The sequence below is a fragment of the Cetorhinus maximus genome, chromosome 21 (genome assembly GCF_964194155.1).
Source record: "Cetorhinus maximus chromosome 21, sCetMax3.hap1.1, whole genome shotgun sequence".
Classification (NCBI taxonomy): domain Eukaryota; kingdom Metazoa; phylum Chordata; class Chondrichthyes; order Lamniformes; family Cetorhinidae; genus Cetorhinus; species Cetorhinus maximus.
In genome coordinates this window covers 72,691,370-72,759,010 of record NC_135899.1, presented here as the reverse complement: position 1 = coordinate 72,759,010, position 67,641 = coordinate 72,691,370, and the positions used below count along the sequence as shown (strand labels likewise).

General features: G+C 40.6%; 1 protein-coding gene across 1 annotated transcript; it reads left to right on the top strand.

The window, feature by feature from the left end:
• The first annotated feature begins 8,157 nt into the window (after positions 1 to 8,157).
• Positions 8,158 to 36,332, top strand: LOC144695984 (trafficking protein particle complex subunit 3). The gene is made up of 5 exons (XM_078567125.1): positions 8,158 to 8,307; positions 22,529 to 22,626; positions 24,581 to 24,680; positions 29,873 to 30,055; positions 33,077 to 36,332. Exons 1-5 carry the CDS (start codon positions 8,266 to 8,268, stop codon positions 33,194 to 33,196), a joined length of 543 nt encoding a protein of 180 aa, XP_078423251.1. The 5' UTR covers positions 8,158 to 8,265; the 3' UTR covers positions 33,197 to 36,332.
• Positions 36,333 to 67,641: the final 31,309 nt, after the last annotated feature.

Below are 67,641 nucleotides of genomic sequence, written 5' to 3'. Positions count from 1 at the left end.
ATTTGGCAACCATCCCATCCATCCCTTCATCCAAGTCACTTATATAAATTGTAAACAGTTGAGGTCCCAGCACTGATCCCTGTGGCACACCACTCGTTACATCTTGCCAACCTGAAAAAGACCCATTCATGCCTACTCTTTGCTTCCTGTTGGCCAGCCAAACTTCTATTTGTGCCAATACGTTACCCCCTATACCAAGAGCTTTTATTTTCCACAATAACCTTTGATGTGGCACTTTATCAAATGCTTTCTGGAAATCTAAGCACAGTACATCTACTGGTTTCCCTTTATCCACAGCACATGTAACTTCCTCCAATAAGTTGGTTCAACTTGATTTCCCTTTCACAAAACCATGTTGACTCTGCCTGATTACCTTGAACTTATCCAAGTGCTCTGCCATAGCAAATATGCAGTAATAATTGCAAGTCAGTGCAAAATCCCATAGAAAGTCTGTAGGCAAACGCAAGTATAATCAACGGCAACTGCTGTTCACTTGCTGCTGACTGCAAAATCTGGGTGAATATGATTTTAATTTCTTCTCATGTATACAAATATATAGAAAGAAAAAGCACCAACATAGTTAAAAATACTGTTAATTGTGCTGTATAAGACAGCCCCACTTTTTGGCTGGAAAAGTCAAGTTTTTGCATCTACTTGGTATGTAAGTCGCACTTTGAAGCCTCTTAAAATATGTCCAAAAATGGGGGTCAACTTATACGCCAACATCTGTGGAGTAAGACACTTTTGGACTGATATCCCAGGACAATATATAATACATCTCACACAATGAAAGTCAAGAGAGCAATCCTCAGACATTGTTGAGGTGCTAAGAGATCACTCTGCCTTGCTAAGCATGAACAAGTATCTCTTCCTTATAGAATGCACAGATGAATATCCAATATTACAACTCTTCAAATTCCACAGTACTTCAATGATGAACTCATGTATTGCAGATGTATTCTGTATGTTATGATTAAATAATATTAACTTTTAAATAGTTCATGTCACTCCTCTTGTGTACTGACTTATACATGCATGTTCTTCGTTTTTTAGTGACACTTAATAATAAAATGCAAATAAGAAACTGAAAACACACTCTTCAGCCTGGGCTTTTGCAGAGTCGTGTAGACTCCTTGTATCTTTGAAAATGATGGGTGGGACCTGGATGCGGAAATTGCGTCCCCATTTCCAACAGATCCCATTTTTGCCAATAGGGGAAAGGAGTGGGGCTTGATGCACACATATAGGAAATCCAAACTCAGCAGGGCCATTTGAACTCAGCACTGAGTTCAAACAGGCCCCATTTTAACTGTAGAAAGGACCTTAACCCTTAGTGTAGGATTCACAGATTTATGGAATAGAAGTAAATGTTCTTGAAGGTTGGATAATATATGTATAACTGTTATGGTGTAAGATTTTTAAATCCCTTTAAAGAGTGCAAAAAAGGCTGCCTTGAAAAAAGGGTTCTTTATGAATGCTTGGCTACTTTCCACAAGCTCCAATTATCTCAGCACTGGTGGTTCTAAGTTCACAGTTTGATTACCGGCTCAAAGAGGTTATTAAAGGATCAGCTATATTTGATGTGGGGTTATGAAGAAGTTTGTTTTTATAAAGGATTAAGCATTTGAGGAGATGTAAAAATTTTGAATGGGCTTTCATGAATGATAGTGTTTTTTAAATATAGTGAAGGCTGTCATAAATATTTAAACCTTTATTTTATTTCATGTAGCATGGCTCCTGGGGTCTTCCCATGGTTGATACTGAGTGAGTTGGCATGAAGGTTATAAGGGTCAACAGTGTTAGTTTGGTTGGCATGAGTTGGCATCAAGTTCTCATGGAGGCTATAAAGAGCCATGAGGATAGGTGGAGGGTATTAATTTGGCACAGTGCCATGGAAGTCACATGGGGAGTGGGTGGGGGTGATGCGGCGAGAGGGGCTGAGGGCTTAAAATTTAATGACACAATTGGGACAGAGTCCCCGCCACCTTGTGCGTCCAAGGGTGGGAGGCCTGAATCTATCCTGCACCTGCCCCACCTCTGCCCTTCAGAATCTGGTATGTTTCAATGAGAAAACCACTCATTCTTCTAAACTGGCTTGGCAGCACCACTACTGACCAAGCTGGCCAAGCCTTAAAGGACAGAGCTGTTACACTGGGTCTGTGGCAGATGGTGGGGGAACCAACAAGAGGGATAAACATACTTGACCTTGTCCTCACAAATCTACCTATCACAGATGCATCTGTCCATGACAGTATCAGTAGGAGTGACCACTGCACAGTCCTTGTGGAGACAAAGTTCAATCTTCATATTCTCCATCGTATTATGTGGCATTACCACCGTGCCAAATGGGATAGATTTCAAACAGATCTAGCACTTCAAGACTGGGCATCCAATGAGGCCATCAGCAGCAGAATTGTATACAACCACAATCTGTAACCTCATGGCCCTGCATATCCCCCACTCTACCATTACCATCAAGCCGCGGGATCAACTCTGGTTCAATGAAGAGTGCAGGAGGGCATGCCAAGAGCAGCATCAAGCATACCTAAAAATGAGGTGTCAACTTGATGAAACTACAACACAGGACTACTTACATGCAAAAAAGCATAAGCAGCAAGCGATAGACAGAGCTCAACGATTCCACAACAAACAGATCAGATCTAAGCTCTGCAGTCCTGCTACATCCAGTCGTGAATGGTGGTGGACAATTAAACAACTCACTGGGGGAGGAAGCTGCACAAATATTTCATCCTCAATGATGAGGGAGCCCAGCACATTAGTGCAAAAGATAAGGCTGAAGCATTCACAACAATATTTAACCAGAAGTGCTGAGTGGATGATCCATCTCATTAGGTCTTCGGCATCACAGATGCCAGTCTTCAGGCAATTCAATTCACTCCATGTGATATGAATACACAGCTGAAGGCATTAGATATTGCAAAATCTATAGGTCCAGACAACATTCCAGCAATAGTACAGACGATCTGTGCGCCACAACTAGCTGCACACCAACCAAGCTGTTCCAGCATAGCTACAACACTGCCATCTACCTGATGGTGTGGAAAATTGCCCAGGTATGTCCTGTACACACAAAGCAAGACAAATCAAAACCGACCAATTACCGCCCCATCAATCTACTTGCAATCATAAGCAAAGTCATGGAAGGGGGCGTCAACAGTGCTGTCAAGGCAGCATGTGACCGAGTGTTGCATTAGGGTGTCCTAGCAAAACTGGCATCAACTGGAATAAGGGGGGAAACTCTCCGCTGGTTGGAGTCATATCGAGCATAAAGGAAGATAGTTGTGGCTTTTGGAGGTCAATCATCAGTCCCAGGACATCACTGCAGGGGTTCCTCAGGGTAGTGTCCTAGGGCCAACCATCTTCAGCTGCTTCATCAATGACCTTCCTTCCATCATAAGGTCAGAAGTGGGGATGTTTGCTGATGATTGCACGATGTTCAGCACCATTCATGACTCCTCAGATACTGAAGCAGTCTTTGACAACTTGCAGCATAGCGTGGTCAACATTCAGGCTCAGGCTGTTAAGTGGTAAGTTACATTCGCGTCACACAAGTGCCAGACAATGACCATCTTCAACAAGAGAGAATACAACCATCTCCCTTTGACATTCAATGGCATTACCATCGCCGAGTCCTCCACTACCAACATCTTGGGAGTCACCATTGACCAGAAACTGAACTGGACCAGCCATATAAATACTGTGGCTACAAGAGCAGGTGAGAGGCTAGAAATCCTGTGGCGAATAACTCATCTCCTGACTCCCCAAAGCCTGTCCACCATCTACAAGGCACAAGTCAGGAATGTGATGGAATACTCTCCAATTGCTTGGATGACTGCAGCTCCAACAATACTTAACTCAACACCATCCAAGTCAATGCAGCCCACTTGATTGGCACCCCATTCACCACCTTCAACACTCACTCACCACCACTGACACACAGTACCAGTAGTTCTCACAATCTACAAGATGTACTGCAGAAACTCAACAAGGCTCCTTTGACAGCACCTTCCAAATCCTCTACCACCTTGAAGGACAAGGGCAGAAGATGCATGGGAGCATTACCACCTGCAAGTTACTCTCCAAGCCACACACCATCCTGACTTGGAGCTATATTGCCATCACTGTTACTGGTCAAAATCCTGAAACTTCTTTCCTAACAGCAATGTGGACTGCAGCAGTTCGAGATAGCACCTCACCACCACCTTCTTAAGCACAATTAGGGATGGACAATAAATGCTGGGCTAACCAGCAAAGCCCACATCCCATGAAAGAATTTTTTACAAGTGCGTGTATCTGCACCAGTGCTAGGTGCGAAGCAAGGCTCTGACACTGCTCCCTCCGAGGCATCCTCAGCTGTTAAATCCGGCCCCTCAAGGCTTTTCCCTACAGCTGCCAATGTTGCACCAATGTGGAAAACAAAAAGGAGAATTAGGGGCATCTTGATCTTTTCAGGTGAGTTTGCTGAGACATGCTTCCTTACTGCAAACAGTGGAACCATTGGGAGATGTGAACCTTTCTTTGAACCTTACACCCTTCAACATGGAGGCACATCTTCCACCCTGAATTATACAAACCTCAAAAGCCACAAACCATCAATGCTAACTTCCTGCCAACTTCCCGAGCTTCCAGCCACCCTTCCCTCCCCAGCCCCATCAGCACCGTTTGCTAAAATGCTAGAAATATGCCCTTAGAATCTCACGTCCGCAGGGCCTTCCTTCTATCTCACCTCGACCTATGGCCCAGCTCCATTAGTTTTCTGCCAAATCCAGGACCACCTCCTCAACAAGTGTCAAGATGGCCAAGTTTAGTACACAACCTTTGGTCCTCTCTCTGGCATTGTAGCCCTCTTTTCCTCAATTAAAGAGGGAAATTGTTATGATGCTGTGTTACAAGCATGCCTTCAAACATGTGGCCATTACATAGTTTGTTGGCAGCACACTTCTCCCAATGCTCTGAGTCGCAGCATTTCCAAGCACAGATAGACTGAAGAAGGCACTAAGATCCAGGGGAAAAAGGTATTCATTACTGCTAATCTAGCTAAACCTGGTAGTTTTATCTTGATCTGAAAATCAGTTGTGGGAAGCTTGGGCTATGGAAGACAGAACTAAGGAACTACATAAAAGCTAATTGGGAAAAGGATTAAAAAGTACAACAGATAGAATCAATTGATATATGCAAGGGAGTCCTGGGTGTGGGGGAGTGAAGAACAGCTCAAGGAATTTCCAACCCATGATAACTAAATATTCATTCTAAAACATCAAGTAACACAACCTGTAAATTACAGCAACAACATAAATAAATTACACAATTTCAATGCATGAAAACCTAAACATATTAAATTCCAGGATCATTACTGTCCCATGAATTTATGAAATGCAAACTGAATACAAAGAAGTTTTTTTGTTTGAAATGGAAGTTTGTTTTCTTGTATTCATGTTAACTTTCCATTTCATTGAAACAAAAAAATTCTAGATTGACATTTGCTGGTAAAATTCCATATGGTTTTAGGCCATCCTACAACCTGACATTGAAAATGATTCCCTTTTCACATGTACTGTCCCCCTTCTTTTCAAAGCTACTGTTGTCACATCTCTCCTCATAAACCCATTCTCGACCCCTGTGTTCTTGTATTTCACCACCACAACTCCGTCACTTCAACATTTTCCAGTTTCCTGCCCCTAACTGTCTCCTTTTCACCATAGCCATCCTAACTATCTACACCTCGATCTCCGACTAGGATGGTCTGAGAGCTCTCTACTTCTTCCTTGAACAATGGCCTCACCCCAACCCTACCACCATCCTCAGCCTGCCTGAACTTGTTCTCACATTGATCAACTTCTCCTTCAGCACCACTCACTTCCTCCAAATAAAAGGTGTTACAGTGGGTACCTACATGGATCCTAGTTATGACTGCATTTGTGGGATATGTGGAACATTATTTGTTCTAGTCTTACTCAGGCTGCCTCCATCACCTCTTTTTCAAGTGCATTGGTGACTCTATTAGTGCCATTTCCTGTTCTCGCCTTGAACTGGAAAATTTCAGTTGACTTTGCTTCCAATTTCCACCCTTCCCTCACCTTCACATGGTCCATCCCTGACTCTTCCCTTCCCTTCCTTGACACCTCTGCCTCCATTTATGGAGATAGGCTTTCAAGCAATATAATCCCTAGGATTCACAGCTACCTTGACTACACTTCCATCCAGCTTCTTGCAAAGGGTCTATTCCATTCTAATTCATCACATCTGTTCGGAAATTGCAACCTTCTGCACTTGTGCTGACAATATGTCTTCCGTTTTCCAAAATCAAGGATTGCTCCCCTCCCCACATCCTCATCGTTGACAGGATCCTTGACCATGTCCATTCTATTAAACACACCTGCTCTCACCCCTTTTCTTCCCACCCAGGATCATGATAAGGCTCCCCTTTACCTTCCACATTCAATGGATTGTCCTCCACCATTTTTGCCACCTCCAACTCGATGCCACCACCTTCCCCTCCATTTCCCTTTTAGCATTTGGAAGGGACCATTCCCTCTGCAACACTCTGGTTCACTTCGGTCACCCCTAACAATACCCTCCCTTTCCATGGCGCCTTTCCATGTAAGCACTAGAGAAGCAACTCCAGCCATTTTTCCTCCTCTCTTCTCACCTTGCAATGCAGGCAAACACTTCTCCAAATATAACAGCGATTTGCATGTATTTATTTTCCATTTAATATACTGTATTTTCTACTCATGTTGTGATCTATTCTACATTGAACATACCAAACGCAAGCTAGATAACACCTCCATTCAGTCCACAAGCGATTCTGATCAAGGCCCTGGTGCTTCTCCCATTTCTGAGCCCCTTTTCCTTTCTTTTAACCCTCAACAGCTTCCATCAAGTGCCTTTGCATTGCCCTTTTGGTCCTATAGAATAGTGCAACGCAAAAGGAGGCCATTCAGCCCATCAAGTCTGTGCCAGCTTTTTCAAAGAGAATCCAGTCAATCCTACCACACCCCACATCAGCTCTTTCCCTATACTTTTTTTTCCTCCAAGTATTTATCCAATTTCCTTTTGAACACTAATTTGAAACTCAGGGACAGAGTGCATTACAAATCCTAACCACCCATCCTGTCACCTCCGATTCTTTTGCCAATTAACTTAAATCGGGGCCATCTAATTAGCAATCCTTCAGCCATTGGAAACAGTTTCTATTTATTCTAATTCTTCATAATTTTATACACCTTCATCAAATTCCCTCAGGTTTCTTGGCTCTAAAGAGAACAACTCCAGATTCTCTGTACCCCTCAATCCTGAAGCCATTCTAGTAAATCTCTTCTAAACCTTCTACAAAGCCTTCACACCCTCGTATGCCCAGAATTGGGAACCTAATTTACAGTGAGGTCAAAATGTTTTATGAAGGTTCAGCAAAACTTCATGGCTTTTGTACTCTTTTTGTACTTGGTTATGGCCTCTATTCATAAAGCTCAGGTTTTACTATGATACACTCTACAACCACAGCTTTGTCAGATAATTACACATAATTTGGTCATTCATATTGTGCAACCAGCTCTGCTTCTGTGAACCTGGCTCTTTGCAGTATCCTGACAGCAACATCCGAAAGATGTGAACCTCACAAGCATCGCTAACAACAATCCCATTTTCAATATTTTTATACTTGGTAAGAAAAAAGTTCAAAGAAAACAACAAAATACAATCTTTTTTAATGTCCCCAGTATTTTCTCCAGGTTTGCACACAGCAGTGTTCTGGAGATTGATCTTCAATTCCTGGAGGATTGGCAACGGTTAACTCCTTGCCTTATGATTTCTTCCGACAACCCCTCCATTTTCACTTGTTCAAAAGCTTTTACAATCCTAACTTTACTCAGTTCTGATGAAAAGTCACAAACCTGAAACGTTAACACTATTTCTCTATCCACAGACACTACCGGACCTACTGAATATTTCGAGAATTTTCTGGCTTCCTCCCCTCAAACAGCCTGAGTCGCCACGCACTGGCTTCTGGGTGTTGTAGTCCAACAGCTTCATAATAGTACCGCAGTGGAGTCTGGGTGTTGTAGTCCTTGCTGCCTTTCCATTCTCGGGGACGCTATTTGTTGAGCTCGCGGGAAGAGACTACATCTCCCAGCACCTGTTGGGAGGCTGCGCGCATGTGTAACTCTGCCTTCCTCGGGATCTTGCGGTGAGGATTTTTTCATTAAGGAGCGGAGAGACGGTTAGAAGCCCTGAGGCTGCAGGAAAATGTCTCGCCAGGCAAATCGAGGTACCGAGAACAAGAAAATGGTAATTCCTGGCTTAGAATTCCTGCGATTACTGAGGCAAGACGAATGAAGTGTTTAGTCTGTCATTGCTGGGCCTGTTTTGGAGCTGCTGACCTAACTCGATGGGTTTCCCAATGGCTGGGACAGGCCCTTCATACTTTGTTACTTACAATCACGTATAAATATATATCGAGATACGTTCATTGTGTTTAAGTGTTCAACCTGCTTTGGTGTATACAGTGCAATGAGTTTGCAGTGTCTCAAATCCTGATCGTAATCCAACCACCCACTCATTGATAGATCTGCACTTATCTGAATTCATTGTTTTTTCTTAAATTTAAGCATTGTACAGTTTGATGTGATTAAACATAATTTATTCGTTCATTGGATGTAGGCATCACTGGCAAGGCCAGCATTTATTGCCCACCCCTAATTGTCCTTGTTCAGAGGGCATTTAAGCGTCAACCCCATTGCAGGAGTCACATGTAGGCCAAACCAGGTAAGGATGGCAGATTTCCTTCTCTAAAGAACATTAGCTATGCCTGTTAGATGGGCAAAGGTAGCATAGATGTTCATAGAATGTTTTTGGGATAGTTTCTTCAAACAGCATGTTCTGGAGCCAGCCAGAGAGCAGGCTATACTAGACCTGGAATTGTGTGATGAGATAGGATTAATTGATAACCTCATAGTGAAGGCACCCCAAGGTAGCAGCAATCATAATATGATTGAATTTTTCTTTCATTTTGAGGGAGAGATGAGTGTGTCCAAGGTGAGTATTTTAAATTTAAATGAAGGCAATTATGAGGGCCTGAAAGTGGAACTAGCTGTAGTGAACTGGCAAATGAGGTTAAGGGATAGGTCAATGGAGGTTCGGTGACAGACATTTAAAGGGATATTTCAGAATACACAGAATAGATACATTTGAACGAGAATGAAAAATTTCCAAGGGGAGGACCCGCCATCTGTGGTTAACTAAAATAATTAAAGACAGTAACAAACTTAAAGAAAAGGCATATAATTGCACTAAGATAGGTGACAGGTCAGAAATTAGAAAGAATATAAAGAACAGCAAGGAGAAATTAGAGTACAATGGAAAGCTAGCTGGTAACATAATGAAGGATGGCTAGAGATTCTATAGTTTCTATAGATATTTAAATATGAAAAGAGAACAAAGTGAGCATTGGTCTGATAGAAAGTGCATCTGGAAAATTGATGTTGGAAAGTAGGGAGATGGTGGATGAATTAAACAGGTAATTTTGCGTCAGTCTTTACTATACAGCACACAAGTAACATCCTGGAAATAGCTGTAAATCAGGAAACCGAAGGGAGGGAGGAATGTGGGGAAAATTACAATCACCAGGGAAGTGTTATTGTGCAAATTGTTGGGCTGCAGGCTGACAAATCCCCAGGTCCAGATGGACTTCACCCTAAGGCCTTGAAAGAAGTGGCTAGTAAGATAGTTGGTGCACTGGTTTTAATTTTGCAAAATTCCCTAGATTCGAGAAAGAAACACTCCTTTCAAGTGAAGCAGCATTTCACTTGCATTTCCCCTAACTTAGTCTACTGCATTTGTTGCTCCCAATGCGGTCTCCCCTACATTGGAGAGACCAAACGTAAACTGGGCAACCGCTTTGCAGAACACCTGCAATCTGTCCGCAAGAAAGACCCAAACCTCCCTGTCGCTTGCCATTTTAACACTCCACCCTGCTCTCTTGCCCACATGTCTGTCCTTGGCTTGCTGCATTGTTCCAGTGAAGCCCAACGCAAACTGGAGGAACAGCACCTCATCTTCCGACTAGGCACTTTACAGCCTTCTGGACTGAATATTGAATTCAACAACTTTAGATCTTGAACTCCCTCCTCCATCCCCACCCCCTTTCCGTTTCTTCCCCCTCCCTTTTGTTTTTTCCAATAATTTATATAGATTTTTCTTTTCCCACCTATTTCCATTATTTTTAAATCTATACCTGTAATGCCCTGTCAGTCTTTCCACCCCACCCCGACTAGAGCTGTACCTTGAGTGTCCTGCCCTCCATTCTTAATTAGCACATTCTCTTAGATAATATCACCACCTTCAACACCTCTTTGTTCCTTTGTCTGTGACATCTTTTGATTATCTGCTCCTATCATTGCTTGCTTGTCCCTACAACCACCCCCCCGCCAAACTTCTCCCCCCCCACACCCCCCACCTTAAACCAGCTTATATTTCACCCCTCTCCTAATATTACTCAGTTCTGTTGAAGGGTCATGAGGATTCGAAACATCAACTCTTTTCTTCTCCGCCGATGCTGCCAGACCTGCTGAGTTTTTCCAGGTAATTCTGTTTTTGTTTTGGATTTCCAGCATCCGCAGTAGTTTTTTGTTGGTACCTGCATGGGTCCCAGTTATGCCTGACTCTTTATGGCGTATGTGGAACATTTTTTGCTCCAGTCCTACTCAGGCCCCTTCCCACAACCCTTTCTTCGGTGCATCGATGACTGTTTTGGTGCCGCTTCTTGCTCTCGTCTGGGCCTGGAAAAACTTTATCAATTTTGCTTCCAATTCCCAACTCTCTATCAGCTTCACATGGTCAATCTCTGGGAATTCACTTCCCTTCCTTGACCTCTCTGTCTCTATTTCTGGTGATAGACTGTCCACTAATATTCGTTACAAGCCTACCGACTCCCAAAGCTACCTCGACTACAGCTCCTCACACCCTGCTTCCTGTAAGGACTCCATCCCATTCTCTCAGTTCCTTCGCCTCCGTCACATCTGTTCCGATGATGCCACTTTCCAAAACAGCGTTTCTGACATGCCTTCCTTCTTCCTTAACCGAGGTTTCCCCCCATTGTGGTTGAGAGGGCCCTCAGCCGTGTCCGGCCCGCCTCCCGCGCCTCTGCCCTTACACATTCCCCACCCTCCCAGAACCATGATAGGGTCCCCTTGTCCTCACTTTTCACCCCACCAGCCTCCGGATTCAAAGATCATCCTCCGCCATTTCCGCCAACTTCAGCATGATGCCACCACCAAACACATCTTCCCGTCAACCCCCCGCCCCCGTCAGCATTCAGTAGGGACCATTCCCTACAGGACACCCTGGTCCACTCCTCCATCACCCCCTTCACCTCATCCCCTTCCCACGGCACTTTCCCATGCAATCACAGAAGGTGCAACACCTGCCCCATTACCTCCTCACTGTCCAAGGGCCAAAACACTCCTTTCAGATGAAGCAACGCTTCACTTGCACCTCCTTCAATTTAGTCTACTGCATCCACTGTTCCCAATGTGGTGGCCTCTACATCGGGGAGACCAAATGCAGACTGGACAACTGCTTTGCATAACACCTCTGGTCTGTCCGCAAGCATGACCCAGACCTTCTGGTCGCTTGCCATTTCAACACAACATCCCCAATCATGCCCACATGTCCGTCCTTGGCTTGCTGCAATGATCCAGTGGAGCTCAAGGCAAACTGGAGGAACAGCACCTCATCTTACGATTAGGCACCTTACAAGTCTTCTGGACTTGAGTTCAACAACTTTAGGCCATGAACTCTCTCCTCCATCCTCACCCCCTTTTATAATCCCCTTTTTTCTACATTCAGTTTTATTTTTCTATCCACTTATTTTTATTCATTTATCCGTGGTTTTATTCCCTTTTTAAATCCCATTTTTTATCCTTTTCTTTCCTCATCCCCCACAGAGCTTTCTGTCATTTGTTCCATGTTGTTCTTTCACACAATAGCTTATTCTGCTATAATCACATTCTGCTTTGGAACCTTTATGCCTCTATTAGCACCTTATTTTAGCACTAACCACTACCATTAACTCCCTTTGTCCTTTGGTTCATGACATCTTTGTCAACCCCTCCTTTGTCCCCACCCATCGCTGGCCTTCTATCCAGCTCTACCTGGCCCACTCCCCTTAAACAGTATAAATTTCATCACATTTCCACTTCTCTTCAGAGCTGGAGAAGTGTCATATGGATTTGAAATGTCAACTCTGTTTCTCTCTCCACAGATGCTGCTCGACCTGCTGAGTTTTTCCAGCATTTTTTGTTTTTCTTTAAGGCAGAGTCAACAAGGGAAATCATGTTTAACCAATTTATTGGAGTTCTTACCAGTGGATGTTCAGTACTTAGATTTCCAGAAGGCATTTGATAAAGTGCCACATCAAAGGTTATTGCGGAAATTAAAAGCTCATGGTCTAGGGGGTAACATACTGGCATGGATAGAAGATTGGTTAGCCAACAGGAAGCAGAGAGTTGACATAAAAAGATCTTTTTCTGGTTGGCAGGATGTGATGAGTGGTGTGCCACAGGGATCAGAGCTGGGGCATCAATATTTTGCAATTTATATAAATGACTTGGATGAAGGGACCGAGGGAATGGTTGCTAAATTTGCTGGTGACACAAAGATAGGTAGGAAAGTAAATTGTGAAGAGGACATAAGGAAGGTATATAGGTTAAGTGAGTGGGGAAAGATCTGGCAAATGGAGTATAATGTGGGCAAATTGTGAAATTGTCCATTTTGGCAGGAATAATAAAAAAGAAGCTTATCTAAATGGTGAGGGATTGCAGAGCTCTGAGATTCAGAGGGTGCTGTGTGTCCTTGTGCATGAATCACAAAAGGTACGCAGGTACAGCAAGTAATTAGGAAAGCTAATAGAATGTTATTATTTATTGTGAGGGGAATTGATTACAAACATAGTGCTTCAGTTGGACAGGGCACTGGTGAGACTACATTTGGAGTATTGTGTACAGTATTATTTAAGGAAAGATGTAAATGTGTTAGAAGCAGTTCAGAGAAGGCTTACTACACTAATACCAGGAATGGGTGGATTGTCTTAGGAGGAAAGGTTGGACAGGTTAGGTTTGTACCCACTGGAGTTTAGAAGAGTAAGAGGCGACTTGATTGAAACATACAAGATCCTGAGGGGTCTGGACAAGGTGGATGTGGAGAGGATGTTTTTCCTGTTTTGGGAGAATACAGAACAGTTCTAAAAATAAGGGGTTGCTCATTTAAGACAGATGAGAATTTTTTTCTCTTTTGTGTCTTTGGAGCTTTCTTCCACAGAAGGCAGTCTTTGAATATTTTAAGGCACAGCTAGATAGATAGATTATTGATTAACAAGTGGGTGAAAGGTTGTTGGGGGTAGGCAGGAACGTGGGGTTGAAGTTGTAATCAGATCATGATCTTATTGAATGGTGGAGCAGGCTCGAGGGGCCGACTCCTCCTAATTCGTATGTACCAGATGGGTTTTTACAGCAATTGGAAATCGGTACGTGGTCATCATCAACTTTTTAATTCCAGGGGATTTAAACCCAGGTCCCCAAAGCATTACCCTGGGTCTCTGGAATACTTGCCAAGTGACCACTCTGCCACCACCTCCCCCTAAATAAATACATAATATTGTCCTGGTGCTACGCTGCATGATTGCAATTTTACAAAAACAACAACTTGTATTTATTTGCAAGTTTGAAAGCTGCCTTAAAGATGCAGGTTCGAGCAAGTATGATAATTTTCAAGTACTAGTATTTCAGGGCTCACACATCCAGGTTAAGAGTTGGAATATAATATTGTATGTAAGACACTTAATTGGCTGTCTTTTAACAATCTGATTTGGCTTGTGAACACATTTTTGGTTATTTGGGCTATTGCCTGGATATGTTTTGAAATAACAAGCTATGGTAATTTAGCCTATTGGACAGAAAAGACTTGTTTGGACATCAAAATGTCAAAGCCAAAGGTGTGTATAATGTGAAATAGTAATCAAGTTTGTTTATAAATCTTCCATTGAAATTAAAGCAAGTCAAATATAATGCATTTTTGTCTAAATTTAAATCCCAATGCATTAGAACTGGAGAAAATATAATAACCTATGTTGTGGCAACTTATTGATGTAAACTGTAATGTGATCCAGTTAGTATTTCTGACTTTCCTACTGACGTGTCTGCCCAACCCAGATTTGTTGCTTCATGCATACCTCGCCAGCATCTGCATTTTTCCTCAAAGACTTTTTGTGTGTCAAATTCAGTTCATTTTAAATATTTGTAAAGAAATTGGTGCCATTTAAACTTGTCAAATATAGTGCATCTCAAAGTTGAATAATATTTGTAAGTGTGATAGCTGATGATCAAAATCCCCACTGCAATGTTTAAGGTTCAGAGTAAGAGAAAAAAACACAAAAGAATAGGAAACCAAAGACCATTTGTCCATCAATTTGTAAGAGTTTAATTTGGATTTTCAACAAAATATAATAGAGGAACAAACAGCTTTTTGATTTGAATTTTATAATGTGCCAAATCCTAACTAAAATCCTTGAAAAATTCTATTTTAGTACAATATTGTATTTTTTAAAGGGTGACTTTGAGATTTTTTTCTGTCCTATTTGGAATGTAGTGTACAAAGGAAGTATTGGGTGACAACTTGCTGCAGTAATTACATATTCAGCTTTTCTTACAAAGCATTTCAATTCTACTGTATTTGTCATTAACTTGAACAGCAATGTCAGTAGTATGAGAAGAAACCAGTCCGCTTTGTGTACACTGAGAGCCAGATGGTTATACTTGTAGATGTAGAAGCCCTTAAACTAAAAAAATGCACTTGTTTTAAGCATATGACAAAATGGAAAGAATTTTACCCAGTTTACTACTGAGATCAACTGAAAAATAGATTGCCTGTGCTTTCATTCAGTAGTAATTTAATCAGATGTGATGTAATACATCATGTGGTTAGACTGATGTTTCCTTAAGTATTATTATGACTCCTTTTTTTAAAAAGTCGTCCTCATGAATGTTATAGACTGCATCCCTATATTTTAGCAGTAAATTAGTAATAAAGCTGTTTTACTTGGACTACTTGGACTTCCAGAAGGCCTTTGACAAGGTGCCGCACAGGAGGCTGCTCAGTAATATAAGAGCCCATGGTGTTAGAGGCAAGGTACTAGCATGGATAGAAGATTGGCTGTCTGGCAGGAGGCAGAGAGTGGGTATAAGGGGGTCCTTCTCAGGATGGCGGCCGGTGACTAGTGGAGTTCCGCAGGGGTCAGTGTTGGGACCACAACTTTTCACTTTATACATTAGTGATCTAGATGAAGGAACTGAGGGCATTCTGGCTAAGTTTGCAGATGATACAAAGATAGGTGGAGGGACAGGTAGTATTGAGGAGGCGGGGAGGCTGCAGAAGGATTTGGACAGGTTAGGAGAATGGGCAAAGAAGTGGCAGATGGAATACAACGTGGGGAAGTGTGAGGTCATGCACTTTGGTAGGAAGAATAGAGGCATAGACTATTTTCTAAATGGGGAGAGAATTCAGAAATCTGGAGTGCAAAGGGACTTGGGAGTCCTAGTCCAGGATTCTCTTAAGGTTAACTTGCAGGTTGAGTCAGTAGTTAGGAAGGCAAATGCAATGTTGGCATTTATTTCGAGATGACTAGAATATAAAAGCAGGGATGTGCTGCTGAGGCTTTATATGGCTCTGATCAGACCACATTTAGAATATTGTGAGCAATTTTGGGCCCCGTATCTCAGGAAGGATGTTTTGGCCCTGGAGCGGGTCCAGAGGAGGTTCACGAGAATGATTCCAGGAATGAAAGGCTTAACATATGAGGAAAGTTTGAGGACTCTGGGTCTATACTCGATGGAGTTTAGAAGGATGAGGGGGGATCTGATTGAAACTTACAGAATACTGAAAGGCCTGGATAGAGTGGACGTGGGGAAGATGTTTCCATTAGTAGGAGAGACTAGGACCCGAGGGCACAGACTCAGAGTAAAGGGAAGACCTTTTAGAGCAGAGATTAGGAGAAACTTCTTTAGCCAGAGAGTGGTGAATCTATGGAATTCATTGCCACAGAAGGCTGTGGAGGCCAGGTCATTGAGTGTATTTAAGACCGAGATAGATAGGTTCTTAATTGGTAAGGGGATCAAAGGTTACGGGGAGAAGGCGGGAGAATGGGGTTGAGAAACTTATCAGCCATGATTGAATGGCGGAGCAGACTCGATGGGCCAAATGGCCTAATTTCTGTTCCTATGTCCGTCTCTGTCTGCCTTTAAGAAATCTGTAAAGAAAATTGGATTTGTTAATATCAGAATTGCTTGTATTGATTCTGTGAAGCAGTTCCCATGCTTGGCTGCAATGTGATGTTGAGCATTGTGTAGAGGACAGAAGGCTTACAACGTAAATAAAAGTTAAGTTGGTAAGAAGTTGCTCCAGGCCGATCTCTCATGTTTTTCCTGGAAGATTAAGGGAATTGCAAGAGGCCTGTGTGCTGGTGATCAGTTTGTCAGCTCTACCTGGCTGGCTGTTGCGTGTGTCATGGAGAAATGAAATAGGAACATGGTGCCTACATTGCTAAATTCATATTTCTAACTGAATACATGGCAGAAATGCAAATATTTATAAACAACTATCAGGTTGCCACATGCAGTCTGATTGTGACCATACAGCTGTAGACAATCAGAATATTATCATAATTTTTGACACATTTTCTTTCCATGTCTGTGAATCCATATCACATATCTTTCTATTGCTGCCTGTGTGGGCACGAAACAATGCCAGTCATAGTCATAAACCAGACACAGCACAAGTAACTCCTTTCTGATTTTGAAAGAATCTTCATATTTCTTCAAACAGTGAATTACTTATTTAGAATCTCTGGTTTGAATCATAGTGTACTAACCTGGATAATTGTCCTATTTATTTCATACGTAATGTATGCACTAATTTTCAGGATGGTTTCAAAATTTGATATCTTGTGTTTTCAGCATTGGTTTCACTTTAGAATCTTTTTCTACACAGGTTAATCTGTGGCAGAAATTAATCAAAGCATAAGATTCAAGTCCTTTTTGTGTCACTACTATTTATTGTGTTTATCCAATGTTTGTGGCCCTATGCATGCAGCAACTAAATTACTGTTTCTAAAAGTCATAAATGCCTGTCATTTTTTTTTCTTGTTGAAATTGGGGGGACAAAATATTGGCACAGGTTAAAGTATATTGACATAATGTTGCTTATGAACTTTAAGATTTAGGTTTTTTTTTTACATGTTGTCCATTCAAGGATGATTTTTAAAAGTAAAAAGTAAATCAAGAATATTTTTGCTGAAATTTTCATCCAGACAAAATTGATGAAACATCTCTAAACATCCTTGATTAATAGTACATTCAGAACCATATTACCAATGTGTTAAGAGTTAAAACTGGTGGATTACTTTGTTTGTTGTATGTGTAGGACTGCAAGATCTGTATTATTTTATCTGGGTAATACATCTTTTTTGATGTGTTCTTCATTGTATACAAGTTTTGTTTTATGTGTGATGTCACTAAATTTCGATTCTGTCTTTTTCCTGTCTCCTCTGCCTAACGCACTCATTCTGTAGTACTGGTATTTGCCATTCATTTCACCTTCTGCATCTCTGCATCTCATGGTAGGTGTTAGGAATACTAATCTTTTTGGAAATGGATTTGCCGCAATGCATGTTTTCGTTTTGCTTTCTGATTTGCTTCATGGCTATTCCTGTGCAATGTAGGGTTTTTCCTTAAGTTACGAAATGTGAAGTGAAATTTGTAATCAGGTTTGATTTGAACCTGATTTGATTTACAGTGTCCGCAAAACTATTTAAGATTATTTTGTAAAGATTGCAACCATTAGTTGAAGTTTTGCGATAGGAATTAAAGAAATGCATCTGGTTAATTTTGATTGAAATTAAACCTCTGCTATGCGGAACATATCTGTGGCATTATGGAAACTACATTTCGGATCTAAGGAGAGCTTAAAAATTCATGTGCATATTTCTTATCAATGTACTGCTGGAATGGTGTGTGCATTTATTTCTCGACACCTTGGGAAAAAATAGGATTGGTTTTGGCTGTCATCACCTATGTCGTTTCCTCCCACCCACCCAATTAAATAACTTGTCAGCATTTACACACGTAAAGGACAGCCATGTGGAAGAGGTACAAGACAGCCAGCACCTGTAGAACTAATGGGTTTGCAACTTCAGGTCTGACATCTGGAGATTATTTTTCCCATTCTGTGAGGTCCTTTAATCCTAAAACGTTGAACCTGTGATTGGGGTTTAAGAGGGTAGAGGAATGTGCATTAGTTTCTACTATCTAAAGGTGTAGCATGACTAACAGTGATTTTCTGGAGTTTGCCTGATTGTTTTGGGGAATCGAGGAGAGATTTTCCAATTTTTCTAAAATTGACCACTTTTTATTTTCTGTTTTATTGCCTCCTACAGGTAGTCAGAAAAGATGACAGGAAATCCAAGCCTGACTGTAGGGTTTCCCAAAAGCTTACTGAGTTTGAGTGCATAGCTGAGTTAATTGAACCAGGAGATCCTCTGATTCCTGGTTTGTGCTGAGTTAATTAATGTCAGCCATTGAACATTACAATTGGGTGAGAGGGGAAAGGATTGGGCAGGGTTCCTACTGCAGATTTTTATTCAGCTCCTTCTGGAAGTGCAGTTTGGTGAGGATTGGATTAGGGTTCCCAGTGATGTCCCATGATTAATTAGTCTTCCAGTAATTGTTGAGATTCACTTGTAACCAATGGCCATTTTGGCAAAGTCTGGATGGTGACCTGCACCAGGAAATCAATTAGAGGAGGGAAGGGGATGAAGTGAAATTTCAACCAGAATGCTGCATTTAGCTTTTCTTTGCTACTCTTCACTTTGTGATGATCACTTAAAGCATCATGAGTTGAGTTCATTAATGCTGCAACAAGCAAACCTTTATAATAGTAACACCTTCTATGATCTCATTGATTTATAATGGTTTCTAAACCAGATAAATTGAAACACTCAGCAAATGTCAAACACTGGAACAAAATGGTGATCACATTGAAATTGTGGCAATCTTGCTACTGATCTGTATTAGTCATTTGATTTATCTTTCAGTTTTGGTGCTTATCCACTAAGATGTAAATGGGTCTAAAAATGAACCTTTAAAGTTACTCATCTCTATTTATGGGAATATTTTTCATCAATGACAGTTTAAATGAGAGGGAAAAAAATAACAAACACTAATTTAAGCCAAACTTGCCAGCTTGGCCCTTTTACTAACTAATGCAGGGATATAAATTGCCATCTGACCCTCTTACATTTACATTAATTATTTTGTTATAATTGCTTCCGACAACACTTTCCCTATCGCACCTTGTTCACACCGCGATCTTCTGACTAGGCATCCACATTCAAAATGAGGTAGAAACATGTATACACAAAATAATGTCACAATTGGGAAGAAAATATTAATGCATCCTTATTTTTCTGGAAAGCTACTTTTGGATTAAATTTTTAAGACATTTTTACTATGGGCAACTCCTTTTGTCATAATTGAGACATTTTACCGGGAATATTTAACTTTCATCAGCCATGAAACTGGAATACTATTTTTAAAATTGTAGCCTGGGGTTAAAATGATATGTAAATAAATGTTTTATGCTTTAGGTTTCAAAAGTCAATTCCGTTTCCTAAGCTGCTCCAATCTCTTGCACAACCTGCATTCGTGATCCTGTGGTAGTAACCAACAGTTGATCAAATTGCTGAACCTGAACATTTTGCCCTTTGCAGAAATTCATTAAAAATGCTTTGAGTTTTGCACAATTATTGGCATATTTTCTGTTTGGCTGAGGCAGTGTTATACAGTAGCTCGATGTCAAGGTTAGAAATCCATTCAATGACTACAGCTGACATGGTGTGAATGGCTGTGATGCCACCAGGAATGGTTCTCTCAGGGCAGAAATTCAGTGTGTGCGTGATGGTCTGACTTGGATGGCCATTTGAGCTGCTACTCATGTTCTACTTGTGAAGCAAGTGGCCACATCTTCCCGGCCCATCCTCAAGTGGTTGAGGGTTTGTCAGATTTTCCATAGAAGGTCGAAACATTGGACTTGACCACTCGGATCAGTTACCAGGTTGTGGTTGTTAATGTTTGCAGTCAACCAGGAGGCGTGCCATCGAGAGGTAGGGCTGTCGCATTTGCAGGTGTGGTATGTGTTCCAGTAAGAACTATGCGATTTCAGATGAGTGTGTGGGATTTTATTTTGAGGTCCAGTGTCAGTGGGAGCGCTGAGTTAGCTCTCAGCTGGTGCTGTTCTTTGAGGATGATGTTTTAGAGATCAGAATGTTCAGTATGGGCTAGCACAGGAAGCCCCTCGAGCTATGTTGGTTTCAAGGTCTCAGAAATAAACCTCATGACTTCCCAGAGGTGGATATCTACCATGGTTGTGTGGCAGTTTCTGAGCAATAATGAGTTGAACCAGGGGCATTTTTCCCCTTTGACCCTGAACTGAGTTTCATAACCCACAGTCTATCTACCGCTAAGATTCTATACTTCAACTTCCACAACATTGTCAACCTTTGCCTCAACCTCAGACGGTCTGCTGCTGAAACCCTTATGCATCTTTTTGAGGCCTCATCAAACTTGATTACTCTATAATCCAGAAAGTTGCACAAGAACGGGCCAATGAATTTTGAGGTATAGGGTCTAAGCAAACTGCATGGAAAGAGGATAAAAGCAAAATACTGCGGATGCTGGAAGTCTGAAACAAAAACAGAAAATGCTGGAAAAACTCAGCAGGTCTGGCAGCATCTGTGGAGAGAGAAACAGAGTTAACATTTCAAGTCATCACATTTCCACTTCAGAGCTGAAGAGAAGTGGAAATGTGATGAAATTTATACTGGTTTAAGGGGGGTGGGCCAGGTGGAGCTGGATAGAAGGCCAGTGATAGGTGGGGACAAAAGGACGGATTGACAAAGATGTCATGAACTAAAGGACAAAGGGAGTGTTAATGGTAGTGGTTAGCACTAAATGTGGTGCTGATAGTGGCATAAAGGGAAGAAAGCAGAACATAATAATAGCAGAACAAGGGTAGCATTGTGTGAAAGAACAACATGAAGCAAGTAACAGATGGCCCTGTAAGGGATGGGGTGAGGGAGGGGGCAGTGGTCAGGGGGAAAACGAGGATAGAAAATGGGATAGAAGGGGGGATAAAACCACCGATAAATGAATAAAAATAAAAATGAGTGGATGAAAAATGAAAATGAATGTAGAAAAAAGTCGATTAAGAAAAAACGCAGGTGAGGATGGAGGAGAGAGTTCCTTATCTGAAGTTGTTGAACTCAATATTAAATCCAGAAGGCTGTAAAGTGCCTAAATGGAAGATGAGGTGCTGTTCCTCTAGTTTGCATTGGGCTTCACTGGAACATCGCAGCAGTCCAAGGATGGACATGTGGGTGTGAGAGCAGGATGGTGTGTTGAAATGGCAAGCGACCGGAAGGCCTGGATCATGCTTGTGGACAGACCGGAGGTGTTCTGCAAAGCAGTCACCCAGCCTGTGTTTGGTCTCCCCAATGTAGAGGAGACCACATTCGGAGCGGCGGATGCAGTAGACCAAATTGAAAGAGGTGCAAGTGAAGCGTTGAGGAGGTAAAGGGGAAGGTGTTGCACTGTCTACAATTGGATGGGAAGGGGATGAGGTGATGGAGGAGTGGACCAGGGTATCTCGGAGGGAATGGTCCTTACGGAATGCTGATGGGGGGTGAGGGGAAGATGTGTTTGGTGCTGGTGGACACTTTTCACCCCACCAGCCTCTGCATTCAAAGGAACATCCTCCACCATTTCCGCCAACTCCAGCATGATGCCACCAAAGGACCTAAACACTCCTTTCAGGTGAAGCAGCTGTACACTCGCACCTCATTCAATTTGGTCTACTGCACTCGCTGCTCTCAATGTGGCCTCCTCTATATCATTGTATATGCTGAATGAACGTATTGATTTTATAAACTAACTTGTTTGACCTGACTTATTGTTTTGGAATAATATTTCAGTGCAGTTACTAATGATTATGAGGAAATGATCTGATTACAGGCATTAAACAATATCTTAGATCAGTAGAGAAATCCAAAAAGGAAACTAATAATTAAAATTGTGTTTGTGTTTATTTTATATATAGTGAAGGCTGTTGACCACCACTCACTTCCTGTCCATTTATTTTGTTGGCTCGAGATGACCTGATAGAATGCTGTGTCTAATGTGTTCCTTGTAATTGCTGTATGATGTAATAATTGGCTCAGTTGTTCAAGGAGTAAGTTGTCGATTAATTTTCAAAAATTCAGTCAATATTGCGACTTGTTAGATAAACTCTTGATGATCACAGTGGTCAACAAAGATTTAGATTTTTGAGTGCAAGCGTGGTAGACGTTGTTGATGCAGTTGTTGGTGTTTTTGAATGTTTTGCTCAACTACTCTTGCTTCCTCAACAGAATTCAGAGCTATTCACTCTGACCTATGGAGCTCTAGTTACACAACTCTGTAAAGATTATGAAAATGATGAAGATGTCAATAAACAGTTGGATAAAATGTAAGTGTATTTAAAAACTTAAGTCACTATACATTGGGCCAACAGTTTCCTTGTACTTGCCAGTCTTACTTTAATCTTTCCCTTTATGGTTTACCTTCTATGCTAAACTTTTCCTGTCAATGATAACACAAACAAGTACAGTTTGTTAGAGTTAGATGTACCTGGAATTTGCAATCCAATGGAAGATCTTACTGGAGCATGAATGCAGTGTTCAGCGTTATTATTTTTCAAAATTACTGTTCTTTGGACGATGCATGGAGTCTTGCCCTCACTGAGAACAGTAAAAATTAAGCAATGACTTTTTAAATGATTAACTGTAGGGTGAGGAACAGTGTTTCAACTGTTGCATAATGTCACGGGGTATTTCAGCATTTAGATTTCCATTAAGTCACATGCTCCATGGCAAGCAATGTGTTAAGATTATATTTGTAACTCTCAGATCTCACCTGGCATAATGTCTGCTTTTATGATATGCAGTCAATTCCACTTGGATAAATATTATATCCCATACCCCAGAAGTAAGTGTATGATGTCCTTTCTGTAGCACTTCAGTCTGTTAATAGCTTCAGATTGAACTGATGTCTGTTTACTCACAGTGATGATGTAACTTAGTAAAAAGCAGGACAGTCTGAATCATGTAGACATAAGACCACATAAACAAGTGAATTTTGTCAGCACAGCTGTTTGACTCTGAAACCTTAGAACTGCATCTGGGGTACATTTGGGCGTACAAGGGAATACCACTCTTCCATAATGGATAATAGAAAGTCGCAGGAAATCGATACCTAAGTTTTGGACTATTTACAAAAGGTGATTGCTGTAACAATCACCTAAACATGGGAATGAAAGCCAATGGAATGGAAATGTCAAACTAAATTTAATCTTTCTAGGGTTGAGAGAATACTTTGTCAGAATTGGTCTTGGAAGACTGCAGTGGGGTGATCTCAAAGTTTTGGCCTATGAAAATTTGATGAATAGCTGGGAAAGTGGCTAAATGGTGTGCTTAAGTGGGTTCTACTGTATAAAATACTATTGGTGACCAGAGGTTGTTTTTTGTTATACAGTAAGCAGTTTCCCCAATCAGAAAAAATTGTCATCATATAGTGAAAAGTCTGACCCCTGATTCCTATAACACTTTTTCCCTTCCCTTTTCGTTGTTCCTATTAAATGATTTTTAAATACCTGCCTGCTGGTCTTCAAATGTCTTTAAAATTCATTGGAAGTGGTAGAGGTGTTTTTTTTTAATTCGTGCGTACACCATATTGGCACTTTCACAATTTTACAAAAGTGAAATTTTGTTTTTTTGCTGAATCAGTTTTAACATGAAAAGTAAAGGCAGCTGATTCTGGGTGAGTGTTCAAATTGGTGAGGGATTTGGGATAGTGGCAGAGCACTGATCTTTTTAAGTTACCAAAAACTCAATATTTAAAATCCCAACTGTACTATATTTTATTTCCAATTGTTTGAGAAACGAAGGTGAAAGTTCAAGGTACAACACAATAAATTTGAAGAGATTAAACTAGAAAATGGGGTAAATTGGGGCGTAGTGATTACATTAAGTTTAGATTTTAAAAAGAATTTGAAGGAAAGTGAAAAGGAATTGGGAACTCTGCATTCCATTCATTTCAACAAAGCAAATTCCATAAAAAATAGGTTTTGTTTATTCTGTCACTACTGTCTGTTAATATGTGTACATTATGTTCTTGGCATGCATTTCTGTCTGTTGATTTGATTTGATCTAATAAGTTATATCTTTTGACAACAGTGGAAATTGTTTTTCCCTGTATCTAACTTGTATTTTGTAATAAATCAAACGCTGCCTTATTTGAGTGTCTTACAAAGGAGGCTAGGGAATGTACACGCTTCAAGTTTGAAGAGAGTGTATACATGACTTTTTAAAGCAATTATTTTCTGTTAAATGAACAATATTGGTTTACCTTGTGTTTCAACATAGGGGGTACAACATTGGTGTCAGACTGATTGAAGATTTTTTGGCTCGTTCTAATGTTGGAAGATGCCATGATTTCCGTGAAACTGCAGATGTTATTGCAAAGGTAATTTGAAATTTGGCATGGGTTAATTCAAAGGTACTTTCAATTTATATGATCACCTTCTAGCAACAGGTGCTACTTAAATTGAATGGAGTATGAAATGAACAAAACTGTTAGAAGTTGTGTATTATTAATAGAAGCTGGAAAAATAAAACCAGAATCATGCTGTTACAGGACAATTTGTATATGCATTTTAAATGTTAGAATATGAACGATTATGAAGACTGTAGGCCTGTGGGGCAATGGTTCAACATTATAACTTGTTACAATCCCTGAATCCCTGTAAAGCCCGACAACTTTAAAAAAAAAATTCCCAGTGACCAACTTAAAGGAATTACACAACATTGCTACTTTTAAGGCTTTTACTGTAGCATGCAAACTGAAAGCAACACTGCCTAAGCGTTGCATAGTAGGCAACTAATGCTCTAAACCACAGAAAGGATAATGCTCTTATTGGTTGTGTTAAGACATGAATGAGCATTATCCTTTCTGTGGTTTAGAGCATTAGTTGCCTACTATGCAATATTTAGGCAGTATTTACAGGAAACAATCTAAAGTCACTCCCTGTATCCAATGGGTTTGCTTCTCCCAGTTTCTAAGAGTCGTAATGTCCAGCAGCCATTGAAAGTCCTTTCCCTCAGCCTTCTGAGTATTCCTGAATGGACTCCCAGTAACACAGTTCATTCCAGTGATTCTTCCCGGGCCATGCAAGGAAGAATCTTTCAGAGCCCTGAAATGTGCAGGGGTTCTGTCTCTTCTTATTGAATGGTGGAGCAGGCTCAAAGTGCCAAGTGGCCTACTCCTGCTATGCTCCAACATCATCTTACCCACATTCTGCCTCAAAGCAGCAAAAACAGCTTTTTCCCTCTGCAGACGGCAGTAGCTGCTCCCTGACTTTCTTTCCGGGATGCTCACACACCCTCTCTCTTTCCCTGTTCAACGTCTCTGAGACAATAAGTCTGCAAAAGCAAAAACACTTACCTCTCCCTTAGTGCTCAGATGTTAAATTTGGCACATAGCAATCGGCTTGGGCCTCTGGTCCCCATGGTAACCAGGCAAGCGCGTTGCTGGGCAGAAATCGTAACAGATCACATGCCTCTCTTCATTACACCATTTTACCTTAAATTAAAGAGACAGTCCAATACATAATCATCTTATAAAACATTGGATTTGAAACACATAATTCCAAGCTTTGGCTGGAATTTGCTATCTCCATAGCAAACACAATGCTGTAAATGATCATAGTTAGGATAATTTTGCTTGTTATAGTAGCTGGATTATCAAAGTGGTAATATTCAAATTGGATTTTTATTTTTCAATGTATTGTAATGTAAGTTTTATTGAAGTTGTTAGTTTTACGCCTTTTAAGCCGTGTGATTAATTGCATAACTTGATGTCTATCTGAAACAACCTGTTATGTGGTCATCGACATGGTTAAAGGGGTTTTAAAATTTGATTCACGGAGGGTTAATGGTTGTAGGAGTCCTCCAAAGCACTTTCATCTTCCAGTGTTCCTGCATGGGCCAAATATGCTCAGTGTTCAGATTGATTTCTTTTTTTGCAGCAACTGCCAAGGCGATGAGATTTTTTAAAATTCATTTATGGGATGTGGGTGCTGCTGGCTATGCCAGCATTTATGGCCCATCCCATATGCTTTGGGGAAGGTGGTGGTGAGCTGCCTTCTTGAACTGCTGCAGCCCCTGTGCTGTGGGCACACCTATAGTGCTGTTAAGGAGGGAGTTCTAGGATTTTGACCTCGTGACAGTGAAGGAGCAGTGATATATTTCCAAGTCAGGATGGTGAGTGGCTTGAAGAGGAACTTCCAGGTGGGGGTGTTCTCAGCTATCTCCTGCCCCTGTCCTTCTAGATGGTAATGGTAAAGGAAGCTTGGTGAATTTCTGCAGTGCATCTTGCAGATGGTATACATTGCTGCCACTGTTCGTTGGTAGGGAGGGAGTGAATGTTTGTGGAAGGGGTGCCAATCAAGTGGGCTGCCTTGCCCTGGATGGTGTCAAACTTCTTACATGTTGTTGGAGCTGCACTCATCCAGGCAAGTGGGGAGTATTCCTTCACATTACTCATTTCTGCCTTGTAGATACTGGAGTATCCTGGGGAGTCAGGAGGTGAGTTACTCGTCGCATGATTCCTAGCCTCTGACCTTCTCTTGTTACCACAGTATTTATATGGTTAGTCCAGTTCAGTTTCTAGTCAATGGTAACCCCCAGGATGTTGATAGTGACATTTTAAGCAATGATAATTCCATTGAATGTCAAGGGACGATGGTTAGATTCTCTCCTGTTGGAGATGGTCATTGCCCGGCACCTGTGTGGCACGAATGTTACTTGCCATTTGTCAGCCCAGGTCTGGATATTGTGCAAGTCTTGCTGCATTTGGATATGGACTGCTTCAGTACCTGAGCAGACATGTATGGTGCTGAACATTGTGCAATCATCAGCGAGCATGCCTACTTCTGACCTTTTGATGGAAGGCATTAATGAAGCAGCTGAAGATGATTGGGCCTAGGACACTACCCTGAGGAACTCCTGCAGTGATGCCCTGAAACTGAGAAGATTGACCATCAGCAACCACCTCCCTTTGTGTGAGGTATGACACCAACCAGTGGAGCGTTTTCCCCGATTCCCTCTGACTCCAGTTTTGCTAGGGCTCCTTGATGCCACACTCTGTCAAATGCTGCCTTGATCTCAAGGGCAATAACTCTTATCTCACCTCTGGAGTTCACCTCTTCTGTCCATGTTTGAACCAAGGCTGTAATGAGGTCAGAAGCTGAGTGGGCCTGGCGGAACCCGAATTGAGAGTCTCTAAGCAGGTTATTGTTAAGCAAGTGCTGCTTGATGGTACTGTTGATGACCTCTTCCTTCACTTTCCTGATGATTGAGAGTTAACTGATGGGGCGGTGATTGGCCGGATTGGATTTGTCCTGCTTTTCGTGTGCAAGACATGGGCAATTTTCCATATTGCTGGGTAGATACCAGTGTTGTAGGTGTACTGGAACAGCTTGGCTAGGGGCGCAGCAAGTTCTGGAGCACAAGTCTTCAGCACTATTGCCGGTATATTGTCAGGGCTCATAGCTTTGCAGTATCCAATGCTTTTTGATGATTCTTGATATCACTTGGAGTGAATCGAATTGGCTGAAGACTAGCTTCTGTGATGCTGGGGACCTCCAGAGGAGGCCAAGATAGATCATCTACTCAGCACTCGGCTGAAGATTGTTGTGAATGCTTCAGCTTTCTCTTTTGCACTGATGCGCTGGGCTCCTCCATCATTGAGGATGGGGATATTTTTGGAGCCTCATCCTTCAGTGAGTTGTTTGATTGTCCACCACCATTCACAACTGGATGTGGCAGGACTGCAGAACCTTAGATCTGATCCATTGGTTGTGGAATTCCTTAGCTCTGTCTATCACTTATGCTGTTTGGCATGCAAGTAGTCCTGTGTTGTAGCTTCACCAGGTTTAGACCTAATTTTTAGGTATGCCTGGTGCTGCGCCTGGCATGCCCTGCCCCTCCTGCACTCTTCATTGAACCAGGGTTGATCCCCTGGCTTGGTGATAATGGTAGAGTGGGGGATGTGCTGGGCCATGAGGTTGCAAATTGTGGTTGAGCATAATGCTGCTGCTGATGGCCCGCAGCGCCTCATTGATGCCCAGTCTTGAGTTGCTATATCTGTTTGAAATGTATCCCATTTGGCAAGGTGGTAGTGCCACACAACATGAGATGGGATTTTGTCTCGACCAGGACTCTGCAGAGGTCACTCCTACCCATTCTATCATGGACAGATGCACCTGCGACAGGCAGGTTGGTGAGGATGAGGGCAAGTATGCTTTTCCCTCTTGTTAGTTCCCTCACCACCTGCTGCAGACCCAGTATAGCAGCTGCCTGCTTTAGGACTCGGCCAGCTTGGTCTGTGGTGGTGCTGCCGAGCCATTCTTGGTGATGGAAGTTGAAGTCCCACACCCTGAGTACATTCTGCGCCCTTGCCACCCTTGGTGCTTCCTCCAAGTGGTGTTCAACATGGAGGTGTACTGACTCAGCTGTACATAGTAATCAACAGGAGGTTTCCTTGTCCATGTTAGACCTGATGCCATGAGAGTTCATGTGGTCTGTAGCCGATGATGAGGACTCCCAGAACTCCCTCCTAACTCTATACCACTGTGCCGCCACCTCTGCTGGATGGTGATGGTGGTGTCCGGGATGTGATCTGTAAGGTATGATTCCCTGAGTATGACAATGTCAGGCTGTTCTTGACGAGTCTGTGAGGCAGATCTCCCAATTTTGGCACAAACCCCCAGATGTTAGTAAGGGGGACTTTGCAGAGTCGACAGGGCTGGGGTTTGACATTATCATTTCTGGCCCCTAGATTGATGCCAGGTCCATCTGGTTTCATTCATTTTTATTGACTTTGTTAGTGATTTTGATACAACTGAGTGGCTTGCTAGGGCATTTAAGAGTCAACCACATTACTGCGGATCTGGAGTCACATGTAGGCCAGACCAGGCAGATCTTTCTCTAAACGACGTTAATGGTGGGTTTTTAACAACAATCGACTGTGGTTTCATGGTCATCATTAGACTTTTAATTCCAGATTTTTATTGAATTCAAATTCCACCATCTGCCGTGGCGGGATTTGAACCCAGAGCATTATTCTGGGTCTCTGGATTACCATTCCATTGACAATACCACTACGCCACTGCCTCCCCAAATCATACAGAACCATCTACACTCACACCCATAAACCTACTTTACAATGAACCACAATAAGATTATGGAAATTGTTATAGTTTTGTGACAGATGCCAAACTTGTAAAATTAAGCTTTCTGGCAGAAAAGTTGTTTGACAGTAATTATCATTTGCCACACTGTTAAAAACTAACTTACACTTGAATGCATGAGCCCTAACCTCTGGCTTTTTTAGTGGGTAATTCACACTGTTGCATGTATTTCAGTGTTGAGGAACTTGTACCGATTTCGAAGGAGCTTGGGAATTTGGACTGGAACTTCTGGTTTCCAATGTTTAACTGTGCATGTGCATGCTTCAGAGGCTGCTGAATGATTTATTCCATTATAATGGAGAACTGCAAGTTTCACTGTGATTTTTTTTCATGCAATCTCAGCCTTTATTTTTGATGATATCAGGTAGTTAAATGGATTTTGCTTTGCATTTTTTTTAATTAACAGGTTGCTTTTAAAATGTATCTGGGTATAACTCCCAGTGTGACCAACTGGAGTGCAGCTGGAGATGAATTTTCATTGATTCTGGAAAATAATCCACTCGTGGACTTTGTGGAATTGCCTGATAACCATTCCAGTTTGATTTACTCTAATCTCCTCTGCGGGGTACTGAGAGGTGCATTGGAAATGGTGAGCATTGTGATATATTTGTGCATTGGCAATTAACACTTTAATGCTCATCTCGCTAAATCTGCATTGCACATGGATTTGTTTAGGTAATGGACTTATTATTATTAGCATTATCCTTATTATCATTATTATTGGCATCTGTCTGCCTTGGGAGACAATAGGCTGTGTCCAGGGCATGTGTCACTTCTGTATTGAACATTGCCTGTTTTGACTGTGGAGGCCAATTCATGAGTGGCAGTCCCTTTTGCAGCTGGCACAGATGAATAACGTTGACCTGAGGTTGACTCATGTTTTTCCTTCCAGTGGCCCCTCTTTTCCAGCATTTCTTTTGTCCTCTGCCTTGTCCATGCCATTCCTGCTTGTCTCCAGGCCCTCTGGTCAACAGTGAGTGGAACCATGCTTGAGCCTCAACTTGATATATCTGTTAAAGAAAGAAAAAAAAGTTACATCAATGTAGTGTCCTAAAGCATTTCACAGCTAATGGAGAACTGTTGAAGTGTGATCAAGTTTCAATGTGGGGAAGAGCAGCAGATAGTTTACACACAACGCGATCTTACAAACAACCAGTATAGAAGGACCAGATAATCTTTTTAGTGACATTGATCGAGATAAATATTCATGTCATGTGATCTTGGAGAAAATTGGACCTTCATTTTACATCTCATTTGAAAGAAGACACTTCCAATAGTGCAGCACTTTCTCAGTACCGTACTGAAGCATGAAATTGGATTATATTGCTCAGGTTCCTGGAGTGGTCTTGAAGCCTCAACCTTCTGACATAGAGGCAAGATTGAGAACTTAAATAGAATTGAAAGTACCTTATACTTTAACATTTTTATCCTCTTGTTATGGCCTTTCTCCTTCCTATCTATGTAACCTCCTGCAGTCCTAAAATCTGACTTTGGCCTTTTTTGCATTTGCTCCCCATTGGCAGTCGTGGCTGCAGCCGATTTGGCTGCATGCTCTTTAAGTATTTCCTGAACCCTCGCCACCCCTTAAAACCAACCTTAATCTTGGATCAAACGTTTTTTTCACACCATCTAATGTCTCCTTTGGTTTAGTATCCGTTTTTGCCTGATCTGGCATTCTTCCGAAAGTGCCTTGGGGAATTCTATTACATTAGAGGAGCAATGTCATTAAAACTTGTTGATCCTTTCAATAAAGTGAATTTGGTATGTGACAATTTGTTTTGGCTCCGGTTAGAGCAAATCTGTTCCTTGAATGGCCAGTGTTACGACTGGGTGAGGAGGAGTGAACTGGCTCCTGTTTCATTCAGCCCCATCGGTTTGTACAAATTTTTTTTTCCCTGTAGATGCCTTTTCAAATCCAAATGTATTTACTTTTTAACAAGGGGCCAATCAAACCAAGTTTGCTCAAGTCAAAGAAAGAGTAAGTTTATTCGTCACTAAACCAGAGGAAAAAATAATAAAAGACACGACAAGACGCACACATATACATATATCAGAAGTAAGAAGGTTAGAGTCCAAATAATAGTTAAAAGAATACGAGTAAGTTGTTTGCTTGTCTGTGAGGCATAGATTGTTGAATGTTGCGGCCGTTTTGAAGTTAGGTGGTTCCTGGTAGAATTCTGGAGTTGACTTTGTTCAGGGCTGCACTCTGTTGAAGATACTCTGGCTTAATTCAGGTCTGCAATTTGTTGACGATCCTTTTTTAGCTTCAGAGAGAGAAATAAATCTTTCTGCTGTTTTCTAGCGGTGCTTTAGATCACTGTCATGTTTCTTTCCTGCTTGTTGTTTTCTCTGCTGGGCAAAACCAGTTTTAAATTCAAGTCTATGTATTCTTGGAAGGAAATTCAATTTGCATATATTGCATTCATTATTGTACACCGATTAATCCCATTTTTTGATCTCTGCAACTCTGAAACTTTTTGCACATTTCAAGATATAAACAAACAGGAGATGGGGGTTATTTCATCGTCCTCGGGGGTTTTGAATGTCGACGAGCATCTGATCAAAGTCCAGCACTTTGCATCTCTAATGCCTTCCTTTCAAGATTGCCCTGTTTGAAGTAGACCTTGACGACCCCTCTTTCTCTTCGCACCCCCCTCATTGTGAAATCCCATGTACAGGTCTGCAGTGTAATTCCTATAGACTTTCCGGAGAAGTGGCCAACTTTACAGTATCAGCTATCAGGTGACTTGTATCAGCCATCTTATGATCAGTGTCTCTTCTTGTATTTAAAAAAAAAGGTCTTCTTTAAGCAGCTCTATATGTCAATGGTTAGCTGGTGACTGGTGAAATTGTATGTAGTTCTCACTCAGTCAATGCTTCCTGCAGTCATGACACCAGTATTCGTCCACTTTCTCATGCTTCCTACAGTCATGACACCAGTATTCATCCACTTTCTCATGCTTCCTACAGTCATGACACCAGTATTCATCCACTTTCTTTATACCTCACATCCTTGTCTGGATTGTTTACTTACAAGGTTTTATGCTTCCTCCTCACGAGCTCCTGTGATATCGAATAACTTTGAATTACGACCATCTTAAAATTTCTCAATATTTATGATAAATCTCTTACCTGTTTACAAATAATCATCATATCTATTTTTAATTCCCTGCATGGAAGCAATTTATTTGACTTGTAGCTCACGTACGCATGATCTATAACATAAGTTGAAAATCCGTAATATATATCGTTTATATGTGTGTATATATATATATATATATATATATATATATATATATATATATATATATACAGTAGCAAATGTTTAATTCCAAATTAATGGCAATTTTAAAGTTTTTTTAAAGATGATATATGTTGTTCAAATATAAGGCACAGCTAAATTGTAGATGAAAACATGATCCAGTAAATTTAATACAAATTTAAATTGACTGCCAGTAAATTTAATGTAGTAATGTCAAAACATCAGATGGCCTGAAGCTGATTGACCGTAGGTTAAAAAGAAAACAAACAGTTGTGACCTCTGTGTCAAGAGCACTAGTAGAATCAACAGTACTGTGTATTCTCTCTTTAATTTTTTCTGTGTTACCAGGTTCAAATGGCAATTGATGTGAAATTTGTCCAGGACACACTCAGGGGTGACAATGTGACAGAAATCAGAATGAAATTCATTAAAAGGATTGAAGAAAATCTTCCAGCTGGAGAAGAATAGCATTTCATAGTGCAGCATTTTTCTGGACAGTAAGAAGATATTCTCTCAATACTATAGATTGTTGTATTGTGAAGTTTGTTTATTGGCAAAAGTTTGACATTTATAAGAGCAGGAATGGAAGACAATTTATTAAAAATGGAATTAACCTAGAGAGACTCCTTAAACTGAAAACAGCAGTGAATTCCTGCGCTCATGCTCTTCCACCTTCTTTGAGATCATATTCAAAAATTTGTGTTTTTCTTTACTGTTCTATAATCTGTATTTCTGTGGATTGCAAATCTGTTTGAGGTGCAAAAAAATGCTACCTTCACCTGTTCTTCTGACATAAACCCCATGGGTTACTGTTAAAGAATGCGATGTTATGTACAAGGTGACTACTCCCCCCTCGCTCCATCCCATATTTTGTCAAAACCTTCTGCTCAGAATGACTGAAGAGCCATATCATTAATGTGTACCTTTGTTTCTGGTGGCTGATGTCATGGATTTGTGGAATTTAGTGTTGGTAGTAATGTGGAGATGAATGGAATTTGAAGAAAGCTTGAAGGTTATTTTAAAATGGTAAACAATAGTAAATGTTGGAAATACATTCAGATGCTGACTGATCTGCTAAAGAGAGAAGACAGGTTAGTGTGTGTTTGAGTGAAGCCTGGTGGAGTTTTACATTTTTCCGTATTTTCATTGTTTCTAATATTTGCATTTTTTTTTTATTAGAATGGTTGCGAGCTTATTGAGGGTGCTATGTATCCTGCATCATGGTGATCCGATTCTCCTTCTACATTGCTTTATTTAGAATTGAATTTGGTATAGATTCCAATCCAGTGTAAATCTTTTCCTCCAACTCTTTGTGAATTGTACATTCTAGAGATGGTCCATTAAAACAGAAACAGAACTATGAATTTCTTCCACAGTAATGCTGCAAAGCAAGAGCAGTGAAAACCCATCCCCCACATCCTTTCAATAAACAGACAATATAGCTGCCTGACAAATGATTCTAGCAGGTTATCAGTGACACATTGTATCATCATCACAATCCCAATAAGATGATATAAAGATGCACTTTGTAAAGAAGCTGCAAGCATTGAAAGTGGTTGTGTGAATGCACCCATTTGATAGAATTGGAGGACTCCATTCAAATTGTTATAGTCAAATACTGCAATCCCCACAGTCTGGCTCTGGAAAGCCTATTATATTGTGCTTGGCTATGGTGGATACAGAAAATGTTTCAGCAGGAAACTAAATATGCTTCGTGTGTTCGGAATTCAACATTTTACCCATCTCCAGGACAGAACAAGCATCATTGGAGTCCCAAAAATGCTGAAATCAGTTGCTGAGACTTCATTTGGATCCATGATGTAATTAACTTATTTGTATCTCTTTTTTGTTATTTTAAATATTCCTGATCTGGTAACTGCTTTGACAGGTGTAACTTTCAGTCCAAATTAGAACATAGTACTGGTATTCTAATATATTCTGTTGTTTCTAACTCTGAATCTCTCTTGCCTGGCACTTCATTTCATGATGTGGAAAATGTGCATACTTACTTATCCGGTAATGGTAAGCCATGATGATAGTGGCAGTAAAAGATGAATGGAAAACTGGATAACAAAATAAAATAAAACAGTCATTTAAATTCTCAAAAAGAGAATAAAGATACATTTAGTTCTAATTCCAAGAAACAGATTTGGTTGATCTTTTTCATTATGTCCATATCATTCTTTTCAGTAGCATTTGGTTATCTAGTTTTTGCCTGGTGGAGGAAGAAAAAGTTTTAATTGAAATTATTTCTTTAGAAGCAATGGACAAATTTTTCCCTTCACTTAATATTATGCTGCTTTGCTGTTGAGAGGATGCCAGATATGTGGACAAAATGAGAGGGAGACTTGTAACAAAAACCGAAACAAGCATGATATTTCTGTTTATATGCAGCTTGGAGAATTTTCTAAACTTGATACACCTTCAAAGATTATTGAAGCAATATTTTGAAATTTACTGTAATTACGAATTCATAGAACAGTTGATCTGACTGTCACTGTCCAGTTCCCCATGAACACGGATATTCAGCACTAGATTTGGTTAGGAATATACTTTTAACCATTTTGTTTGTTTATTATAGGTTCTGTTTGCACTAGAGTTAATTTGAAGCTAAGCCAGTTCACCTTTGAAGGATGAAAATTAAACTATTGATGAAACCCACTCCCCACCCCAACCTGGCTCCAGAACTGGAACCCTGGTTCAAATAAAAGGCAGTAAATATGCAGCATTGCACTATACAGGAGATGTAACATTTAAAATATGAATTTAATACTGAATAAATATATACAGCTGTATCATTTGTACTATTTTAAGATATAGACTTTATTGAATATTCTGCCTTTATTAAAACTTTCCTAAAGGGACAAAGTGAAATGCAACATGAACCAGGAAGAAGACATGTGGCTGATGGACCATAAATATAATTTCTTTTATAATCCAAAAAATTTTCAATATTTATACAACAGAATTTTACTGAAATGCACAAAAACACAAGGCATGAACAAAGGTTTTGTCATTAAAACTTCACTTTTCAATGAAAACTAAATTACTTGAAAGATATAATTTAAAACCAAAGCTAAAATAGTTTACCAATGAATATAAAGTCTGGAGTGAAAAAAAGCTCCACTCATCAAGCTCCTTTTATACAATTTACTTTGAAGTTCATTTCATCTTCTGAAGGAAAAGAAGAACATTACTACATTTCTAAGATGAGGGTGAAATTTCAAAAGATATATGGATGCCAGTAAACCTAATTGGCCCAGTTAATTAGGAGCAGCAATCACTAAAGCAAACTATATGCTACCTTAGCAAATGAATTCACGGAGAATGTTAAGCTAAGATTGCATAGTGCTCTGGTCAAATTATAGCAATTTCTCTTGATGGTACAAGCAGGACATGTTCAATACCTTGAAGCGATGTCTTTAATTCTTCAGTCACATGAATGTTTTACTTGATCTTTGTATAGTTGTTATCAAATTAATAGTTTCTGGGTCAGTACTCAAGAAGAAACTAAGCCATTCAATTCAAATAAAAACCTCTGTGTGATTTGTTCAAGTCTATATTGTTGACAGCTCTTTTGAATTAAACTAAGAAGTTATTTAAATTCATTGGGTCCTAGTCATTTTTTTTTTGGAGGTATATTTCAGCCTTTTATTAAAGAGCATGTTTCAAACTTTCAGAGAGAGAGAGAGTTGGGTCAGATAACTTCAGACAGAAGAAAGGGAATGTGAATTGCTATTTAATTTTTAGTATCCAACATCACAAATTATTTTCCACTGATCATGGAGCTAGCTAAATTTAACTATTGTTAAAATTAATAAAAATTTGTGTTACTTCTAGTTGCTTGTTTTTAAAATTTGGATACACTTGCCATTTAAACCTTGTCAAACACCAATGTGGTGCTATTCTACGCCTTCCAAAGACAATGATGATATGAAAGCCAAGTATAAAACTTAAGTAAATTGAAGAGGATTCTCTGTTCATTCCCTACCACGTTACCAATTTACTTAGAAATCTGGGCAAATGAAAATACCCTCTTTGGGAGGTAGGGAGCCTACTAGCCCACAAGAGTTGGTTGAAACATGAGCTAAAGCTAACTGTTTTTAAACCGGAACCAAAGAAATCCTAATATTGTAACAGTGGGCAGTTATGATGGGGAGTTCGCTATCAGATTTCAAGTCAGAGGCCTTTTAGATTTTACCATAAACTTTTTTTTCTCTGGGTTGTGGATAAAATTTGCATTCCCAGTGGGTGTCTGGAGCTTGTCATTACAGGGAACCATTCAGAGACAAATATTTTTAATTCATGAAGACATTTCAATTGTAAAGCAAATAGAAACCACTTAGCATGGACTGCTTGTTTTACCATGGACACGATTGAAGGTAATGTGTAAAATTGGTTCTTGTCTAGCTTTTATTGTGTAACTCAGGCAAGGTGCATTTTGTCTGCAGGATGTGGATTGACAGTCCACATACCTGAAAACTCCTCTGGACTAGCAACGTTTCTTACAACAGACGGTCCTGAAGATGTCCTCAGTGGAAGCTGTCAATCAGTAAAATGCATTTTGGCAACCAGCTCCAGCTCTTTACCTTGATTGGTTCTGAAGAACTGGCAACTGGAAACACTGGTGGTTAAAGGAACCAAATGCCCAAGTTGTGGACCCTTGTTCATGTTTGCTATTACGAAGAAAATTGCAAAGCATAGTATTATTTTGCAGGAGTTAAAGATTGTAATTAAATATGATTTGTATTAATGTTCTGCTACTGTTTACCTTCACTTTTAATAAACCTAATTTGTAGTTTATAGATGTAGTATTAGAGTGCAAGTGTTTATTTTCCATAAGTTGAAGATTAGAGAGGAGTTATTGTTTCTCATTAATCAGCAGAATGCCAGTTTTTTTATATAAAATTGCGCACACTAAGCACAAGAAAACCATCTGAATAACAACTTATATTTACATAGCCCCTTTCATGTAATAAAATGTACCAAGGCGCTTCACAGGAGCATTATAAAACAAAATGCTGAGCTGTTTTCTTGGCAGTTTTTGTCAGCGGTGGTTCGCCATTGCATTTTAGTCTTGGGCAGGGTGAGGAGGCAGGCCTCAGCTGGAAGAGAACTCGAATCCGCGGTGTTGATATCCTGAACCACATACTCACCATCTAGAACTGAGTTAGTGTTGGTAACTGTTTCAAAGGCTGCAAACAGGTCATAGATGAGGAGGGGATAGCGTACCTTTGTCACAATCACATTTAGGATGTCATTGTGACTTTGATCAGATGAAGCCCTAACAATATAGAAACTACATTAAAGGAAGATGGTTCTATGTGTGATTTGACTTTCCTGTACAATATCAGAATCATCCATCATTGGACAAAATGAGGACACTGTCTAAAGGATATGAAAGGAAGAGATTGTAAAACTCAGTGGTACAGAGGCATATGAGTGCCCTGGTACATGAATCTCAAAAAGTTAGTTTGCAGGTACAGCAAGTCATTAGGACGCCGAATGGAATGTTGTAATTTATTGTAAATGGGGAATGGAATATAAAAGTAGGAAAGTTTTACTGCAGCCGTACAGGGCCATGGTAAGTGTATGATTTTGGCCTCCTTATTTGAAAATATATAATTGCATTAAAAGCAGTTCAGAGAAGGTTCGCTTGACTCATTTCTGGGATGAGGGACTTACCTTATGAAGAAAGGTCGAACAGGTTGGACCTATACCCATTAAAGTTTAAAAGAATGAGGGGTAATCTTATTAAAGCATATAAGACCCTGAGGGGACTTGTTAGGGTAGATACCAGAAGGATGTTTCCACTTGTTGGGGAGTATAGAACTGGGGGACACAGTTTAAGAATAAGAAGCGTCCCTTTAAAGACTGAGAAGAGAATTTTTTTTCTCCGAGGGTCATTAGTATTTGGTATTCTTTTCCCTGGAAAGTTGTGGAGGCTGAGTCATTGAATTAATTCAAGGCAGAGTTAGACAGACTTTTGATAGACAAGGGAGGGAGGGTGGAGGGGGGGTGGTGCCAGAGTTATGGGGAGCAGACAGGGAAGTGGAATTGAGACCACTGCCAGATTAGACATGATCTTATTGAATGGTGGAGCAGGCTTGAAAAGCTGAATGGCCACCTGACTGCTCCTGAGTCCTATGTTCCTACGATATTTTCTTAACAGCTATTCTTCCTGGACCCCCATGTACTATTTACTATGAGAATTTAGTTGTGTTGTTGATCCTGCACTCAATGATAAATGGGAAAGTTCACAAAATGGATCTGTTGGTTAAAAGACAAATTAACTTTACCACTAGATGGTAGCATTGTACTGAATGATGAATTTTATTGAGAAATTCTCTTCGTTTCTCAGAATTATCCTTAAAGTTGTGATAGAGATGTATCACTGGTTCAAAGTGATATGTACTTAGTTAAGTAGAATAAATGACCACTGGCATTGACCCAAAAGCAAAATGATTTGTAAAATAAAAAGTCAGCACTGATTAGCATGAGGTTTACAAGAATTATAATAGGGATGAGGGACTTCAGTTGTGTGGAAAAACTAGAAAAGCTGGTAGTGGTCGGGAGTAAAGAAGATGAAGAGATGTAATAGAAGTGCTCAAAATTAGGAAGGGTTTTGATAGATTAGCTAGGTCTTTCCATTGACAGCAGAGTCGATAATCAGAGGACAGATTTAAAATAAATGGCAAAAGAATCAGATGGGGAGATGAGAATTTTTTTTACACACTGAGCTATTGTGATTTTGAATGCACGCCTGAAAAGGTGGTGAAAGCAGATTCAATGCTAAGTGTATCCCGTATTACTGCTCCTATTTTCTTCTTTCTTATAGTTTAATAATTTTGGTATTTAAAACTTCAATGATGTGAAGTCCTTCCAAAAGGATCATATGGAAGCATGATATAAAAAAATAGTTTGCAAATGTATCAAACTATATAATGTTTAAACAGCAATAATATTGAACATATACATGAAGGAAAAAACAGTAGGACCATGAGGAAAACAAGGCGATAGGACTACTTGGATAGCTATTTCAAAGAGCCAGCAGTGGCAAGATGCACCAAATGCTGCCTCCTTTGCTGTAGGATTCAATGATTATAATGATTTAAGATTATATATAATGAACCACTTCATTCATTTCAAAACTAACCTTCCATCATGCAGAAGCTAGTGTTGACACTAGTAGGAAAATTCAAGCACAGGTTTAAAATGCAACATTCATTTGACACCTGTACTGTAAAAACAGAAATTGAGCTAATTATTTGAGGGGGTGGGAGAGGAAAATGATGGAAGAGAACCAATTAGTTTTACCAATGCTAAATTGTGAAGTTAAGTTGTCAGCAAGGATTTAATTGCTTGCCATTTCAAAGTCTGTTTGAAAGATAACATGCATTTTAATTACATTTATACCAGAGAGCCGTCATCCAGGGAGGAGAAATCCACACTACAAAAGGGAGTTACAGACACAAGTTGTGAACCTTATATTCAGGAGTGATATCTACAGTGGTTCAGTGAGGCTGTGACTGAGGTATATGCAATACGTGAAGATGACCCAAAAGGATCTTAAATGACTCTAATTCTGCTTTGCGTGGTTTTGAAAATAACAGCAACCATGAATAATCTCTACTGGATTTTTCCAATCACTGGAGGTATCCAAGGTAACCTCTAGAAGTACCACAAATTGGATATTTTTAATTCATTCATGGGGTGTGGGTGTCGCTGGCTAGACCAACATTTACTGCCCATCCCTAATTGCCCTTGAGAAGATGGTGGTGAATTGCCTACTTGAACTGCTGCAGTCCATATGCAATAGGTACACCCAGAGTGCTGTTGGGAAGGGAGTTCCAGGATTTTGACCCAGTGACAGTAAAGGAATGGCGACATATTTCCAAATCAGGATGGTGAGTGGCTTGGAGGGGAACTTCCTGGTGCTGGTGTTTCTGTGTGTCCTTGTCCTTCAAAATGTTAGAGGTCATGTGTTTGGAAAGTGCTGTCTAAGGAGCCTTGGTAAGTTCCTGCAGTGCATCTTGTAGATGATACACACCGTTGTCGCTGTGTGTCAGTGGTGGAGGGAGTGAATGTTTGTGGATGCGGTGCCAATCAAGTGGGCTGCTTTATCTTGGATAGTGTCAAGCTTCTTGTGTGTTGTTGGAGCTGTACTCATCTAGGCAAGTGGAGCATATTCCATCACACTCCTGGCTTGAGCATTGTAGATGGTGGACAGGCTTTGGAGAGTCAGGAGTTGAGTTACTTGCCGCCGGATCCCTAACGTCTGACCTGCCCTTGTAGCCACAGTATATGGCTAGTCCAGTTCAGTTTCTGGTCAATGGTAACCCCCACCCCCCCAGGATATTGATGGTGGGGGATTGAGCGATGATAATGCCATTGAATGTCAAAGGGCGATGGTTGTATTCTCTCTCGTTGGAGATGGTCATTGCCTGGCACTTCTGTGGCACGATCGTTACTTGCCACCTGTCAGCCTAAGCCAAGATATTGTCCAGGTCTTGCTGCATTTGGATATGGACTGCTTCAGTATCTGAGGAGTCGCGAATGGTGCTGAACATTGTGCAATCATCAGCGAACATCCCCACTTCTAATCTTATGACAGAGGGAAGGTCATTGATGAAGCAGCTGAAGGTGGTTGGGCCTAGGAAACTACCCTGAGGAACTCCTGCAGTGATGTTCTGGAGCTGAGATGACTGACCTCCAACAACCACAGCCATCTTCCTTTGTGCTAGGTATGACCCCAGCCAGCAGACAGTTTTCCTCCTGATTCCCATTGACTCCAGTTTTGTTAGGGCTCCTCGATGCCACACTCGGTCAAATGCAGCCTTGATGTCAAGGGCAGTCACTCTCGCCTCACCTCTGGAGTTAAGCTCTTTTTTCTGTGTTTCAACCAAGGCTGTAATAAGATTAGGAGCGGAGTGATCCTGACGGAACCCAAACTGAGCATCAGTAAGCAGGTTCAAATCATAGAAAAGTTACGCTGCAGAAAGAGGCCATTCAACCCACTGAGTTTGTGCCAGCCAAAAAGAGAACACTTTAGCTGCTCATTTGAATCCTATTTGCCTGGTCTGAGAACAGCTTTGCAGGTTGCAGCACTTCTGATGCAGATCCAGGTACCTTTTTTTAAATAAACTGAACGTTTCAGCCTCAGCCACGAACTTAGGCTGTGAATTCCAAACACCCACCATCCTCTGTGTGAAAAAATTTTTCCTCATGTCCCCTCTAATTCTACCAATCACCGTAAATCTATGCCCCCTTGTAATTGACCCCTCAGCTAGGGGAAACAATTCTTTCCTCTCTACCATATCTAGGCCTCTCATAATTTTGTGCACCTCAATTAGGTCACCCCTTAACTGCCTCTGTTCTAGGAAAACAATCCTAGCCTATCCAATCTCTCCTCATAGCTGCAATTTTCAAGCCCTGGCAACATTCTTGTAAATCTCCTCTGCACTCTCACCAGAGCAATAATGTATTTCCTGTAATGTGGTGACCAGAACTGTACACAAAATTCCAGCTGTTGCCTAAGCAACGTTTTATAAAGTTCCATCATTACATCCCTGCTGTTGTATTCAATACCTCACCCAATAAAGGAAAGCTTTCCATATGCTTTCTTGTCCACCTGTCCTGCCACCTTCAAGGACTTGTGGATATGCACTCCCGCAAGGCGTCTCACTTTTTTAACTTCTCTCAATAACTTTCTATTTATTGAGTACTCCCTTGCTTTGTTAAGCAAGGTTATTGATAAGCAAGTGCCATTTGATAGCATTGTTAGTGACCCCTTCCATCACTTGATTGATGGTCGAGTAGACTGGTGGGCTGGTAATTGGTCGGGTTAGATTTATCTTGCTTTTTGTGGACAGAACACACCTAGGCTATTTTCCATATTGCCAGGTAGATGCCCAAGTTGTAGCTGTACTGGAAAAGCTTGGCTAGGGGCGCTGCAAGTCCTGGAGCATAAGTCTTCAGTAGTATTGTTGGAATATTGTCAGGGCCCATAACCTTTGCCGTATCCAGTGCCTTCAGCTGTTTCTTGATATCACGTGGAGTGAATAGAATTGGCTGAAGATTGGCTTCTGTGATGCTGGGAACCTCCAAAGGAGGTCGAGATGGATCATCTACTCGGAACTGGCTGAAGATTGTTGCAAATGCTTCAGCCTTAACTTTTGCACTGATGTGCTGGACTCCTCCAGCATTGAGGATGGGGATATTTGTGGAACCTCCTAGAATGAGTTGTTTAATTGTCCACTACCATTCATGACTGGGTGTGGCAGGACTGCAGAGCTTAGATCTGCCCTGTTGATTGTGGAACTCCTTAGCTGTGTCTATTGCTTGCTGCTTTTGCTGTTTGGCATGTGAGTAATCCTGTCATGCAGCTTCACCAGGTTGAGACCTCACTTTTAGGTATGCCTGGTGCTGCTCCTGGCATGCTCTCCTGCACTCTTCATTGAACCTGGGTTGATCTCTTGGCTTGGTGGTAGAGTGGGGGATATGCTGGGCCATGAGGTTACAGATTGTGGTTGTGTCAGGAAGATTTAATAATTTCCATAATGTTATTGGAATTTATTGTAAAATAGAGTAATAGTGGGATGTGTGAGTGTCTGAGAGAGACTTAATTGAATTAGAGGGCAGCTAGTCTGGGCGCTTTGATGTAAGAAGAGACGTTCGGTTTGAAATGTTAATTAGGTAAACATGGGAAGTTTGAGCATGTGAAGTGTAAAGGGAACATTTGCATTTTTAAACAAACACAGAATCACAGTATTTTAACTACAGAGAAGGAAGCCATTCAGCCCATTGTGTCTGCACAGGCTCTCCAAATGAGCATTATGACCTAGTGCCATTGCCCTGCCTTTTCCCTGTACCCTTGCACATTGTTTCTATTCAAATAATCACCTACTGCCCTCTTGAATGCCTCAATTGAACCTGACTCCACTAAAAACTTTCCAGACCCGAACCACTCGTCCTGTGAAAAATTTATTTCTCATGTCACATTTGCTTCTTTCTCAGATCACTTTAAATCTGTGCCCTCTCGTTCTTGGTCCTTTTACGTGCGGGAACAGCTTCTCCTTATCTACTCTGCCCAGCCCTCTCATGATTTTGAACATTTCTATCAAATCTTCTCTTAGCCGCCTTCTCTCCAAGGAGAACAATCCCAACCTCTCCAATCCTCATAACTGAAGCTTCTCATCCCTGGAACCATTCTTGTAACCCTCTTCTGCACTCTCTCCAATGTATTCACATCCTTCCTACTGTTGTGGTGCCTTCTCAGAATCGACCACAGGAGACTCAGATACAGGTTAACAATCATTTTATTCAAGTGAACACAGGGAGAGTGTCTTATACTAGCTAAGAATAGATCTCCACTGATTACAAGAAAACCATCTTTTTTATACAGAGTTAGTCATGCACACATTGCGTTATTTTCAAATTCCAATCATGTCAGTACACAATCACATAATAAGCAGATGTTCCCAGTCCCAGGTATGTATGTTTTCCTTACCCAAGCAAGGCCTCTTTATCTCATTCTAGCCTGATATTGTTTGTCTTTACCTTATCTGTTTATCCTCACCCCCAGCTGCCGCCCCCCCCCCCCCCACCCCCCACCCCGCCGCACCCCATCTTATGTCTCCTCTTCAGTTAATCCCTAGTGATCTCTGTTAGGGGGAAGAAAGTAAGTAAGAATTTATGGTGAGGGAGAATTTATTGAAAAGGAATGAATTGCTTAAAATCTCCAGGCAACCAGGGCTACCAAGCACATTGGCAGTTAAAGGTTACCAAATGAACCTTGCACAGCCTTAGGGCCTGCAAACAGCAGAAAGGCCTTGGGAGCCGGACTGCAGTCAGAGCATTGGCAATAACAACTAAGATTAAGTGTGCTCTTCAACAGATAGGGGAAAAACAGATGGTCCTAGTTCAGGTAGGAGAGAAGGTCTCTGCCTGGGTGAAAATAGGGACATACGACGCATGTACCTGTTACCAAAGATGTCTGTTTAATGTAAGCCTATATGTTGTTGAGATCGGAATCTGGAAACTGTTCTTGTACGTGACCAATAATGTATAAAGACGTTGAACACTTGTAATTTAGCAGAATACTGTCTCAAGCTGTATTGAGATGGTTCTCTCCTTGCAATTGCTCGAATAAACGATCGAAACCTGTACCTGAGACTCCTGTGGTCCGTTTGTTAAAGTGACCACAACAGTTTGGCGTAGTCGGCAGGATACTCGGATAGGTAAAGACGGCTCTGCAAAGTGGGTGAGTATATTTATTTACCACCCATAGTAGTAAAGTATCAAAGAATCGGGAGGAGGACTCAGGACAGGAGATAGGAGGCACCAGGGTAGGAGGCGGAGCTGTGCAGGTGGGCTAGCGGTGCCAAAGCCGCGCAGGAAGGCCAGACCACTACTGAAAAGAGGAGGTGGATCTGTGCTGGCAGGTTACGGTTTGAAATATAACCATAACCAAAGCCGCGCAGGAAGGCCAGACCCCAGTTAAGAGGAGGCGGAGCTGTGCTGGCGGGTTACGGTTTGAAATATAACCTTAGCCGAAGCCGCGCAGGGAGGCCAGACCCCAGTGAAATAAGTGAAACCACACAAACCGCAAGAAACTAAGTTGTTAGTTGTAATGTACCGCGCAGAGATAGACGGGAGTAAGAACAGAGTGTTGTCAGGGAAACAGAATAGTGCTATGGAACTCGACTGGGGAACCGTGGACTCCATTACGAGGTTCGTAGCGGAACAACAGTCAAGACTAATCACAAAAATGCAGAAGGAGGGGTGGAATCCACAGGGAACCCCCGGGAACAAAAACAGTGGTGGATAGAGCAGAAAAAGGATAAGGAAAAGAAAGGGGTGGTGGTTATTATTATCTTGTACCTGCAGTTGTGGAGATGGGTTAATACTAAGTTCCAGTCGATTAGAGAGAGAGAGACAAAGTCAGATTCAGGACAGATCACAGCAGTGGCGGCAGTTTGTATTGATACTGATCAAGAGGGGGAGAGCTCCGAAGGAGAAACCTATGATGGAGTTGGGACAAAACCGCCGTCATATGAACCAACCGCCCCCACTGTGCGTGTTGAATCCCATGGCCCCTATGGTAACTGTTAGGAAAAATAAAGTCAGGAAAGGTGAATTAAAAACCAAAGGGAGAAAGGGGGTTGAGGAATAGGGGGAGGATGAGGAGATTGAGAAGGTTACGGAGAAAGTTAATCACGTACCATTCAGCCCAGGGGAGAAGCAGGTTTTGCTTAAAGAACTGCTGAGACTTAAAATTCGGCTTGGCAACCCAGAATTTTGGACCAAACAGCGGGAAATGCAAGATTTCCATGCAATGCACCCACTTTGTACCCACATACTGGTGAAGGCTAAATGCCGAGGGGATATCTGGGGAAGATTACCCCTGCAGTCTAGAAGTGCAGACTGGGCAAAACCGGGACATCCCAGATCGGGAGAAGGTGACAGCCCTGCACGGGGACTTTGAGGAGGCAGTTAAGGAAGCCTTGGGGGAGGGAGAAACGAATTGGGGGCGTATAATGTCTTGTGCAGGATGTCAAGATTTTCCTGAAAATGTGGAAGGATGATTGGGACCCGAAAGGTCCGCTACTGAATTTTCTGTAACTTAAAAAAATGAATTGATCTAAGTTACAAGAGCTGCTTGTGTTGAAGAGAGAGAGAGAAAGAGAGAAAGGGGGCTATCCCCAGGGAGTTAATAAGTACTGACAGGCAGGAGCTGGGGAAATGTGAGCTTTCATCAGTTTGATTGTCCCTATAGGTGGAGCCTTCAAGATCCCTTTATTTCCCCTACTGCTATTTGAAGTTTTGTTTAGAATATGAGAGTTTTAAGTTGTTAAACAGGGTTAGATGAACCAACCTTTGTACCACCCCCTTGCAGACTAGTATCACCAGCTTCCAAGCTGATTGGGATTGATACATACGAGTTACATTAACTTATACGAGTTAGTATTCTAAAATTCTGAGGGGAAAAAAAAGATTACCTGAAATTCAAAGGGATTCTAGAAAAACCAAAAGGCATAAACACACGGTCTAGGTGGTTCCAATGGATAAAAAGGGGTTTCTTTTGAAGAGATGAATTAAATATGAAAGGAAATCTGCATCCCAACAGCACTGTAATTTGAAGTTGGGACGAGGTTTGAGGTGTAAAGTGCAGTGTAGTTTAGAAGATTACTTTTGAATCACTAGAATGCTATCTAAGATAAAGAATGTGTCGATAAACTTACGGGAATTATAACTTGGATACAAATCAATACACATAAGAAAGAGGTTGTTTTAATTTTGATAACGTAAATTACATTTCTTACAAAGTTTAAAATTTGAGGTTTGGTTCCTGCTAATTCCTCAAAAGGGAATTTTCATTTTAAAAGGTTTGACAACAATTGGCACTGATTCAAATGCTGCAAGTTTTTGTATTTTTAAGTCTGTTCCCAAAATATGAAGCTAAGCTCAAGACCTTGATAATTCTAAAAGAAACGGGTCAGACACAATTTAGTGGGTTACTTTTGAGACAATAAAATGTTGCTTGAGAAGATGATAAGGGACATTTCAATGCCTGATTTCTGTTTTAAAACTGTTATGAGAATATTTTATTTATTTTAAAGTCTCTGCAGGCAACCTGAACAAGATAAGACGGTAGCTGTTGCATGTGTAAAATGCTATGAAGCAAATAGGAGAAAGAGTTAGGGAAAGAGGACACAATATACAAACTTTTTTAAGAGAAGTGAATTTGATAATCTGGCCATCAACTGAGACATTGGAAACACACAGGGGGAGATAGCAGGGATCTAGAGACAGAGATCCTCACTGACATGGAATAGTTAATACGGCCTAAAAAGCAAGGAAACATTATAAACGATCAAGACAATAGAGAAACTGACATCAAGAGAACCTTAGGATGATCATGGTCAGGGGAAAAAAAACTTAGAGGTAAAACTATGTGGAATCTGTAGTTCAGGAATTGAAATGTAAGGAGAAATAATACTTAACAACAATTTACCACAAGATGGATACAGGTAAAGGGAAAGCTGGAAAAAGGCTAAATAGATATATTACTGATTGTATTAACGTGCCTGCAAGATACAAAATGTAAGACCACAGGATTAACACCCTGATGACAGGCAGAGTTAAACGGCTCCCAGAGAGAACCGTCACTGGAAGTGAAGATACTGAGCCATTGAAAGATAGGATAAGAAGGTGCATTGTAGAATTGTGTCAGCAGTTTAAAGGAATTGAGGTCCGGCGTGGGACAGCAGCAGGAGACAGTAGACTGGAAGGAGTGGAGGGGGCCTATCCAGACGGATTCAGATCAGGGAATGGGAGATATTGTATCACCACGTGGCAGGAAATAATCCAGTATGGGAACAACCGTATATGCCCCATCCATAATCATTCAGTGTGCCTACACCCACGGGCGCCAGCAAGGGTAGGGAAAGTGGAACTGGTCGAAATATACAAGAGAGGAACGACTACTATTCAGGTCAAGGAAATCCTTAAGGATAACTTCACAGTATTTGAACCAGTTGTCCTATGAAATTCCCTTATTACCCAAGCACCTGACCACGATTCGGAGACAGGCTCAGCAGATATACAGAACTTACTATAAACTGCAGCAACAGGCTAGAGCCTTAAAAGAGGATATCGAGCAAATAGGTTCTTCCACTTGGTAGTGGTAGAACTGGAGCTCAAATGTACAAATACACCTGTGGATTCAGATTATCTCCCATTCCCTAGTTAAGGTGGCGCTGGGGGAGTTTATACCGGTGGGGACGAAGTTTAGTAAGCCAGAGGTCTGAATTGAACGGCCAGATGATGCAGGTGGTCTGACGATACCTTTTACAACCCAAAGCTGGATGACTGGCCAGCATCAATGGGCGGCGGTGCGTAAAGGGACGGACAGCACCACTATAGTTGGCTACCTTGGGCTAGGCCAAAGGCCAAAAAGGGGGGACTGTTAGGGGGAAGAAAGTAAGTAAGAATTTATGGTAAGGGAGAATTTATTGAAAAGGAATGAATTACTTAAAATCTCCAGGCAACCAGAGCTACCAAGCACATTGGCAGTTAAAGGTGACCAGATGAACCTTGCACAGCCTTAGGCCTGCAAACAGCAGAAAGACCTTGGGAGCCAGACTGCAGTCAGAGCATTGGCAATAACAACTAAGATTAAGTGTGCTCTTCAACAGATAGGGGAAGAACAGATAGTCCTAGTTTAGGTAGGAGGGAAGGTCTCTGCCTGGGTGAAAATAGGGACATACAATGCATGTACCTGTTACCAGAGATGTCTGTTTAATGTAAACCTATATGTTGACGAGATCGGAATCTGGAAACTGTTCTTGTACTTGACCAATAATGTATAAATATGTTGAACACTTGTAATTTAGCAGAATATTGTCTCAAGCTGTATTGAGATGGTGCTCTCCTTGTAATTGCTCGAATAAACGATCGAAACCTGTACCTGAGACTCCTATGGTCTGTTTGTTAAAGTGACCACAACAATCTCCAAGGTCTTTCTTGAAAGTTCTGCTAATGTCGGTCCAAAGACAAAGTGAAACAATGGGTATTTGCATTCAAAGGGGAAAATATGTATAAAGGAGCACAGCCTGTGTGTAAGGGAAGGCATTTTAAAGATCTTACAAGTGTGAAAAGCCTTCAACATCTATGCCTCAAGCTGTTGTCATCAAAGGACTGAAGTTAATACTCACTTTGAATTTGACTTGTTCAGGGTATTGTGTTTCTTTGCCTCGGTTTTTTAAAATCGATGTGTCTCACTGTTGCCTTAACAAAAGTGTAACTGGGAATTAAACTGATTAGAAGATTTAGGAGTTGTAGTAGTAATTTGTAGATCTATATAGGTATTTAAAAATCATTTCTCTTCTAGTTTTGTAAAATCTAGTTTTGTAAAACCTATAAGACTTGGTGCTCTTATTACTACTAAATTCAAGGATTTATACAAACTGCAAAACAAGTTGTGGCAGTTGTTTCAAGTTTCCCTTTGGGATTTGAACAACTCAGCATTTGCCATCAGCTGTGTCATAACAGTTGAGTACAATTTTGCTGCTAACGGCCCACAGCGCCTCATGGTTGCCCAGTCGTGAGTTGCTGGATCTGTTCAAAATTTAGCACGGCGGTAGTGCCACACAGCATGACGGAAAGTATCCTCAATGTGAAGACAGGAAGTCGTCTCCACAAAGACATTGCGGTGGTCACTCCTACTGATACTGTCATGGACCAATGCATCTATGGCAGCTGGATAAGGACAAGGCCAAGTGTGTTTTTCCCTCTTATTGGTTCCCTCACCACCTACCACAGTCCAGTCTAGCAGTACTCGCCAGCTCAGTCTGTCGTGGTGCTACCGAACCACTCTTGGTGATGGACGTTGAAGTCCCCCACCCAGAGTTCATTCTGTGTACTTGCCAACATCAGTTGAGGTTTCCTTGCCCATGCCTGATGCCATAAGCCTTCATGGGGTTTGGAGTCGATGTCGACGACTCCCAGGGCAACTCCTTTCTGAGTGTATACCACTGTGTTGCCAGCTCTGTTGAGATGGTAATGGTGATGTCTTGGACATGAACTGTAAGGTGTGATTTCATGAGTATGTCAGGCCATTGCTTGACTAGTCTGTGGATCAAAACCCAATTTTGACAGAAGCCCCCAGATATTAGTAAGGAAGACTTTGTAGCATTGACATGGCTGATTTTGCCATTATCATTTTCAGTGCCTAGGTTGATGTCCAGTGGTCAGTCCGGTTTCATTCCTTATTGACTTTCTAGTGGTTTGATACAACTAAGTGGCTTGCTAGGCCATTTCAGAATCAACCACTTTGGTGTGAATCTAGAGTCACATGTAGGACAGCAAATTTCCTCACCTAAAGGACATTAGTGAACTGAACTGAATGGGTTTTTTACAATCATCCTCAGACTTTTAATTCCAGATTTAGTTTTATTGAATTAAAATTCCTCCATCTGCCATCATGGGATTCAAACCCTAGGCCCCAGGATCTCTGGTCCAGTGACAATACTACTACGCCACTGCCAGCTATTTAGGAGCTAACTAAAGCACTATTACTGAAGGCTTGGTCATAAGAAGATATGGAAGAAAAGAGAGACAAAAATAAAAATGTTATCTTATTGCTGTCTCCCTTGGAGTTTGAAGCCCTGTTGACTGCACACATGTAGAGATGGAAGTTCCAATAACCAACATTAGAATAAAATAGCCTCTAGGGCTTGAGTTTCCTCAGTTTTAATGTTAACATATGACTTATACATCTTTAGCCAATTGCTTGTGACTGTTTTGTTTGGGACAATCAATTGCAAAATTGACACTTTAAGGTTAAAAGTGAGCTGGATCACTGTTTGCAGGCATCATGGTAGATAGAAAATTGTCCTGACCTGTGCGGTGTAAGATGTAGGAAATTTTAATTCCCAAGTTACATGTACATGCTCTGCCTCAGCCTCCACTTAAACTTAGTGTGAAGTGTCAGCTGGCCAGCAGGTGGGAGCAGGATTCCTGGAACCTGAAGGTCACCAGGATTAGAATGGACCCCAGCTCTGAGGGAAGTTTGTGGGAGGCTTTGGAGCAGGAGAAGCCTGATCTGCATTTTTAAAGTGGGACCTGCTACCTCTGGTGAATGTCTTGCACTCCTGCTATAAAGAACAGGCTAATGTTAAGAGCCACGTGAATGCAGTGGGATCAGAGTGGGTAAGTCACATGAGACATTTTAACTGATTTGCTTTGGGTGGAAATGGTTAAAATTTGACCCTTGATGTCAGATTGTAATCTTAAAGCTAACTTTGGCTCTATCACAAAACTCTTACCTGCTAACAAAATACAATTTTAATAGAACTTTGTAATTTTAAAAAATATTCTCTCTCTTCTGAAGACATGAATTACTAAATTACTTGCTGGGTTATGATCCTGTGTTTTTGTGCTGGTTGTCATCTGATACATTACCATTAGTCAAATAACAATAAGTGTTATGATGTGAACTTGAAGCCCCAGTAAAAACAGAAAATGTTGAAAATACTCAAAACTCTGGCAGCACTGGTGGGGAACATACGTATTGAGAGACACCTGAAAGACACCTGAGAGACACCATGTCCAGGTCACTTGTTTAATGATATCATTCTGCACTGTGTATGCTTTATAACAATACATTAAACTGATTTCCTTTTAAAGTTTTTTTTAAAGAAACTATTTCCAGCTTCACTTCAGGACAACTGTAATGGCGAAAAGCAAATAAACAAATCTCTGTGAATATGCACACTTGGCATGATTACAGCCGACTTTTAAAACTATATCTATAATTCAAGTTTAATAACTTACAAAGCCTTCCTGATCTCCTTACATGTTTTGGTGTAGAGTCAGATTTTGGACTGTTTGGCTTTGGTTCTGTGTTCTCAAGGCCCTGTTTCTTTCTCAGAAATTGCTACTTCAGACACTGAAATCTGAATTGGTTCACATTCTGGCATGAACTCATGATCAAATGGATCATGCTCATGTTTTGGTTCATGCCTTGCTGGGATCATGTGTTCTACATCAACATTTCTTATCTTTCCGTCAATTTCAACTAAGTATGTTTTAGTTCCACAAACTTCTACTACATTTCCCACATCCCATTTGTGTGATTTGTGAGATGGACTCAACAGAAAAATGCTAATTTCTCTTGAAACTGCATTCCTTTTGGTTTGTGTCATTCTGATATTTTTGACTGAACAGTTTGCATCTAAATGTAACAGTCAATTCTAGTAGAACCAGACTCAAATAATTGCTGTTTCATGCTAAAATTCAAACACCCATACAGCACATTGTTTCATGATGGCTTCTTTAACTATCCTACCAGATCTTTCAGCTGCTTCATTTGATGCAAGATGGTAAGGAGGACTAAGGGCACGTTTGATCCCATTTGTTTCTTGAAATTTTGGAACTGGGCAGAGTGAAATTGAAGGCCGTTATCTGAGACAAGCTTCTTGGGTAATCCATGGCAAGCAGAAATGGACCATAACTCAATGGTTCGCTCAGCATTTGTGCTTTAATTGGCCCATATACTTTACTTTGATCCATTTTGAGCACCAAGAAATTGTCTTTTTTCTTTTCACAGAAGCCTATATGAACTCTTGGAAATGGCTCACTTGGCCATGACTAAAAAGAGTTTTTAGTGCCTTATTTCTACAGTTTTAGTGGATAGTACATTTGTTTACCATTGATTCTAGGACTAGACCAGGCCAATAAACAGATGATCCTGCTACAGATTTCATTCTATTTTTGTGTGTTCAGTATGGAGTTCTGACAGAATCCCATCTATCAAACAGCTAGGTACCACCACTCTGTGACCCCAGTGATGCAACCCTGGACATGCCAACTCATTACAATGATTGCGGAATGATTTCAGTTTCTCGCTAGCTCTGCATACAAATCTTGGGAGGTTGGTAATGGATACTGTTTGTTATCCACTGCTTAGTTGATTGTGACTTTGTCGCTGCTACATAATCTCATGACTTTGTCTGACTTGGGCACTACAGTAAGTCCCGTTTTAAGTTGCCTCATTCAGCGTTGTTCTGCTTCAGTGTCATGGATAATGGGAGCAGAATGCTCACTTAGCTTTGGAATTTCCGCCTTACATTTGTACCTTGATTCCATCTTATTGCCAAAGCCTGTAACGTATTGAAAGGTACTTGCAAAAAAAGATAGACACCAAAATGGCCAATTCATGTGGTTTATGACATCATTGTGCACCTTGCTAGCTCACAACGTAAGAATACATTACAGAGGGAAACAGAGTTAATATTTCAGGCTGATGGCATCTTGTCAGAATGTATAATTCAGCCCAATTCTGTTCTCACCCAAAGTTAATTTTGTGCGCTTCTAGAAAATGTCACTAGAGAACAAAGAGAGGGAGAGGACCTCTGGACATTTTCTCCCTCCCCACCTTCGTAATCCAGGGATGCTGAGGGTCAACTGTAATTCCATTTATGTAACCTGGACTGCGACCATTAACACAGCATTGAATTGAACCCCGAATTTCTGTGGTCTTGCAGTGTAGTGTTTGCAATTAAATGCTTCAATTATGTTAAAAAGAAATTCTAAGGAACCAATTCAACATTTTACCATAATTGGTTTAGTCCAATTTCACCCATAATGAAAGCATTGTGGTCTTTATACTGTTTAACCTGAGATACAATTTTTGATTAAGTTGATACAGTTTGTAGATTATCTCAGATTTTGGTGGTGATTTTAAGATTGATGTGATCAGATGGTGGTTTCTTTGAAGAAACAGTATATATGGAAGGAATGGAATTTTTTTCAAGCTCTGCATTTCTAGCAAGATACCAGAATGTTCTGTTGTATAATGGGTTAATTCTGAGGCACTTTTGTCTGTGGCCTGTCCTCTATAGATGACAATATGGCAAGAGGTCATTAGAGTTCAATATGTGGCTTCTTAATTAAAGTGTTTCAAATTATTTTTAAAAAATGATGTAGACATTTACTGTATCCGCCAGGAAACTAAAGGTGTAATTAATGTACAGCTGCAAGAAATTAAAAAAATGCAGCAACTAATCCAGCCAATCTATTTTAGCCCCAGATAACATAATCGATTACATTTCAACATAAAGACCTTGCCAGAGTTTGGACTTTGATGTTGCTTATTCTGAGACTGTCTTGGAACTGTAGCTCAGAAGAAACACATGGTTAAGTACTGAGTTTGATTGGCCTGATACTGATCTGTGTAATGTGAGCTAAGGGAAGCAAATTATCATTAAAGCTCATGTTTTTTTACTTGAAGGAGGGATTTTCTCAAAATAATTCCAATCACTCAGAACTGGCCAGAACTATGCTATTTGTATAAAGAGCTCAAAATTGAACAAAATGTTTCCTTGACTATATTTTAAGGTCACCATCAAAACTAGGACTAAGTTCATGACTTCTGCTTCTCTTATTTGCTGTTTCTTCCCATCCCCGTCCTAGTTATTCCTTAATTGTTATATTTGATTTATTTCTTGCTAACTTATCTCCATTTTCTCCCTCTTCATTCACTCCCCTTCCAACATGTCTCTTGTCTCTGTTACAATGATTTATTTGCTGTGGCGTTCAACTGCAGTCTCCATTATATTTTCCAAGTAAGATATCTGGCCAAGTTGCATTGGCTTCTCTTTGTTTCATGATACACAAAGGAGATGTTTTATACCTTGGTAAGTTTGAGAAGTACCAATTTTTTAAAATATTGCACATTTAATTAAGGTATTGCTTACATATTTATGTTAATTGGGGTTATATCTCTCTCTGCCATTACAGATGGGTAATAGTTAATCCTTTGTGGTCAGAAGTGGATTCCTTGTTCTTCTGTGGCCTACTCTCTCCACCTCCAAGCCTTTTATTCCCCGGTGAGCTTATTCCTCTCTGTGTCTGATCTTTTTAAAATTTTAACTACATCATTCCTTTCTTCACCAGACAACTGTGCTATGATTTGATTTGCAGTGAACTTTTTCTTTGCTTTGGTTTCTTTACTGCAATGCTTTTTGTTGTCCTTAATCATACACTACAAAAAATAAAACTGGGAATTCTGCAATGTCCTATTAACTTCATGTAATCTGTTTTTTTCAGCAAACTTCTTGCTTCATTTAATCATGGTCCTTCAGTAACTAACCCAAAGTAAATCTGGAGTAGAATGGAAAATGGCCACCTTGAGTACTTTTGTAAGGATTGTGATTGGCTTGTGGTGCCAACTGGTTAACATGTTGCAACCATATGGTTAGCACAAAGTAATACTGGGCTCTGATTCTTTCTCCAGGTCCATGCTACTCACATTAACAACACAGTTTGTTGCTGTTTTACTATATTAACAAAATGTTGTAAGAAATGTGCTCATGTTTTAAAAATGACATTTTAATCAATAAACTGGCTTATGTATGATGTTCTGTTTCACTTGCCATGGCTTCTCATGATATTTCTGAAGTTGAATATTTGGAGTGTTTTTTAAGTCAATTTTTAGAAATATGTTCCTTAACAGCGGCCAATGGAATATTATCAGATGTCTGGATATACAGCCTTTGATGTCTCATATGCTACTCCCCATATAAAATAAGGTAAATCCCAAGGCATTTACAATTGACTTACAGTATTTAATCATATGCATAATATATGGGAATGAAAACCAATTTTAAGTGCACCTTTTCCAGCATGTTACAAGTATATTTGGGTGAAGGTGATGGATTCTAGAAGGTGTCTGATTTGTTTCAAAAGCATGCTGCCAGTTAATGTGCTAGAAGCTGAAGACTGTACCATCCAACATTACTCATTAGTTTTTTTTTCCCTTCATTCATTGAATGTAGGTGTTGCCGGCAGGGCCAATAATTAATTCTCACCCCTAATTGCCCTCAGGATGGTGGTGGTAAGTTGATCCTTGAAGGGCTATGCCACAGTCCATGTGGTATAGGTACTCCCGCAATGCTGTAAGGTCAGGTAAACAGTTCAGGATTTTGACTCAGTGACAATGAAGGAACTGCATCCAAGTCAAGATGCTGTGTGATTTGGAAGGGAATGCACAGGTGGTGGTGTTCCCTTGTGCCTGTCTCTTTTGTCCTTCTAGGTGGTAAAGGTCATGCATTTAGGAGATGCTGCAATATATCCTGGCGATGGTACACACTGAACCCACTTTGGGCTGCTGCTGGAGGGAGTGAATGTTTAAGATAGTGAATGGGGTGCCAATCAAATGGGCTGCTTTTTCCTGGATGGTATCAAGTTTCTTGAGTGTTTCTTGGAACTGCACATATTCTGGCAAGTGGGGAGTATTCCACCACACTCTTGATTTGTGCTCTTTAGGTACTGGAAAGTCCTGGGGACTAAGGAGGCTAGTCAGTTGTTGCAAAGTACACACCTCTGACCTACTCTTGCAGCTACAATATTTATGTAGCCAATTTAGTTGACCTTCTGTTTAATACTAACCCCAGGATGTGTTGGAGATGGTCATTGCCTGAATGTTGTTTAGGTCTTGCTGCATGTAAATATGGACTACTACAGCACCTAAGGAGTTGTGAATGGAACTGCACACTGCAAATCATCAATGAACATTCCCATTTCTGACCTTAAGTTGGAAGGACAGTCATGGCAGAAGCAGCGGAAAATAGTTGGGTTGAGACACCACTCTGAGGGACTCCTGATGTATTTTCAGGCCACAGTGGGCAGAGCACATGCCACATACACTGCACCCATTACTTCATGTGTTGAGTGGCCTAACTAGCAGTCTTTAAAAGGAGTGCTGCACAGTGCTTAAACACAGGTAGGTTAAATGTTTAAAATGATTTTTGTGGGATTCACCCTCCCAGAATTGGTTTACAAATCTGATGACCTACATCCCAGAGACTTAAAGGAAGTGGCAGTGGAGATAGTGGATGCATTGGCTGTAATATTCCAAAATTCCCTGGATTCTGGACAGGTTCCAGTGGATTGGAGAAATACTAATATAACGCCCTTATTCAAAAAGTGGGGGAGGCAGAAAGTAGGAAACTATAGACCAGTTAGTTTAACGTTTGTCATTGGGAAATTGTTGGAATTCATTATTAAGGAAGTAGTAATGGGGCATTTGGGAAGTCAAAGTATAATCTAGCAGAGTCAGCATGCTTTTAAGAAGAGTAAATCATGTTTGACTAATTTGCTAGAGTTCTTTGACAAGCAAAGTGGATAATGGGGATCCTGTAGATGTAGTATATCTGGACTTCCAGAAGGCTTTTGATAAAGTGCCGCACAAAAGATTAATACACAAGGTAAGATCACACAGAGTTAGGGGTAATATGTTAGCTTGGATAGAGGATTAGCTAACCAACAGAAAGCAGAGAGTCGGGATAAATGGGTCTTTTTCTGGATGGCAAGCTGTAACCAGTGGGGTGCCACAGGGTTCGGTCCTTGGGCCCCAATTATTTACAATCTATATTAATGACTTGGATTCAGGGATAGAAGGTACTATAACTAAATTTGCAGATGACACCAAAGTAGGTGGGAAAGTAAGTTGCAATGAAGAAATAAGAAATTTACAAATGGATATGGACAGGTTAGGTAAATGGGCCAAAATTTGGCAGATGGAGTTTAAGGTGGATAAGTGTGAGGTTATCCATTTTGGTCGGAAGAATAAAAAGGCGACTTATTATTTAAATGGAGAGAAACTTCAGAATGCTTCAGTGCAGAGGGATCTGGGTGTCCTCGTGCATGAATCGCTGAAAGCTAGTTTGCAGGTACAGCAGGTAAAAGGAAGGCAAATGGAATTTTGGCATTTATTGCTAAGGAATAGAGTATAAAAATAGGGAAGTGTTGTTGCAACTGTACAAGGCATTGGTGAGACCACACCTGGAGTACTGTGCACAGTTTGGGTCCCCTTACCTGAGGAAGGATGTGGTTGCACTGGAGGTGGTTCAGAGGAGGTTCACTAGATTGATTTCAGAGATGTGGGGCTTGTCTTCTGAGGAGAGATTGAGCAGTTTAGGCCTATACTCGCTAAAGTTTAGAAGGATGAGAGGAGATCTAATTGAGGTATATAAGGTGCTAAAGGGGATAGACAAAGTAGACGTGGAGCGGATGTTTCCCCTTGTGGGGCATTCTAGAACGAGAGACCATAGTTTTAGGCTAAGGGGTGGTAGATTTAAATCAGAGATGAGGAGGTATTACTTTTCTCAAAGGGTCATGAATCTGTGGAATTCACTACCTCAGAATGCAGTGGATGCCGGGACGCTGAATAAATTTAAGGAGGAGATAGACAGATTTTTAATTAGTAATGGGTTGAAAGGTTATGGGGAGAGGGTGGAAATTGGAGTTGAGACCGAAATGAGATCAGCCATGATCGTATTGAATGGTGGGGCAGGCTCGAGTGGCTGAATTGCCTACTCCTGCTCCTAGTTCTTATGTTCTTATATGGAAATGAGGCCTGACATTGAAAGGTTATTTGGGCCTTGGACCAATTCTGTCGATCCAGCAGTGGATTTGCATCACCCGCTTCTCACCCACTGAAACCAGATAAATGAAAAGCTACCCCAGATTGAGATAAGCAATGTGACTCAAAATTGAACTTGGAATTAGACACTGACCACACCCATGCACCCCCCCCACCTCGCCACCCCACCCCCACCTCGCCACCCCACCCCCAAGCAGCTGAAACATTCAAACCCAAACTGAAGATGTTTGATCACAGCAAAATCCTAGTCTTCAGTCATGTGAATTCCAAACTCCCTTATCATGGGAGACATGGACATGGACATGGCACCAGGACAATGCAGGGCTTGAAATAGAGCTTCAGACAGAGGAAGTGAGAATCAGCTTGAAAGGATCAGCTCTCTAACCTTGCAGTGGACGAGAGCAGTTTGCTTTGTCCTGTAGGAATGCACACTTAGCCCATCAATGAGCTAGTTTTTTTTGAAGTCGCATAAGAATATGGAGAGAGCTCTGTACAGATACTGAAAATGTTTTCATATTTGCTGCAGAGTTAGAAAGCTTGTGATGTGGATTTAAACTCAAGTCTTGAACCTTTAAGCTAAGTTGTTTCACAACTGTTTAATCTTGATAATTCAGTCAATTTTTGCACTCAAAATGGAAGTATTCACTAATTTGAATGAAGCAATGTAAATATCAAAGCAAAATGAGAGTTTAGTACCAAAGAAATTGAATTATCTAGTAATTTGAATTGAGCAATTTTGGATTGACTAGACCTTATACATTTATGTTACTTGCTGTTTGTCTTCCTCTCTAACTCCTATTTTTGCTATTGCTTAAACCTTTTTGTCCACTGTTCACTCCTCTATACTCATTAGTGTAACTTGTTGCTCCCTCATGTCATTTTCTACACTGCACCCCACCCACCACCACTTTTCTTCCCAATGATTTTTCTTTGCTCTCTGCTGCCTGTTTCTCTGCTTTTTCCCATTTCCCTGTCCTTCTGAGTCCCTCCACCCTTCTTTGGTTAAATATAAATATAAACTGGCTGTCATCTATTCCTTCTGCATTGGCAACCAGATGTGTTGGACCTGTGTGTTTACCATAAAACTAAAAAATATTAGGTGTGTTTCTTACCCATTCTGTGTTGTCTTACTTAGACATGTTTTTAGTGCTACTGGTTACTGACATTACTTAGATCCAAATCTGGCTGCAACCTTTACCGTATTTTAACAATTCTTTCATCGAGCATGAGCCTGAATTCACATCCTAAATGCTACTTTCACCCAAAACCTCGATGTATTTTGAGTAATGGTACAATAGTGATTGTAATGGTGTTCCTGAATACAGCTTTAAAACCACAGTAATCCATCAAAATGTAAGATCCACAAAAAAAACTGTTTGATGTTGTTACAGCCGCCTGAGGAGGGGTCAGATTGACTACCCTATTGTACCATTCAAAGTCTGACCGTAGCTTTTTTTTGTGAATTTAGAAGGAAGAAGGTTTCACTCAATGTTTGTGCTTAACTGTTTACATGGTCATTGCAAAGAAACTAGTCTGGCAGGCTTTCTTGACTTTAAAACAAAAAGAGGTTAGTTTTCATTGAGTTAAAAACCCACCCAGGTGAAGATATAAAAATATTTAAAAAGGTAAACCCGACCTTTGTAACCCACACAAACACACATACAAGAACACACATGCACACACAAACACACACACAAACATACACAAGCATACAGAATTACAAGCAAAACAGTAGATAGTTTCTTTCTTAGCTAAATTAATGTTCAATGCGAAAAGGTTAAAAAAAGAGAGTTCACTGTTTATGAGTCCTCTGCTGGTATCTGGCCGCAGTGGAATTTTTCTCCATGGTAATCTTGGAATTCCAGTGGAGTTGAAGCCCATATGGAACTGTAATTGCCACAGACAATTTATTTTTAAAATGTAATCCATATTTTCCAGAAGTCGGTGATCTTTGCTCCTTTTGATGGAAATTCTGTACCTCTGTGCTGGATTTTTAAACTGTAAGTGATAAGGCCTTAACTTCGGAGAGAAGAGGGAGAATATTACTCCCCCTTTGGCAGGCTCTTCCAGGCTACTGTTTTAGCAGGCTACCTGCTACATTCAAAAGAGATTTCAAAAATGGTTACTCCAGTCACATGACCCTCTCCCCCCAAAATGATTTCGTTTAGCTGATGTCTAAACCGATTGTGGCTTTTGTTTCATGGCCGGGGTGATTAGATTCTGTAATGTCCCAACCATGAACCCCTGAATATCCATTATCCATCTTGATGAGATAGGCAGAACACCTTTCCATGTAGCTATTGTCCTAGTAGACTTGCTGTCTCCACTTGAGAGGTAACCTTATAAATGAGCAAATATGAAGTCCAGTGCAGTTTCAATAAATCTTTTGAAGTAGTTCTTAACATCAGCAGGTGTGAAATTCCATAAAAGGATGTCATGGCATGTCTGAACTGTAATTCACAGTGGAACTTTCCAGAAACTCGTCAACTTGCAATACCAGATGTCAGGTGACTTGTGGCAGCCATTTTAAGTCTTTGTTTTTTTTTTAAAGTTCATTTTAAACTGTTCAATATATGTTTGATCACCGAGGAAATGAAAGATTAAAATCACTCATGCATAAATTGCATCATCGTGACAGCATAATTAGTGAAATGTGGTTACATTTTTAAGGAAAAACATTTTTAAAGGTTGCAGGATACCGTAAATAAAGTAACAGCATAAGCATGGTGGATAAAAGGTTAGTTTATGTTAAATTCACGTAAACCGTCCGTGGGAAAACTAGAGCAAATTATTATAAGTTAGAATTGAAAACGCTCTCTCCAGGACATTAAGTAAATATCAGTGCTTTGAGAGAAAACGCTCAATGAACCAAACACCCAATGTACCATTAGGCTTTGTGCGCATTAAAATAATTTGATCTACTAAAGACATTTTTATTGGTCATATGGTGTGAGTTCCAAGAAGAATCACCCTTCACTTTGATTTTATTCCCTGTAGAATTCCCAGCATATTTGTTCCAACATATTTTTCCCAAGTTTTTAAAAAATTCATTCATGGGATGTGAGCGCTGCTAGCAAGGCAAGCATTTATTGTCCTTTCCTAAATGCCCTTGATAAGGTAGTGGTGAGCCTTGAATTCTTGAACTGCTGCAGTCTATGTGGTGTAGGAAAACCCACAGTGCTGTTAGGGTTCCAGGATTTGGACCTTACCACAGTGATATATTTCCAAATCAGGATGGTGTGTGGCTTGAAGGGAAACCGTCAGTTGGTGGTGTTCCCATGCATCTGCTGCCCTTGTCCTTCTAGGCGGTAGAGATTGAGGGTTTGGAAGCTGCTATTTAAGGAGCCTTAGTGAGTTGCTGCAGTGTATCTTGTAGATGGTACATATTGCTGCCACTGTGCCAATGGTGCAGGGAGTGAATGATTAATGTGGTGGATTGGGTGCTGATCAGGCGGGTTGCCCTGTCCTGGATGATGCTGAGCTTGTGTTGTTGGAGCTATACTCGTCCGGGTAAGTGAAGAGTATTGCATCACACTCCTACTTGTGCCTTGTGGATGGTGGCAGGCATTAGGGACTCAGGTGGGTGAGTTACTTTGGACAGAATTCCCAGCTTCTGACCTGCTCTTTTAGCCACAGTATTTATATGACTTGCCCAGTTAAGTTTCTGGTCAAGGGTGACCCTCAGGACGTTAATAGCCGGGGTTCAGTGATGGTGGAGAGTTTCCAAATTAGTGCTGTGAAGTTTGAGGGTAATTTTGGCTATGCTTTCAGAGAACCCGGTTGTGATTGCCTGAACTCATTCCTCTTTGGGCTTTAAAGAACTGTCAATATGAGATTTTCTTTTCTTCAAAATTCCATCTGTTTACATTGGAGTAGACCTAGTGAAAAAGTAAAATGACACAATTCTCACTTTTTAAAAATTCTTTCCTGGGAAAGAATTTCTTCCATCACTGGCAAGACCCATCCCCAATTGCACTGAGTGGCTTGCTAGCCCATTTCAGAGGGCAGTTAAGAGTCAACCACATTGCTGTGAATCTCGAGTCACATGTCAGCCAGACCAGGTCAAGATGGCGCATTTCCTTTCCTAAAGGACATTAGCGAACCAGATGGGTTTTTACAACAATCGATGATGGTTATCATGGTCATCATCACTGAGACTAGCTTTCAATTCCAGATTTATTAATTAAATTTAAATTCCACCAGCTGCTTTGGTGGGATTTGAACCCATGTCCCCATAACATTAGCCTGGGCCTCTGGATTACCAGCCTCAGTGACACCACCATCTCCAATATATTATACCTTTTCATCTCCAGTTTTATCTTTAAGTACCAATGGCTTTGAAACCTGAGCCAGTTGTAAACTTGAATCATATGCATTTACTGCCTGATTTAACTGATCTTTCAGGCCATCTGAAACCTATTTGCTTGTGTTGCTCTGTGGTTTTTCCAATTTGAGCATTTTGTATCCACATCGTGCTTCAGCTAGAAATTTCAGTAATACCTGAAAAAATGGAATTGCAATGGTCGGAAAAGAATTTGGACAACAAATTGAACCTTCAGTGAGATCTTCAAGGAATAAAAAATCTCACTCAAGAATGCCCCTTGCAAAAGCCAGTAATGTAGACCTTTGGACTTATCCAGATCCATTATATGACAGACATGTTTGTGTTCCTAGTCATACATTTCAGGTTTACCCCAAGATTACACATTCAAAATTATTCTTCTAAGTTGTAAAATCTCTTTAAATTTCACAGAGGCTTTAATTTTAAGAGCATTCACAGTCAGATTCCCCTTAGAATTTTTTACTGAGGAATGTCTCGGGATGGCTAAGTCATTGAAATAAGAGAAAAATCAATTATTTATTTTAGTAAGATCTTGACGTTATTTTAATTGTGTCATAAATCAGGCACAATTTAGCTACAATTTTGAGTCTAAAGCTCGTAACTATTTTTTGTAGTTCTGGTTATACTTTTAGCAACAATCAGATTGGCGACCTGTTTGAGGACATTTTTTTTAACTGAAAATCATGTAGTTTTCATTATTACTAAGTTTGACAAATGCAAGTAAGCTTACATTAAATCAGTTTCTATAATTTAAATACCTTTTAACAAAATGATTCTGAAACACCAAGCAAAGTTCTGCACATTAGCAGTGAGGTGAAAACCCCAGACAACATTTACAGAAAAGTTAATTCTAGTCACACTGGGAGTCGGAGAGTGAAGCAGGAAATAGTACTCAGATTGGGAAAGAAGGCACTCAAACAAGACAAAGGATAGGATAATAGTGAAAGCTGGTCAGACTTTTCATGTGAGAGAGGAGAAAGCGGAATGGTAAAACAATGTAAATGCAGTTTCTCGCAATACAATGTGTAGATAAAGAGAAAAAGGCCAAGAGATAGCAATTTGTTTTTATTTGTTCATGGAATGTGGGCGTCGTTGGCTGGGTCACATTTAAAGAAAGCAGCACTTATTTTAACTTTAAAACAAGGTAATCTCAGGATCATGCTTATAAAAAGATAAGAAAACTACATTCCAACTAAGCAATTATTCTTCTAAGTTGTAAAGTGTTAAGTTGCAAATAGCAATTTAATTTTAAGAGCAGTCGCAGTCAAATTCCCCTTAGAATTTTTTATTGAGGAATGTCTCGGGATGATTAAGTAATTGAAATAAGAGAAAAAACACTTATTTATTTTCATAAAATCCTGACAGTATGGAGCTTTTGAAGACATTTTTATTCCAGCAACTTGTGGACTTTTTGACCTTCATGGATTTGAAAGTTGCTGTTCTAAGTTCTTGGACCATTGAGATTGTTCCGTATTGGTCCTCTTAGGAATCCCAATCTGGGAGAGGAAGAGCAAGATGAAGAAGCAAACAGAGCTGCAACAGAAGGGAGAGCAAATAGAAGGTGAGCTTCTAGGAATCCTTGCCCTTCCATACAATTTAGCTTATTGGTCCAGAACAAATACTTGCAGTTTCTGGGACCCTGGCACAGCCTCATCTGCATGTTATCTTTTTGGAAACATCATCCACAGACATGTCTCAACTTCCACAAATGACACCCAGCTCTACCTCTCCGAACCCCTTCACTGCCTCTGCACTGTCACACAGACAATCTAACATCCTCTTTTGGACGAGTTTCAATTTTCTACAGGTAAATATGGAGAAAACAAAAGTCACTATATTTTGCCTACCATAAACCCCTTCCCCTTGTCTCCAATCCACCCCCCTCACTGGCTACTCTTTTAGGCTGAGCCAGAAAGTTACCAAGCTCAGCATCCAGTTTGACTCAACGCTGACCTGATCCCACACAAATATGTGAACTAGTGGTTATGGTACTTTAGGATGTGAAATGCACTATGTGTATGCAATTCCTTTCTTTCATTAGCTGAATCCCACCACTGCAAATTATTAAATTGAATTCATTAAACCTGGTAATTTATGGACTTCCACTGGAAAAGTTGAGCATACAATCTGTTGGTTTTGCCATAAAAGCCTAACTAGCTTACTGCTGTCTACAGGAGAGGGAGCCCACGCTTTCTACTGGGTTTGCCCTACATGTGAGCCCAGTTTCATGCTACGTAGTTGATCCTTAATACTTCAAGAGAATCAGGGATGGGCAATAAGTGCTTTATCCCAAAAACAAATTACAAGAAAATCCAAACCATCAGAAAGATTGTCTACTTCCACCTCCACAACATCACTGATTTCCACCCCTATCTGCTGCTCAAATAATTATCCATACCATTCTCATATAGACTCAACTATTCCAAAGGTCTCATGGCCGCCTCTAATTTTTTACTGTCCATAAACTTCAGCTCATCCAAGTTATACAACCTGTGTCCTATCCTCCACCAAGTCTTGCTTACTCATCATGCCTGTGGTGTCATTGACCTACATTGGCTCATAGCCTCCCAACTGCCTCAAATTTCAGATTCTCGTCCTTGTATTTAAATAATTCCTTGTCCCCATCCCTTATCTCTGTAAGCATTTCCAGTGCTGTAATTCTCTTCAGCTCTCATTTTCTAAGGCTGCATATTCTTGTATATCCTGCTCCCTCAACTGCACCATTGGTGGCCATGCCTTCAGGTATTTAGGTCAATGCTCAAGAATTCCCCTCCTAAGCTCCTCCATCTCTCACCTCCTTTAGGACCCCACTTAAAAGCCAACACATTGATCAGAATTCTTGTCATCAATTCAATATTTCCATCTTTACTTTGGTGTTCTTTGCCTTACTCTCTGAAATGCTCTGGGGCATTCTTCTGTATTAAAGGTTGTATTTAAATGGAAGTTGTTGCTGATAATATCATCAAGATTCACTTTTTGACTCATAACATTCAAAATAATGGACAGACCTAATCTCACATTTCCATGTTAATCATCATCTCTTTGCGAAGGTTCTTTATTTAAAAGGCATTTCTGATGGTAAGACTCCTTTAACTTTTATATTCCACCAATTGCAGAAAACATTAACAATAAGAACTTCTCAAACCTGGCTAAAGTGGTTTAAACTGTTCATAGAGTTTTATCATTGTCTGCATCAATGCAGAGATTCTTCACTGGGACAGGTTTCAGTTCATATTAACAAAGCATTCAGAATCATGTTTGCATTCTGGTTTGATTGTACCTGTTGTCATTTGACGTTGGAGGTTTACGTTCAAGAAAAGATACCAGAACTCAACAACAAATTTCTACTACAGTGAAGTTTTTTATGCCAATCTTCCCCTTAACCCTACTGAAAAAAAAATGTTTGAAAGGTTACTATTTCTGGGCTGTAAGTTAAACAAATGGAAAACATGCAAAATAAAGTCGAACGTGGTCAAATTCTTTCAGACAAAGGACTTTTATTCCCTAGATAGTTTGCCTTCATTGCTTCTTTCAAAAGAGTTTTTGAACATTTTTATGCAGTTTAATGTTTTCAACCCAACTTTTACCATTTATAGGTTTGTCTTTCAATGGCATGCAGTCCTACATTTGTTTTTCATAAACACCACATGAGAGCTATTTGGAGGTTTATGGGAGATTCCTGTACATTTTCTTGCACTTATAGAAAGGGGTTACTATTGTGTATTGATTGAGTTATTAGGTAACAGTTTTAAACTGAATATGATTAACCAAATAAACAACTTTACTTCTAATTTCTCCTCTAACTTATCATCCACATTTTGCTTGCTAGCTCAATTGACTTTAGCTTTCAGCTGAACCTAATGTCAAAACAGGAGATTTATAAGCGACCTCTGATGTCTGCCCGGTATGATAAACAAGACAACCTCAAAAGCCCTCAACTCTACAGCATGGACCATTTTCAGCAACATGTGAATGAGCTGGTCATTCAGAATCCACATACTGAAAAATATGAAAAACATGGTATGTTACCTCCCTGGTGCCAGGGTCAGGGATGTCACTGAGCGGCTACAGGACATTCTGAGGGGGGATGGTGAAATGCCAAAGGTTGTGATCCATATCGGTACCAACGACATAAGTAAAAAGAGGGATGAGGTTCTGCAAGCAGAATATAGGGAGCTAGGAAATAAATTAAAAAGCAGGGCCACAAAGGTAATAATCTCAGGATTATTCCCAGTGCCATGTGCTAGCGATATCAGCAATAGGAGAATGGACAGATGAATGCGTGGCTGGAGAGATGGTGTAGGAGGGAGGGATTTAGATTCCTGAGGCATTGGGACTGATTCTGGGGAAGATGGGACCTGTACAAGCTGCATTGGTTGCACCCCAACAGGACCGGGACCAATATCCTTGCAGGGGTATTTGCGAGTACTATGGAGGGTGGGGGGTTGGGGGGGTGGGGGGGGGTCAATGGGGTTGGTTTAAGAAAGATTGGCAGGGGGGTGGGAACCTGAGCGGGGAGACGCAAGAAAGTGAAACAATGATAGGAATGAAAGACAGAAAAGTAGAAAGCAAAAATGGAAGGTAGAGGAAACAAGGGCTAGCAGTAAATAGGGCCATAAT

Coding starts and splice junctions, on each gene's coding strand:
- LOC144695984 (XM_078567125.1), top strand. CDS start 8,266: ATGTCTCGCCAGGCAAATCGAGGTACCGAGAACAAGAAAATG. Junction 8,308..22,528: donor GTACCGAGAACAAGAAAATG/GTAATTCCTGGC, acceptor CTTCCTCAACAG/AATTCAGAGCTATTCACTCT. Junction 22,627..24,580: donor AATAAACAGTTGGATAAAAT/GTAAGTGTATTT, acceptor GTTTCAACATAG/GGGGTACAACATTGGTGTCA.